Source organism: Malus sylvestris, chromosome 15 (assembly GCF_916048215.2).
Source record: "Malus sylvestris chromosome 15, drMalSylv7.2, whole genome shotgun sequence".
Classification (NCBI taxonomy): Eukaryota; Viridiplantae; Streptophyta; class Magnoliopsida; order Rosales; family Rosaceae; genus Malus; species Malus sylvestris.
In genome coordinates this window covers 31049098-31121186 of record NC_062274.1, presented here as the reverse complement: position 1 = coordinate 31121186, position 72089 = coordinate 31049098, and the positions used below count along the sequence as shown (strand labels likewise).

Sequence of the window (72089 nt, the reverse complement as noted above, 5' to 3'; positions counted from 1 at the left end):
CAGAAACTCCGTTATGCTGAGGAGTTCCTGGTGGAGTCCACTGTGATACTATTCCACACTCTTTGAGATAATCTAGGAACTCGTTACTCAGATATTCACCCCCTCGATCTGATCTTAGGGTCTTTATCTGTTTCCCAGTTTGCTTCTCAACTTCATTCTTGAATTCTTTGAACCTTTCAAAGGATTCTGACTTGTACTTCATAAGATACACATAGCCAAACCGAGAGTGATCGTCGGTGAATGTGATATAGTAGGAGAAGCCTCCTCTCGACGTAGTAGACATAGGTCCACAAACGTCAGTGTGGATTAACCCTAGAATTTCAGTGGCACGCTCTCCTTTTCCGGTAAATGGAGATTTGGTCATTTTCCCTTTCAAGCAACATTCACAAGTACCCATCCGGTCATTACCTAATGGGCAGATATATCCGTCTTTCGACATCTTGCGAATCTTATCAAGGTTCACATGTCCAAGTTTAAGATGCCACATCTTTTCTTGGTTAACTTCTTCTCTAGCCCTTTTGGGTTTTGAGGTATTCCCGCTTTCAATACAGTGCGTCCCACTATTCGTCTCTAGGTGAAAAAGTCCCTCTATCATATTACCATGAGAGATAATACGACCGTTCAAGTATAAAGTGCAACTCATTTTGTCAAACAATACTGAGTGCCCATCTCGTAAAAGCTTAGAGATAGAAATCAAATTCTTTATACATGAAGGAAAATATAAACAATTTTTAAGTTCCAGGACTTCCCCAGAGGGTAGGTTAAGCATGTAGGTGCCTATTGCTTTTGCAGAGATTTTAGTGCCGTTCCCAACTCGCACAACCATCTCCCCATTGCGCAGTGACCTGCTCCCTGCTAGTCCCTGCAACGTATTGCAAATATGTTGACTAGCGCCTGAATCAAATATCCAGGAATTGGAGCTCACTGTAAAAGCACTCTCTATGACAGAAATAGTCTCTTCAAAAGTTCGTGTCATAAGGCTCGCAATGTGCACCCTGTATTTCTTCTTCCAACGTTCATCCTTTCCACAATGAAAACATGTTCCTTTGGATTTCTTTGCCTTCTTCTTATGCAACATTTTCCTCATCATTGCATTCTCACTCCCACTGTCCCTTTTGAAACCTTTTTCAAATTTACAGCACATGTCGATCATCTCTTTCAAAGAATGATCGAATCTATTCACTTTATAGTTTACAATAAACTTAGTGAAATCATCCGAGAGAGATGCAAGGAAAAAGTCTTGGGCCATTTTCCCATCGATGGAAGTTCCTAAACTTTTAAGATCTTTAAATATCTTTTCCATCTTTTGTCCATGTTTATGGACCGATGCCCCCTTTGCCATCTTGGCATTCATTAGACTACAAACATTTGAGAATCGTACATTACTAGTCTCAATGTCATGCATCTTATGCAAACTTTCAACCATGGCACAAGAAGTGTCCATGTGCTTATGTAGCTTCATAAGCTCCTCACTAAGTGAAGTGAGGATTAAGCATTTGGCTTGTAAGTCATCCTCATAGTGTCTAACATAGTTTTGACACTCCTCCTTTGAAGCTAATTTCGTAGGAGGTACATGAGGAGGGGATTGCTTAAGCACATACAATATGTCTTTCACCTTTGAGACATTCTCAATGTGGCGATACCAAGCAAGGAAACATTGGCCCTTAAGGCCCCTTTTGTCAAGTATAATGGTGGGTATAATTTTAGGCATGTCGTTCACTACATAACATAACAGAAATCGTATTAGATTGTTTGTCTAAAACTATTTGATTGGGTCTTTGAATCAAATAGTACCACCCACTATTTTTGGCAAATTCCACATCCCTCAATAGAATTCGAGAGTTATATTGAACTCTTAGCGGGTTATGGGAGACTCACCATTACCAAGCCCACCTCAGAAGAACTCCATATTGGCTAGCAACAATAACGATGAGAGAGTACGGTTACTCATTTGCAACAACCTCTTGCAATTACCCATCTAGTTTGGCCTCTAGAGAATGATGCCTCAGAAGAACTCCATATTGGCACCATTGCACTTAGTTAAGTCATTCCCACCATGCTAGTTCAAGTAGAGGTTCAAGAATGGCCTCAGAAGAACTCCATATTGGCCACACTCGTTGCCTACTTTCACTTCATCATATGTTTATGGGCTTCTCCTGAATGTAAGCACATACTTTGCATACCCCAGAACTGGACGAATACGGTGTATGAGTCACAAACGATTGAAGCCCACCACGGTGGAAGGCCTACGAAGAGATGTTCAAAGCATCTCTCGCTTATCAACTTAATATTCGGTTTTGAGGAGTAGTTTTGGGCTACATCAAAACATTTTAATCACATTAAAAGAACTTGGGCCTATCACAACCATTGGTCCAAGTTAATATGATTTAGTAGCATATAATACTCCCACTGTTTCGTTGAAACAAGCGAGACTATATGGAACTACTAACGAATGCATTGCATCCTCATATGGACTATATAGTCATATTAGGTTTTAGGATGATTATGAACCGTTTGATTTGATCCAACACGAGCCTTGTGTTGGACCTTGGGTTTAAGGTAGATAGTTGTTGATTTTAGTTACGCGTTTAATCCAATTAAACCGTTATTTCCTATTGGGCGTTGGACCCAACTATTCCATTTTGCATACAAATAAACAAAAAGGAATACATGAAATAATAATAAGGGCTTATGCCCTTTTACAACATAAATCAAATGATGGACTTATGTCCATTTACAACAAATTGAATTAATCAAATTACATTCAAATCTACACTACCAAACCCAAACATTCATAATGTATATCGGCCAATCACATAGCTCAATTATCGTGGCCTTTGGTTCATAATCACCCTTTTCTTAATCAACCACATTAACTAAGAAAACAACTTTAAACAATTGGTTTTTGGATCCATAGAATTGATTTAAATGGAACTAAATAGAATGAAAATCCAATTCTCATTAAAGAGACAAAACAATTTTGTTCTCATTTTATTTGGGCCAAAAGGAAACTATGACCACAACAATTGGGCCATAATGCAAATACAAAAACTTTTGGGGTCACTTTGTATAAACACAATAGTCCACAACTTCATGTAAATACAACTAGATCCCAAAATTTTAATAATGTAAAAACATCATTAAAGGATCAAAACAATTTGTCCTTTAGAGTTTTAGGGCCTAAACGTAAAAACGTAAACTTTTGGGCCAAAATGCAAAAAACACAAAAGTATCAAAACTTTATGTTAATTGCACAAAAGGCCCCAAAAGGACCCCCACTAGGGGTGGCCGGCCATTTTATGAAAAATTGAAAAATTTCTAAAAAGTTTTTGCAAGTTGATTTTATTAGGTGAGGTTAAAGGTGAAGGTGATGGTTTGTAAGAAAAACTTAAAGTTTATGACAAAACATTAAAACATTTCATCACATCTCACCAATAACATCACCCATCAAATAATAAATCAATTATATACCAAAACTTTATGATAAACATAAAACTTTTGAATCAAAACTTAAAAACTTTATGTTCTTGGCAAGAACACCAAGGACAATGAAGAACACCATGAAAACTCATAATAGTTCCATGGATGTTTTCATTCACCAAAACTCAATTTTTCACCTCTCAAAAGAGGGCTATTATCCTAGGGTACTTAGGGGTTCCAAAAGTCACCTTAAAACCATTTTAACAAGACAAACATGAACCCAAAAAATCACCCTAAGGATTTGGCCGAATTTCCCAAAACTCATGGCACCAAATTTTAGTTCCAATGTTCATGCTTAAATGAAGTACATCTACAACATTTGAGATGCTAAATTTTCTAGCAAAATTTATATATTCAAAAGCAAGAACAAAGCTTGTAACATTTACAACAATTAAATCACAAAATATGAACATCACAAAACCCAAAAGGATTCACCATAAACTAGGCCTAGGCTCTGATACCACTTGAAGGATAAATTTTGTCCTAGCTAAGAACAAGTATGAACATTTGAATACACATGCAAGCTATTAACACTTTAAAGTAGGCATGCATCCAAAAACAATTCATAAAACCCATGACTTTCAAAGCCTAGTATATGGTGAACCAAAATAAACTCTTTAACAACATTAAAGAGAAGTAAAGATTTAGTGATTCTTTACCCTTGAAGCTCATCCTTGATTACACAAGGGATTCACCCAAGTGGAGGGCCTTCAAGTCACCTCCAAGCTCCTTGAATCCTCCTTGTGTTTTCCTCCCTTTAGTGCTCCTTTGATGATTTGAGGAAAAAGGATTTGTTCTCCAAAACACCAAAAGCTTGATGTCTCTAAGTCTCTTCACCAAGGATGTATCTTGTGAAGATGATATGGATGACTAAGGAAAGAAGAGATTGCTAGATGTCCCTCCCCTTAGTGGCCGGCCTCCTTAGAAGAAAATGGAGAAAATGTTTCACCCAATTTCAACAAGAAGAACCCTAATTAGAAAATAGCTATAAAGTTGTATTTATAACCTTTTCTTTGGTGAGTGGCAAACTTGTAATTAAGCAAACTTTGCCCATCCACCCTAATGGCCGGCCATCCTTTGTTATTGGGCTAATTTGCCCATTTTGTTTTAGTTGTCATACAACTTAAACATAATGGGCCTTGTGGACCAAAACGCTTTTGGGCCCCGAAACCCAAAACCAACATATAAGCCCAATACGAACCTTTCGTATAATTAATTAACTAATTAATTAATCTTGACCATTCTTCAATTAAACCATTTAATTGCTTATCCATCTCATTTAATTTCTTCACATACATCCTTACTCGGTGTACGATCCATTAGGTTCTATTTAGCGAGGCAGTGGGCGATGTTACTCTTAACGATCGATTGTGAATTGAAACCACATTTCAATTCTCCCTTTTTGTTGATTAGTGTTTGCTAACCATTAGGGCTTCCACAAACCATGAGTGACGCCTAGCAGCATATCATGATTACCCAAGCTAAGTAGAATTGGTTGGAGAACCTATCCAGTTACAACTACAATGCAATACGGTCCTTCTCTAATACAATACTCTTAATCACATTGTTTAAGTGATAGTTTGTTTCATGTCTACTATCCAATGTGATACTTTCCTATATGATTCCCTTGAATATGATTTGGAACAAACTTCCTAAGTCATATTCATTTGCTTTGGCCAAAGACTTTAGAATCATATCTTAGAGTATTCTCCCTCCACCATGGAAGGTTAGAGATCCCTTGTTGTGCATTCATATGCCTACATGACTAGATAGCTTGACCCCAACAATGCCGTGGACACTCCAAAGGAATGCCGTTGACAGGATCAAAGATCAAGGACCTAATCATTAGACATCGATGATGCCTCAGGTCAAAGGACTACTTTGCATATTGCAACCTTAGAGTTCATACATGACATGTATGTTCGAACTCTCTTTTGATCGTCGTTCAGTGAACTCGAGTACTCTTTCGAGCACCTATGTGTTTGTCTTAGTGTCCAACACCAAATGACTTGAGACTAGTTATACTCACGATTGAGTCAACATAACACATACTAGCCTTAGCGGATTGTCAATGCCCAATTAGCAATCCTATGGCTAGGAACGTTTTAGGAATGAACATAAGAGAAAGGTCTCGATAATCTAACTCATTAGATCACTTATCTCTTAGAACAAATACATTCCTTGGATTCCCTTATTGCTTAAACACATGATACAATAAATAGTGATTAACAATAAGATTTGCCCTTCATTAAACATATAAAAGTTTAATACAATAAGTATTCCAAAAAGCTATTACATCAAATGAGTGGCTTTGTGGGCATACTTCCAACACGGTTGCCTTCACAGTGCTGTTTATCCAAACTGAAGATGTGTCGGCGAGGAAAAGAAAATAAAAATCTCATGGTTGTTGAGAGGTTTCGCATAGAGTGAGAGTTTGCGCAGGGCAGTTTGTGTGTTGAATTGGAGAGGGCTTGAGTGATGCACGCCTTCTCTATTTATAATAATAAACTTTCTCATGGCCGAGCTAGAACCACACTCGGATTAGGGCTCCTTAACCTAATCTAACTAGGACTCGACCAATCCTAATTCAACTAGGACTTTGAACCCACCTTTTAAACGAGCCAAATTCATCTCCCGAGTCCCAGCATCACTAGAACTCCTTATCACACTACGTCTCGACTACTTCACCTTTATCCGAAATAATCCTCTTCGTATCAGGATTCAGCCAACCTTGACAAGACCGATTCATGATAACATTCTAAACACACCTTTGGGCCGAGCATATTTCTGAGCTTGGCCCAAAATAAAATTTTGGATCCAAACAGTTACATAACCCATCATATTTTTCCCCTTATTTCAGATTTGTAGCCAATTCAATCTGTGTTACAATTTTTCTTACCAAAAATTGGCTGAGCTAGCCCATTTTAATTGAAAATAACCCATCCCATCCTGCCCACCAAATGGGGCCTAACAACTCAACCCCAATAATAACCAAGGAATATTCCTTCTTTCATGTGTGTGTGTGTGTGTTTTTTTTTTTTTTTTAAAGAGGGACAACTGGCGGCAAGCCACAGTTATCCACCATTTTTGGGGGCCGGGAAGACTCATAGAGACATTTCAGCCTCCCCTTGGCCACAAGTCTAGCTTCCACACCAACAGCGGGTTTCGAACCAGAAACCTTTAGCCCTCGTAATCTACCATTTATCACTCGATCATCAGCTCGTGGTTCTTACTTTCATGTTGATGTTTGTTTTGTTGATCTAAATTGTTCAAGCAAATGTATATGCTATTCTTTGAGTCAAATTTTCAGTGTCTATAAAATTCTTGCGTTTCAACAAAAATAAAATTCTTGTGCCACAAAGGGTTTAACTTTCACGAATGCGTCTTGGATGATCTACTTTCACTTTGGTATGTTAAAGCATTTGACGCCTGCTAGCACATAAATATTTTTTTTTTTTCTTTTTTTTTTTTTGGCTCATTGCTAATATAACTAAATTCACTTGTTCTCATAACATTAAATATAAGGAAAACTAATGAAAATGCTTGAAAACTTTGAGTTTTAATGATAAGGACAAAATAAAGGGTAAAATGAATAGTATCATGATTGACTTTTTAGTGTAAAAATGTGATTTTTCGTTAAAATGAACAATACCGGGTGTTTTTCGTTAAAGTTCCCTTTAATATATTTGTCAAACTTCTATGGCTGAGATCACGAGCCGTTGTCATCTATTAGCAGTCGCGCCTCTTGGAATATGATCCAGTAAGGCACCTAGCTACATCCATTTCCAACAGTACTGTATTGTACGGCCCATATTTATTGACTGTTGCAATCCAACGGTTAGTTTTGAAATTTTTTCAACGGTAACTTTTTAATTCCAACGGTTCAAATCTAATTAAATTAGTTTTAATGATAAAAAAAAATCCAACGGCTCAAATTTAAATTTAATGTTCAAAATAATATTATTAATTAATCGTAATCAAACCAACACCAAAGCACCAAAAAGTCTTAAAACAAAGCAAGATAGATTATACATAAATTAATTTTTAAATTTGTTAGCAAAATAAAAAAAAATCAAAGAAATACAAAATTTTAATAATTTATAAAGTTGAGGTGGGAATTATAGGGCTCTTACGTTTGGAGGAAAAAACTCACTAACCTTATATGTATAGATGAAAAGTTAAAAATATAGAGCTAAATTTTAAGAGGGTTTATATCACAAATGATCTGTAAAATTGACCTATCCCATCAATATGGCATCTAAAATTGAAAGTCGATCAATTTAGTTCCTGAAAATGTGTGTTGCAAATTAATGAAGTTCTTTCATCACAATTATGTCAAAAAATTTGTTATGTACTGATGTGACACATAATAAGATCCCATAAGTCTACTTGAATATTGTCACGTGGATTAAAAATATTTAAATAATGAAAAATTGTCACATAACTCAATTCTTTTCATTTAGTTTTTTTTTTCCCACTTCATCTATAAAAAATTTCAGACCCTTCCTCTCAAACCGGTGAGGATCCTCTCTGAATCCTCTTTGTGAGGATCTCAAAGATCTTAGAATCATGTTCGTTCATCGTATATCATGCCGTCAGTTTTCGTCAAATACTGTCATGTTTAATTTTAAATAAAAGTATTTAAAATAATTTCTGACTACATAATATACGATGAACGGATACGATTTGAAGATCTCCAAAATCCTCACAAAAAGAATTTGAAGAGAATCCTCATTCCTCTCAAACTACTCAACCCACAGTTACTTATGGTAGATGCATAGGCAGAGCCCAACGGTGCCTGTAGGCGATGCGAAGGGCAAGAAGACCGGATATGAACCGCCAAAGTCTTGACCTTCGAGGTGTCGTACTAACTGCAATAGAACTCGAACAACGCATTGGGAAGCCTGGCAAACGACGAATGTGAGAGTCGAGGGGACGTTTTGCCATTTTCTCTTTTGCTTAATTGTTAAAATGATTAAAAATAAAATTATTGAATCACAGAAAATAAGAATAAAAAAATAATTATATGGAAAAGGAATTGTCAATTTTTAAGCTAATTAAATACCTATTGTAAGCTAATTAAACATAATTTAAACATTTTTGATTCACATGGAAATATTTAGTTAGAGTTGTGGCACCCACTTATGTGTCACACCAACACATAACATCATTTTTAATAAAATTATGACGGAATGATTATATTGATTTGCGGTCACATTTTTCAAGGACTACATTGATCAATTTTCAATTTCAGGAACCATCTCAATTTCATAACTTTTTGTGATAAAAAACCATTTTAAGATATCTCACCCTTGAGTTGGAAATAGCCATAAGTGAATGGATTATTATTATTATTATTTTATCAAACGATATTATTTACACTAAGGGGGTAGGGAAGTTGGCTAAATCTCATAATGAGCTAGTAATAATATAGTTCAAATTTGTCATTGACTAAAATTGAACATAAGAGCTCACACTTACAAATAAAAAAGAATACAACTAAAATGTAGTACTAAGTAGTAAGTCAATGAATTATTATATTTGAAAGCTTAGATGTCACAGCCCGTCCCTGATTTTAAGAGTTTTTAAAGTTTTAATAAAGGATTTTACAAAAATGCCCTTTGAGGCACGTGCATTATTCGAGGTTAATCGTTGTGTCGTGCCATCTAAGATTTGTTTTCTTGACATATCCTCGTAGTACTCGTCGCTACAGAAGCATGGGCGAAGACAGTTCGTGATTTGGAGTTATAACGAAAAAGATTTTAAAGTTTGAAGTTTGGGCATTTTATGAATTTTATTATAAAAATTTGGTGTGCCATTTGGATGGCCCAGATTAAAGGAAATCTGAAATGGATGGCTAAGATGTAAGGGAAAGAAAATAAGAATAAAAAGATGAAGGAAGGTTTTGTGTGTGTGTGTGTGTGTGCGTGTGCGTGACTGGTGAAGAAAGAAGAAGAAGAGATTAGGCAAAGCTGCCCAACCAGAGGAAGAGAGCAGAAGCTCCGGGAGAGAAATGAGAGAAAGTTGGGCGAATGGAGAGAAGAGAGAGAGAAGCCCGGCCAATCGGAACAGAGGAAAGGAGGAAAGGAGGGAGAGAGTGGCGCGAGGGATCGACTGGATCCCCTTGGCCCGTTCTTGACCCGGTAGGCACCCATGCCTATTTTCGATGATTTTCACCCGTTTTTTTCAGGTGAATTGCTTCAAGAAACCTCATGGGAAACACTCTAGGAGCCTTCCTCTATCCATTCCATTTCAAAATTGGAGAGATTTGGCTTTGAAAATGGAGAAAACCGCAAGAAAGTGGGGCGGCGGCTTTGGCTTCGAATCACCCAATCCCGAAGCAATTCCTTCCAATTGTCACCACCCATAGCATCCTCTTGAGGCCTAGAACAAAGCCCAAGCATTGGTTGGGACGTCGGAGTTGATTTGAGGACAAATTGGAACTCACCCATTTCTAGGGTTCTTCACGGTTTTGGCAAAATTGGAGCCTTTCCAGACCAAATTGGCTTTGGCCACAGGTATAAAGTTTACTCTACTCATTGAGATCTTCATTTCTGTAAATTTTGGTAATTTTTGGAGATAGTTGAATTTTCTGGGGAGCCGGGGCGGCCCGTGCGGCGGCGCGTGGCCAGTGGCCCGCCAATGTCATTCTTAGCATGTGTTTAATGTTTTAGGTTCAGTTTTGATAATTGATTGACGTAAATTGAGTAATTGAACCTAAGTTCGTTACGATTCGTGGTTAGGTGAAAATGTGAATTGACGATCCAACCGTTGGATCGTCACCAAACTTTGATATGTTGTAATACGTAATATTTGAGGATTATAGGAACTTACGGATTGGGAATCTGATTTACGGATCTTCCGAAATTGGAGTTGTAAGTTCATAAAATAGAATGTTAACTGTCACTTGGTTTTGACAATTGACGGAGATCCGACCGTTGGATGGTAAGGAAATTTTAGGATGTTGTCCTAGAGGTATATTGTAGATCTCTGGAAGTTTCAGTTTAGAAATCTGAGTTGCAGATCTTCCGGATCGAACTACGTAGTGACGTGTTTTATATAAGTTATATATTCTATTGATATGATTTCTGAGGTTTGATTTGATGATTGTTCTAGGCGTTGATCGTCATGACGCCTTGATGTGTTGTGCTAGGGAGTTGTAGGGCGAACTCCAGGTGAGTGGGCAGTTTTGTTTTCCATATATACCTATATAAATGAGATTTTTCCCAGGAGATCAATTTAAGTGAAATGTGATATGAAATGCGATATGAAATGCCATGCAAAATATATGCCTAATTATTTATGCATTAGTAATTGCATACATGCATGATTGGTGCTGCGGACGCACAGGTAAGTGTCAGGTAAGTTCATAAATTAAATTATGTAATTGTTGAGTTGATATGATTGAAAGCTCATAAACCTGCACTAGGGTGATTGTGATTTAGTAAAGATGATTCGGGCCTGTATATATATAGTCACCCCCGCACCATATGCTCACAGTTGGATCCAATTTAGGTGCATGTCGTACAGACCATTAGAGGTGGTTCCAACATGTCGTACAGACCATTAGAGGTGGTTACGACTTGTAGGTGACTAGCGATTTATCGCATAGCTATCAGGAGAGGATAGCGTGAGCATAACTATATTACAACCAGTTCTGTCGCATAGACCTTTTCAGGGGTTCCAACTCATGTGCAGTGTAGTACCGTACAGGTCACTTGCGATGACTCCGGCTAGATAAGATTGATGAGATTGATTATGAGCTATAGATTTAGCCGTATATGCCACTATAGGTGGATCCGGTTGACATATTATTTTGCATGAGTTACTTATATGATTTGATGAGATATATATTTTTGGCATGGCATATAATTCACATATCACTACTTCTGAGTATGGTTTTGAGACAAGTATACGTATTACATATTTCTGGGAAAGTATACGGGTTTTACAGCGAGGGGTTAGCGTTTTAATAATGAGATGATTTTCGAAAAACTTTGTTTTACTGACCCACTCAACTTTGTTTTGCGCCCCTCTAGGTTCAAGATAGCAGAGCTTTGGTGGCCACGAGGAATCCAACGGTGTTCTGACAGAATTCACAAAAGTAGGACTCACCCTTGGGTGTTACATCTTAGTAATTGTATCTTTAAAGCTTCCGAACTGTGTAAATGGTTACGTCACTTTCACGTGACGCCCAGCATGCCCTCCTTCGGGACGGGGTGTGTCAGTAGACAAGTCAAAGCAGTGACATTCAATGATGTTAACGACACCATAAACACGTCTCTACCAAAAAAATAAAATAACATTAGACCGTAGAGTCCTGAAGGGTATGCAAATTGCAATCTTGAAATCTGCAACTTCTTGATTTGGTAGTTTACCTGGGCTCATCACTCATCAATCATCTCCTTTTGCGGCGGTTAGTGTTGAATTTTATTTTATTTATTTTATAAAGGGTGGAGATCATTTTTTTTTTGGGATTCTAAGGAACTTGTAATCCGAACTATTCATCGTATATCGTGCAGTTAAAAATTATTTTAAAATTTAAAATTTAAAATTAAATATGAATAGCATCTTACAAAAAATGATCACAGTCCGAATTACGGAATCTTTAGGATCCCTAGAAGGATCCTGCGAGGATGTTTTCCGAGTTTAGAGGTCGCATTTGGGAAATTAATTCAAACATTCATATGGCTTTTAAAAAATCAATGGGATCATATTTACTGGACTAGGATTCCCACTCAAAAGACAAATTGGCCTTTATGGTCATGGGGGCTCTAACTGCCGAACACGTGTCCCAGTATTACCTTGAGAAATTAGGTTCGAAGGAGGGACGGGGGGATTGAATTTTGTTATAAATTACCGAATTTAATTATTAAGTGATGGTGTGTGTTGGAAGAGTCATGAGTGCCCAAAAAAGAGAAACTAGACAAGTCATCAAGTAAGTTCAAGGCTTTTCATTATTATTTTTTTTAACAAACGATATTATCGCTCACTAAAGAGGTGAGGAAGTGGACTAAACTTCACATAGGGCGAGTCATAATAATATTGTTCAAATTTGCCTTTAGCGAGAATCGAACCTAAGATATTTTACTTACAAGTATAGAGGAATACAACTAGATTATTATTACTTATCCTCACATGCAAAACAAGGTGAGTCTCATTGTAGAGAGAAACCAGAGAGTTGGAATTTGTCGTTGCAAAGACATGCAAACACGAGCATAAACCTAGAGGGGAAACATAACTCCACCATCACTACCCTAATAGTTGGTCACCCTCTCTCTAGAGCAACAATATACTCAGTTGTCACTCTTTCTCACCACTTTCTTCATCCATCTTAGTTTTAGGAGGTGTCAAAATTAGAGGGCTTCAACTTTGGAAACTAAAGGCGGAGCTATACAACGTTCATTCAAAAAGGCCCAGGTGGATGGTGGAACACTTGCATCGAATTAATGCATGCTCTATAGTTATGTGTTCTTCACCTTCTTGTTTATATTTCTTAAAGAAACAAGTGATTACATCAACCTATAGAATTAAGAGCTTTGGAGAAGATTGGAGGAATTTTTTTGTGGGAAATGATAAAACACATACTTCTTTTGATTTCCCACACACCATTACTTATTTATGTTAGTTGTTATCGTTTGATTTATTAAATTCTGTAACCAAAATAAAAAGAGGCGTCAGAAAAACTTAAATAATGTGTGAACATCCCACACTATTTTGGGGAGGAGGGGGTGGGGTGAATTGGAGACTCGAGCTGAGATGATAGGAGAAAAATACATATTATCAAGACCCCAAAATGACATTGTTTTGACGAGGTCATTTTAGAAGTACAGGTTGTGCATGATTGGTAAAGGCTTGCTGAGAAATGCCGTGAGCTGGCGAGATATATCAAGCCTTGTTGCCGAGGCTTGTCGGAAAATGACGAACCTACTTGAGTTGATACAATTTTGAAGAGATAAAAAATTAAAAATCTTTTAACATATCCAAATGTAAATTTCTTATTATTTCCCCTTCCCTCTTTAGAATCTCACCCTGCAATTGCCCTTCTTCAACCCCCAACACCCATCATCTTCCATTTTCTTCATAAGCTCCCCTTTTCACATGCTACTCATCCCACAATCTTTGCTCAAAGCTACGAGCCACAAACTTGCTTTGACCACCAGATCTCAATCTTCCCCGTACTACCCCTCGCCAGATTTCAATATCAGGACCAAGCATGTTGCTGCTTAGCCCAAAGCGAGGGTATTTTAGATGTCCCCTTACCATCTCCTTGTTAGCTGTTTGTGATTTTGGTTCATTTTGCAAGGGTATGTTAATGTGGCTTGAATATGGTGGTTCTCTTCCAGTGCAGCAGTTTTGGTGACGAAATTTGGTTAGAGCTATTTTTTTGTTGCAGGTTGTAATTTTTATGTATCAATCCCTTCGTTGAATTCATGGAGTTGATTTTCTTAGGGTAGCTACGTACCTTATGGCTGCTAGCGAGGTGGTGGTAGTGGCGACGGCAATAGCTGCATTTTCCTTTTATGGGATAAGGATTAGGGTTCTCTTTTTCATTTTTTGTCTTTTTGTTGAATGGACTTATGGGTCGTCCAAATTTTTATAGAGTTGTGTGATGTAATGTGTATTGAGCAAGGTCTAAAATATCGATGATATCGGAAATATCAATAGTTCAAAAACACGGAAATTTCGATGGAAATATTGGAATATTATCGATATCGATAAAAATTGAATAAAAACCACGGAAATTGTAAGAAAAACTTGAAATTTTTTATTAAAACTTTGCAGAATGTTTATTTAGTCAATTATCTTTTAGTTTATCACAAAAAATTGGAAGGAAATGCATTGCATGATGGATTTAACTGATTTAAGTTGATTATATAACGAGCTGGCAAACATTGTGAGTGTAGAAAATATGTAGTAATTAATGAAAGAAGTTTAAACACACCATAATCATTTATATATAATGAATTAGTACAATATTTTACACTTTATACATTGCATGGTAAGATACATGAGTGACTTAGTACCACATAGAGTTCATATCAAGGTCTAAAATATCGATGATATCAGAAATATCGGTAGTTCAAAAAAACAAATATTTCGATGGAAATATCGGGATAATATCGATATTTTAGACCTTGGTATTGAGCAATCCCTCGTCTAATGAAATTTATGTGGTCGAAAAATAAAAAGACATAATGGAAATTATGCCTCCATAATGAATCCATGCGGTAAAATCCGCATTAACCAAGACAAGACAAGAAGGGGAGAATGACTGACAATTTTAGAAAGGCTAATGCTAAAGAGACTAAATTTATAGACAAAATTTTGGAAACTAAAAGATATGGTGGTTGATGATTGGTTTATTACTTAAGCGTTGATAAACGTGCTTATTTCTATTGATAACATATCATTTAGTTTACAAATTTAGTCTCCAAATTTAGTCTCGCTAGCATTACTCTTTTAAAAATAATAAACCAATAGTTGCCACCAACACTCCACTCTTGGTTCCGACGTACTATTCCCATCCATTCCCCCAATCCATCCCTCTCTCTCTTTCTCATCCTCTTCCTCCTTCCTCCACCACCCATATCCACCAGATGCTTCCTCTCCCAGTCCCACCACTACCATCACTCAAATTCCCTTTTTGGCTTTCCCAATTTCCTCTCTATACCACCTAACCGGTTCCGGTACCGCCACCTCCACCACCGTTAGATCTATGTATAGCAAAAACACCATCCTAGGGTTTCTTTCCCCTGGACACGTCCTCGGTGCCAGATAAGATTAGCTCAGCTTCGGTCAATGTTGGTCCCCGAAATTTTAGGGTTTCAGGGCCTTCTACTAGCTACTGCTCCTCGTCTTGCTCTCATTCTTCTTCATTCATCACATATGGAAGAATGTAGGAAATCTTGAGGCTTGTGGCTATAGCTTCCAAAGGGACTGCCGTTGTGGAGTTTTAGGCTGCAACATTTTGCGCTCCGGAGGCGCAGCTGGTTCCCTGGCTGTACCACAATGCACTGCCTTAAGTGCAAGGCTGTTCGATATTGGTTCATTTTCCTTTTAAAAGTCATAATTTTTCTTGCTTGGTTTGTAGATTTTCACAAAACTATACAATTATATGTGTGGCATTCATACTATATTTCACAACAAAAAAAGATATAATATATAGAATTTAACAAAAAAATAATAACGTCGCCTGAGAGGTTTGAACTCTCGCGGGGAAACCCCATATGCTTAGCAAGCACACGCCTTAACCACTCGGCCAAAGCGACATTTCATAGTGATTAAGGAGCAAGTGGTCATTAATCACCAATTTTCTACTTTAAAATAAATTAGGCCTCGTTTGGCACATCGTATAAGACACCGAATTGTACTATATAATACGAAACAGGTGTTTGGTGAATTTTGGACTAAATAAGCACCGGATTATTAATCCGGCCCCACCATTTTTATACCCCTTATGCCCGCTAGCTTATCCCATCCAATACCTTGGTATTATTTAGTCGGGTTCACGAACTTCACGCTAAAGCAAAAACAACTGCTCCAACCATCTTGACATCTGCTTCTACGTATCAGGAACTCCTTCTCAACTAAGGTATTCCTTCTCTCCCTCTTTCTCCATCCCCACCTCCGATTACCATCAAGCAGATTTTGAATGGAAAACAAGAGGTGGCAAATCGAATCCAAGTCACACCGTTCATGTTGTGGAGAGACATTATCTGGATTTTTGGCTTAATTGTTATTTGATTTTGATGATGTTCAATGATTAAACTCAAAACTAGAAAAGATTTCATCTGGGTTTTGGTTTCAATGGATTAAAAACTCAAAACTGGGTTTTTTTTATTTCACCTGTGTTTTTGGCTGCACTGACTCCCTTGTAAAGCATGGACATGGACATGGACTTTCTACTTGCTGGGTGAGCAAGCTCCGATCAATAATTTGGAGATTTGCTTCTGCAAATTTGATTGGTTGGTGGATGAAAGAAAAGGAAGACGATGATGGTGACGAAAGAATTGATGGTTTTTTTATTTGCTTTTTGTTTTTTTTTTGTTTTTTTTATTTTGGATTGTGAACTTTTATTTTTAAAAACACATTTGTAATTATTATTTTTTGATTATCAATTTAAAAATATTGTTAACAAGTACCAAACACAGTATAAATAATACGGTTATTAATCCGACATTCACCAAGTGCCCGACTAATTAGTCAGTACTATATGATGACTATTTATCCTATCCGACTGAAATAGTCAGTACAGTCCAAGCTGCCAAACGAGGCCTTATTTCCTTAATTACCTTGTCCTCATGATATCAAAACAAAATACTTACCATTTTTTGTTTCACAATTATTGTCGAACAAATATGGGTAATCATTTTTGTTGGTGAGTCTTGTGAGGTGGCGACTAATGTGGAAAAGAGATCTAGAGCGTGGAGAAGGGCAAGCAAAGACGGAGAAGGGAGGTGGTGGAAGTAATCCAAAATTGAAAATTCTGCAGAAGTGATGGAAGTAATCCAATTTTGACAGAAGTGATGGAAGTAATCCAAAATTCAAAATTCTCATTTATAAATTTATGAATTTTTTAGGGAATTATTATTTATTATTAGTAAATCCAAAATTCTTATTTATAAATTTATAATTTTTCTACTTTATCTTTATTTAAAGATTATTTATAATTTATTTAGGGAATTATTATTAGCAATCCAAAATTCTTATTTTATACTCCAAACTTTTTATATTTAAAAAATATATACACTTATGAATAGTGCAAAATGATATTTTTAGAGTACTAATAATAATTCTCAGTTTTTATTTATATGAAAACTTTTATATGTGTGGAACAAATTGACAATTATATTAAATAGTAATATGCTCATGAGAAACGGTCAGCTTGGTTGATTTATAAAAAATGATTAAATAATCTCAAAATCAAATAACATTTTCTAAAATGATCTTTTGACAATGATAAAGAGACTAAGGGGGTGTTTGTCTACCTTCTTTAGCTTTCACTAGACTGGTTTGGATTAAAAATTAGTGCAATTCGTGTTTGTTCACTGGCGGGACTAAGTTTAATGGGACAAAGGAGGACTTGCCTCGACTAAATCCCTCACTATGAGGTCTTAGTGTGGCCCCCCCAAAACAAAAAGATTGCTAGTCCCGTCTCCTTCGTTTGCAAGTAGCGTCCCGTGATTGCTATCACCCAGAATCTGAGTTCGACCTTAACCTATGGCAATGGAAGTTACACAAAGAAAGAGAAAGGGAGAGAGAGAGAGAGAGAGAGAGAGAGAGAGAGAGAGAGAGAGAGAGATAGGGAGGGAGAGAAAGAATAGGGAATTTCAATATTTTTCATTCATGACTGTTGCCTCCAAAATCGAGAGGTTATAACAAACACACCAAGCATGTGAGTGCTGACTCAACAATACAGACAAAACATGTTAAAAATATCCCCTAAACTTACTAAAATACTACTAAATCCCAACTTATTACATTCCCATACTAAAACTACTTTGTCCCATTTGCATTTTCGTCTTATTCCTTGTGATCAAGGCAATCACATAATTGGATCATAACAATGCCCTCCCCTTCAAGAACCAAAATCTGGGAATCTTGAATGGAACTCATCAAAGTCTTCCCAAGTAGCCTCAGTTGCTTCCTTGCCAGGCCATTGCATTAACAATTGGACTCCAGCTGACTTGCCCTTCTCATAAACCCTCTGAGATATAATTCCTTCAGGTACATACTGTGCTAACCCATCTTCCAAAGGGTGAGGTAACATTGGCTACACTGCAACTTCAGTTCCCACTTGCTTCTTAAGGAAACTCACATGGAACACTAGGTGAATTTTGATGCTCACCAGTTGTTTAAGTTTATAAGCCACTTCTCCAATTTTCTCAAGCACTTCGTAAGGACCATAGTATCTAGGTTGCAGCTTATGATAACGATGTGGTGCCAATGATTGTAACTGATAAGGGACCAACTTGAAGTAGACCAATTCACTAACTCCAAATTGCCTTTCGAATCGTTTTTTGTCAACCTGTACCTTTATGCGATTCTAAGCTAATTTCAGGTTGGATTTAAGCACAGTTAGCTTTTTATCCCTGTCAATTAAACTTTGTTCAACTGAATCAACTCGAGTAGTTCCCAACTCATAGGTTGCCAAATGGGGAGGTAGATAGCCGTAGACCAGTTCAAAAGAAGTAGTTTTAGAAGCTATGTGGTAGGAGGTGTTGAAACACCATTCTGCCCAAGCAAGCCACTTAACCCAGTTTCGAGGTTGCCCCTCCCCAAAAAGCATATGAGATAAGTCTTTAGGCACATATTGAGCACCTCAGTTTAGCCATCACTTTGGGGGTGATACCCTGAACTCATACACAGTTTAGAATTCTGCAATGTGAAAAATTTTCTCCAAAAGACACTCAAGAAGATGGGGTCTCTGTCACTCACTATAGTCTAAGGCATACCATGCAACTTAAAGATATGGTCCACAAACAACTGGGCAATACCAACAGCACTGTAAGGATGAGAGAGTGCCACAAAGTGTGCATACTTGGATAAACGATCATAAAGCACCATGATCACTGATTTACCTTTGCAAAGAGGTAATCCAACTATAAAGTCCATGCTTATATCATTTCAGACTTTAGTGGGAATGGTTAGAGGCTGCAATAAACCTGCTGGATAAGTGGTTTCATACTTATTTTGTTGGCAAATGTGGCAATTAGAGATAAATTGCTTAACATCTCTCTTCATGCCCTGCCAATAAAATTGGTTCTCCAACTTATGATAGCTTTTCAAAACCCTTTGATGACCACCAGCAAAAGTGGAGTGGAACTCAGCCAAGAGCCTACTTTTCCATTTAGAATCTGAACTCAATACTATTCTTCGCTTGTATCACAAAAAAACCAGTCACAAAAGAGAATTTGGCAAGTAGAGAGCTACCAGTGGTAGAATTCCTACTATCCAAACACTTCTCAAGTTCTCTGAATAACCCACTCATCATGCTCATTGTACATTTGAATGTCATCTAACCAACCTTCATAGGGATAAGAGATAGAAAAATACTTCAATAAGGAAATGGTACTCAAGTCCTCACTTGTAGAAACTGTTGGAAATGTGCCCTAAAGCCAATCATGTGATGATACTTTACGGACATTTCACATGTTAAACTAATCCAGTTTAACATATAAAGGGCATAAATTATTGTTTGAGCCGTCTCATATAAATGTTATATGCTTAAACGATAAAGTCCAAGGAATATGTGATTGGGAGAATGTAATCTAATAAAGTTAGATTCATGAGACCATTCTTTCGTAGACACATCCTAAACGTTCCTGATCATAGGATTGCCAATTGGGCGTTGACAGTCCGTTAAGATCAGTACGTACTATGTCTTCTCTCAGGGAGAGTGATTAGTCTCTAGTTATTGGTGTGTGTGACATCAAGACAAGTACGGTAGGTGCTCAATAGAGAATGAGTTCACTGAACGTGATCAACGAAGAGTTCTTATATTCCATGTCACATGAGAACTCATGGTTGGGATAATGCAAAGTAGTCCTTTGACCTGAGGCATCACAGTTGTCTTGTGGTTAAGTCCTTGATCTTTGATTATGTCAAAGTCACCCCCTCGGGGTGTCCACGGCATCGTTGGGGTTAAGCCACTTAGCTATGGAGACAAGTGAATGCGCAACAAGGGATCTCTAACCTTCAAACAGTTGAGGGAGAATACTCTATGATATGATTTGGAATCTCTGGCCAGAGTATGAATGAGATTAGGGAATGCGTTCCAAATCACATTCAAGGAAATCATATAAGCACACGAATCACATTGGATAGTAGACATGAATAAATAAACTATCATACCAAACAATGTGGTCAAGAGTATTAGATTAGAGAAGGACCGTATTGCATTTGTAATCCCAAACTGAATAGGTTCTCTATCCTCTTCTGATTAGCTTGGGTAACCATGATATGCTGCTAGGTGTCACTCATGGTTTGTGGAAGCCCTAAACGTGTGTAATCACTAAAGGGAGAATTGAAAATAGTTTCAATTCACAATCGATGTAAAATGGTTTTAATCGCCCACTACCTCGCTAAAAGGAACCTAATGGATCGCACACCATAAAAGGTGGAGATTGAAGATTAAACGGAAATGAGTAAGAATGATTAAATGGTTTAATCATTTAATTATGGCAAGGATTAATTAATATGTTAATTAATCAAACGAATAAGTTCGTTAAAGACTTCGGGATAGTTTTGGACCTTAAGGCCCAATGGGCTTCGAACGTCAAGCCCATTAACTTAAGTTGTATGACAATTTAATGAATGAAGATTCATTAAAGCCCAAAAGCCCAAAATCCCCTAAATGGCCGGCCATGATGAAATGAATTAGGGTTTTGGTTGTTTAGGTCACTTAAAGAAGTGACTATATAAATGATTTTATAGCCAAATATTCATAAAGTGTTAAAAGGGTTTATTTTGGGGGAAAATTGGTGAGAATTGTCTCTCCATTTTCTCTCTAAAGAGGCCAACACCTTGGAGGGTACATCTAGCAATCCTACTACTCCAAGGTCACTCATTTCTTCTACAATCAAACCTTGGTGAAAAGACTTAGAGGTTCCCTATTTTGGGAACTTGGAGAAACCTATTTTTCCATCCAAATCCATGGATCTAAGAAGCAAGGAATGAAGGCCCTATCTCTTTGGGTGATTAGCCTTTGCTTATGCAAAGAGGAATCTACAAAGGTAATAATTTCAACTCACTTTGTTTTGAGTTGATTATTGGTTCACCAATCTACTAGGCTTTGAATTTCATGGTAATGTTTTGTTTTTGAGTGCATGCAAGCATGATTCCGCCTTTAATTGTTAATTGCATGCTATATGATGTTGCTCAAATGAACATGTTTTTCAAAATAAATCCTTCAGAAACTTCATGCATTCTGGACAAGGCATTTGCTACCATATTCTCATGTCTAGCCTTCTAGTATATCTCATAATTGAACCCTAAGAGCTTGGAGACCCACTTTTGTTGGAAGGGGTGTTGGCTCTTTAACTTAAGAAGTATTTGAGACTATGGTGGTCAATCTTGATCACAAAGTGCCTGCCTTGGAGATAATTCTGCCATTTTTTAACTGTATAAACAATTGCAATTAACTCCCTCTCATAGGCAAACAAGGCTTGGTTTCTTGGTCCTAAAGTCTGGCTAGCAAATGCAATTGGCCTCTTATCTTGTTGTAGCACAACACCTATTCCCTCTCCTGAGGCATCACACTCAATCTCAAAAGTTTTAGTGAAGTTTGTAGGGCTAACACTTGTGAAAAGGCCATGGTAAGCTTGAACTTTTCAAAAGCTGCAGTGGCTTCACAATTCCATTGAAATCCATCATTCTTTGTGAGGTTATACAAGGGTTGACAGATAGTACTATAGCCAGGTATGAACTTACTGTAGTAACCTATCAATCCAAGGAACCCCCTTAATTGCTTGACTGTCTATGGTTTAGGCCATTCCTTGATTGCTTGTAATTTAGCTAGATCAACTTCAACCCCATTACTAGAGACTATATGCCCCAAATATTTAACTCTTCTTTGGCCCATATAACATTTAGATTTCTTGAGATATAGTTAGTTGAGTTACAAAATATGGAAAACAGTATTGAGATGTTGCATATGTTCCTCCCAACTTTTATAAGCAAATCATCAAAGAAGACCAACACAAATTTTCTGAAGTAAGGCCAACACGTGTCATTCATCAAGCTCTGAAAGGTTGCAGGAGCATTAGTAAGGCCGAAAAGCATCACTAAGAACTCATAGTGACCTTCATGAGTCCTGAAAGTTGTTTTAGGCACATTATCAGGGTGCATTAGAATACGGTGGTATCCAGATCTAAGATCAAGCTTAGAGAAATAGGTAGCACCATAAAGCTCATCAAGTAGGTCATCGATCAAAGGAATATGATATTTATACTTGATTGTCAATGTATTGAGTTCTCTATAATCAATACACACGGACCAGGTTCCTTCATTTTTCTTCACTAAAAGGACATGAAATGAAAAGGGGATGTGACTTGGTTGAATGAGCCCTGCAGCAAGCAATTCTTGGATAGCCTTCTCGATTTCAGTCTTTTGCAATAGACCATAATGATAAGGCATGTTGGGAGGTTTAGCACCAGGCACCAATGGAATATGATGATCATGCATCTTTGAAGAGGGTAGCTGAGAGGGTAACCCAAACAAGTCTTCAAAGTCTACAATGAGAAGTTGCAAATCTTGTAGTTGAGATGGTACTAAATCACTTATTTCTCCATTTGGATCTTCAATAGAATACAGAAAGAGACCCAAGTGTGAGTTGAATATCCAAGTGGTGGAGGGACACTTCATGAATAAGTGGTTCCACATGAGGATTATGATACAACTTATAACGCTGCCGATTCTTTGTGAACTCCATTGTCAACAATTGGAAATCCCAAAGGACAATGCTGATTGTAGAAGACCATTGAACCCCCAATATAACATTACATCCTCATAGAGGAAGGGAATAAAGGTCCACTTCACACTCATACCCTCCCAAAGACAGAGAAGAAGACCTACAATAGCCAGAACTTTTCACCTTTCCCCTATCTGCAATCATAACTTCAAAAAATTGAGTAGAATGAGCTAGTTGCCCCACTGCCTTAAAAGCTTTGAATCTATGAAATTGTGGGAATTACCAGAGTCCAACAAAATCCTAACAGATTTTCCATTCACCGAGCCATTAACCTTCATTATGTAAACAGATTGCCTAGCACTAGTACCATAAAAGGCATACTCACTCAATTCCATGGATTGTAACTCAGGGTTAGGTTCACCAACACATTCCTCAAACAGTCCAGGATCAAGTTCATCAATCACAAGTAACTGTTTAAGACCACATTTGTGACCCTTAGTCCATTTATCTGAGCAAAATCAACATTCCCTTCTCTCGCTTTAGTTGAATCTCAACGAGACTTAATTTCTTAATAGGCAAGGCTCCTGTTCTAGGTACAATGTGAGGATTAGTCCCTATAGGTTGAGGCTTAGGGTTCATGGTAGCTATATTAGACCTCTTCTAAAAAATCTTGGTATCCAATTGCACTGCTATAACTATAGCACCGTGCATAATTTCAGGCTTAAGAAGTTTCACATCGAATTTCAATTTACGTTTAAGGCCTCCCAAGAAACAGCTCTTCAGGTGAATCGGACCTAAATCACTAGTTCGATTAGCTAACCTCATGAAATTAGCTATATAATCTTTTAGTGTACCTGTTTGGCGGAGCTTGAACAACAATTTAGCATTTTCACCAAATTTAAATGGACCAAATTCTTGATAAAATGCTCTGGTGAAATCCTCACATCGTGGTATGGTGTGCGCATAGTCCATCCATTTGAACCATGGCATCGTTTCCTCCTCAAGGTGGAATGAGGTCATTAGGACTCGGTGATTGTCCTGCGTGTTGTAGAACAAGAATAACTGGTCGACCTTGTAGATCCAGGCTAACAGATCATCACCGTCAAGGAAATGAGGGAAATCCACACAGGGAGTCCAAGATTGGAGAAGAGTATAACCTCCCGTAGTCTAATTCAGACTTCGTGGTAGTTGAATCAGATCTAGCTCATGCGGTGGGAATGGATCAGGGAAAATCACAGCGGAAGAGCTCTCACCCTCTAGGCAAAATGAGAGTTCACGGTGAAACTGCCCGAAATACATCGAAAGATAATTATCCAAATGGACAGGTAGTTTGGACTCCAGGACCTCGGAGACGGTAGTCTAAACATACGAGTTCACCGCCTCAGCAACGACGGAGTGGATAGAGGTAATGAGGGCCTCCAGAGCTGAAACATGAGCATCCATGGGTGTCGCGTGAGCAATAACGGGTCGGCGGGGCATACACACAGGAAGCGAACCAAGAGAAATTGGGTGATACCAATGTTAGCACTCAGAATATGGGTTCGACGTTAACCTATGGCAATGGAAGTTACACAGAGAAAGAGAGAGAGAAGAAGGAATTTCAATATTTTTCATTCATAATCGTTGCCTCCAAAATCGAAAGGTTATAACAAACTCACCAAGCAAGTGAGTGCTAACTCAACAATACAAACAAAACATATTAAAACTATCCTCTCAACTTACTAAAATACTACTAAATCCCAACTTATTACATTCCCATACTAAAACTACTTTTTCCCATTTGCATTTTCGCCTCCTTCCTTGTGATCAAAGCAATCACAGAATTGGATCAGAACAGTGACCCGGATGAGTAGCATTAACCCTTCTTCTCCAATGACCAAACAAGAAACGGTTGTCGCGAATCTCCATCATCCCGCAAACCTAGCGCCTTTTTGGCACTTGGGTCGACCCGAACGACGGCAAAGACAGGTCTTTTGCTATCTCTGCTCCACTTTGCCCCTCCCATCTCCTTCTTCCTCACTTCCAACAACCAGAAAATCCAGAAAAATTTGAACCCAAACAAAAAAAGAAATTGTGGGATGAGCTTGAATCAACGATGAGATTGATGTGGAGCATAAACCCCAGAAAACATAAAAATCCCTGATCGCAAACTTTTTTTTATCTTTCACCTTCGAGCCAATTACATAGGAAAATGGTGTCAATTATGAAGATATACAATCGATTATGAAGCTGTGAGAGGAAATGAAAAGGTTGAGAGGGTGGGGGAGGAGGAGTTGGATGGAAAGGAAAATGAAAGAGATGGAGAAAAAGGAGGAGAGATAGTTTGACCAAAGAAAAGGGAGAGACGGAGAGAGTTTTTTCTCCAGAAAAAAAATATTGTTATCTACTTTTAGTCGGAGACTACACCAAATGCTTCATTAAGTCCAATTTAATCTATTCTAATCTAATCCAGCTTAGTTCTTAAAACTAATTGGGTAAACTGTCGGTTTACCCCCTGAACTTTCACCTCACTTTCGATTTCCCCCCTGAACTTTTCTATTGGAAAATTAAGGACTCAAACTAATTTTTTTAGCCAATTTGCCCCTTACTGTTAGTTTTTCATATATTCCATCCATATTTCCGTTAAGTGAGACCATGTGCATAACATGTGAGGATAGTTAAGTCATTTCAATTTAAAAATGATTAAAAACTGAAAATAAATAATAATAATAATTTTTCCTCTATTTTTTCCCGCTAATTCCTATCCTCAATTTTAATTTTCCCTCTCATTCCTATGCATGAGAAATAACATATGGTGTTATTGTCTTCATAAGTAGCTAAGTTAATCTTTTTTTTGAAGCATGTACTACCATTTTTATTTTCTCTAACAAATTAATAATTTGACAAATGCTCATGGTGTTATTGTCTCCAAAGCAGTGCATTAATATAAGAAACATGTCCATAAAAAAGACTAGGTTTTCTTATATTAATGCACTGCTTTGGAGACAATAGCACCATTAGCATTTGTCAAATTATTAATTTGTTAGAGAAAATAAAAATGGTAGACAATAACACCATATGTCATTTCTCATGCATAGGAATGAGAGGGAAAAATAAAATCGAGGATAGGAATTAGCGGGAAAAAATAGAGGGAAAGTTTTGTTTTTTTTATTATTTTCAGTTTTTTAATCATTTTTAAGAGTGAAATAACTTAACTACCCTCATATGTTGTGACATGATCTCACTTAACGGAAATATGGATGGAATATATGAAAAACTAACGGTAGGGGGCAAATTGGCTAAAAAAATTAGTTTGAGTCCTTAATTTTCCAATGGAAAAGTTCAGGGGGGAAATCGAAAGTGAAGTGAAAGTTCAGGAGGTAAACCGACAGTTTACTCAAACTAATTCAGTCTGAGATAATTCGAAAAAATAAACGAACCAATAGAACATGGTCATGAAGATAAAGGAAGGAAAAGATTAGGCGCCAAGCGAAACGACACCGTGCGTTAATGGTTTCCATCACAACCCAGAAGGTCCAATACACATTAGCACAAGAAGAAAGCGGTGTTTGGGTTTTGTGTGAGACAAATGCCAGTAGCAGCGATAACGCCACGTAATTTCAATCTCAGTTTCCAGAAATACTACCAGAAGGTAGCGCCGACCAAGCTCCACCAAGGCATTCGAATCTTGGTTTCAATTGCAGGAGTAGGCTGCTGCGTCGCCACCGGAGCCAATAAAGCCATGGTCACCACCGCCGCCGCAACCAGCAGCAATAGCAACAGGAGTGGTGGAGGCGGCGCGTATACGGGCATCAAGGAGATAGTGAGATTCGAAAAAGAGATCAAGAAGAGCAAATTCATCGCCGTCGCTGGTCCCATCTCCGACGAACAATCCGCTCAATCGTTCCTATCCCAGGTACGCTAATTCTACTTTTGTTCTTTGATTTCATCACAAAAGGAAAAACCGTGGCAAATGAAGTTTTGGTGGTTTAGGTACGAGAGCAACGCGCTACTCACAATTGTTGGGCGTACAAGGTTAGGGTTTGGGTTTTGAAATCGTCCATTTCTTTTTCTTTTGCTTGTTATTTGGTAATCTGTTTGTATTGTTTTTTTAATTAATCAAATCAGGTACCGATCAGGTTGGAGATCAATTCCGGTCTAATGATGACGGTGAACCTTCCGGAACGGCCGGAAAACCAATCCATTCTGCTATTGAATCTTCAGGAATTGACAGAGTTATGGTGGTTGTCATCAGGTAACTGCATTTCTTTCTTCAATGAAATGCATTCGCTTCCGTTTGTTTTACAAATTTATTCTTAAAAGTGTGCACTTTGTTCTCTGTTGTCTGCTTTACGCTTATTGCTACTGCTCTATGCATTGATTGTTGTATTTGATTTTATTTTTATAGATATTTTGGTGGTATTAAATTGGGAACTGGAGGACTCGTCAGGGCTTACGGAGGAGTTGCCTCTGAATGCTTGAAAAATGCCCCAACTTGTCTTGTGAAATCAAAGGTATTAGCTCCTTTTTCTTTTATGCAAGATGTCCTGTTTAATTACTGCTTCAGAAAGCAACGGGACCGGGAAAGGAAAGAACTTCCCTATACTCGTCCATTCTTGGTCGCAATCTACTCTATCAGTATCATAAAATGAATGTGGGTTTTATTCCTTTGCCTCATATTTGGGACTCAGTAGACTTTCACTTCAAAACCTTGGGACCAAAGCTCACAAATGTCTGAATAAGTTTCAATTAATTTGAGTTAAGTCCGTATTATTTTTGCCCCATAAATAATTTCATTTTCTGTATCATTAGAACGTTTAATTATATGATCTTATCCCTTCTCTCATCCAGGTAAGAATGGGGGTCGAGGTTCCCTTTGATCTTTTGGGCATTCTATACCATCAGGTGAGCTGGTTTGGATGCACTATGATAACTCTCCCTTTTGCATTTAGATGGTCAAATTTTTGAAGTGTCTCCATATCTGATATTATGATGCGATGTTTACAGCTACAATCTTTTCACGTTGAAGACATCAAGCAAGATTATGAGACCGGTAAAGATGGTATCACCATGGTTACTTACCAAGTTGATTTTGACCGTATTGAGAAATTGGAGGAAGCTATCAAAAACAATTGTAGCCGAGAATTAGTGTTCTATAAGCACTGAAACAGTGGCTTAGCTGGTATAGACATTTCACAGTGAAGCATTTTGAGACTGGGACGTACATTTTGGAAGCAATCATTAGCAACAGTTAAGAAGAGTGTACAGAAAAAAATCTAAAACATCTGCAGCTTTGTTTGGGAAATTTATTGATTAAATTAGTTGGAATTAATGCAATATTAACTTAAATCTTGAAAGCCGATTGTTCACCTGACGTGTTGTCTATAGGACAGTAAGAAATGCTCCATGCTTGTTCTATGGAAATGGGTGCAAGTTTAGAGTTTAGCACTGAAATACTCTTTTATGTTGTCTATTGCATTGTGGTGTTCTTGGATCAGTTGTGTCAAGTCTAGGTTGATATTTATAGCTGTTCAACGACAGGTCGATTCCATTTCAGAAGATGGATGTTGTCAAACTTTCTGCTGTTTTGCTTCTTGGTCTGTTGGGTAGCGTATTTGATGATATGCTTAGTAAGGTGGTCAATTCAAATGATTGAATCATTGAAGGCGATGGTATTTGGAGTCAGATATACGGCTGTTATGCTACTTGGTGAGAAATTGGCAGCACTTGTCTGTCGACTTCAGTTAAAGCTCGTATAAGCCATCTCTTTTTGTCTTGGATTACCATGCTTCCTTTGTCATTGATAAATCGGACTGTTGCATAATTGAAAACAGAAAATAGGAGTAACTGGAGAAAGACAATTGCGCTTGAGATGCCGAAAACCACCAGAATAAAAATGTTTCAAGAATAGCCGAATAACAGAGTACGTAGCGCCACAAAGTATCGCGGTTAAATGACTACAATCCATGCGTATGCTATGAATGTCTCTGATCCGATCATAATCGTATATTATTACTCGTCAAAGAAAGAAAAAGAATGGAAAAGCGCTAATCCGTTTTATTTTCATGATTAATAAGTCAAAATCTGTACAATAACCAACAAATGCTATGATTATTAGCGCTTTTAATTTCAACCCTGATTAGGATTTTAATTACCATACGTAGAATCCGACTTCTCTAATTACATTGTTTTAAACTTTACACACTAAACCTTAACTGAAAACGCTTAACCAGTAAACTTCAATTGAACCGTCTTGTTTTGGTCTCAGTCCCAACCAAATCTTTGGTATTAAAATGAACAGAATCGCTTAATAACACGGTTAAGTCAATCTTCTCCTACATTAAGATCATTTGACTGATGTTCCAGTTTGTTGAGATAGGAGTCTCAATATATTATTTAGGAAGCTAGTGAGCACGTTTCCACCATTACCAATCAGCTTACAATTATAATTTTTTTTTAGTACAACGATATATTTTATGGTGAGGGGGGAAATTCGGCTAAGGCTCATAATAGGCAACCTAATTTGGTATTGAATTAGCCATCCAAGAGATTTAGACTTAAGATCTCTCACTTACAAATTGAGAAGAATACTACTATACCGTATTACTAAATGGCCTTACAATTATAATCAACCTTCACATTTTAAGCTTTTAAATCTTCATATAAAATTCCACAAAATATACTAACATAAAAGATATCTCTAACCCCCTCACTCATGACTCATCCATAAATATTCAAAATGAGGAAAAATTTTAGAAGGAGAATAATTTACAAGAAATGGATTTACCATCATATGACGTCTCCATCCAAAATTGAAATGTCATGCGGTGATGATATTGTATTATTGAAACAAAATGTCATGATGACGGTAAATTTGTTTCATATAAATATATGAAACAATATGAAAAAGAAGAAGATTATGGAGACAGAGAAGTATGAAGAAGAAATATGAGAGAGAGTGATGAAGAAGAAAGAGGGGAGAGAGAAGAAGAAGGAAAGGTAGGAAGGAAGAGAGAGAGGAAAGGAGGAGGAGCCTATGCGGAGAGGAGAGCGAAAATAACGAGGAAGAAAAAGGAGTACAAAAAAAAAAGTACAAATAAGGAGACAGAGATCCATTGTTAAACAAAATTTGGTCTCTTTCCAAAATTTAATAAAATACATTAATTATTTTGGATCACAAAAAAATTCCAAGCTCTTTTTTTCATTGTTTATTGGCCAAAACATTTCATCAAGATTCCCAGTATAAAACCAAATCATTTCAGTACTCAAAGGTACTGTTTGGTATGCGGATGAGATGGGACAGGACGGAACGGAGATTCTGTTCTATGTTTGGTACCCGTTGGATGGAATTGAACTAAAATATTAAATGATTAATTTACCCTTGTTCCGTCTGTTGTTTGGTACAATGTTTATGAGTGAGACGGGACAAAACATATTATTATTTTGTTTTTTGAACACATATATGCTTATCTATGATATATTTTTTACATTAGCACATGACTTACATTAGCACATGATTGAAGATATGTTATGCCATGAATTCTCTCTTGTATAACAATACCATGATTAGCTTCAACATGGTTGAAGCTTATCGGATCAATGATGTGAAGAGGCAACATTCAAACAATATGTATAGTATAAGTGTAAAAATTATGAGTCTCTATTTTCCGGAAGTAGGCTTCCATACATGTCTACGTGACTACGTCTCAGTAGTCTTCAAACAATTAAAAACAATTACAACAATCATCTCAACAAATTATCATCAAATAATAAAAGACAATTACAACAACTACCATCTTAACCAGTTTTCAAGCCCTCCTTCCTCTCCACTCATCATATATTTCTCTTGCAATCCCTCCATTGAGTCCACGTTCTGACTTAGCCCCCACAGAGATTCTGCAGTATTTTTATCTCCCTCTTAATCTGCATTTCGAACCAAACACCGACACTTCAGGAAAAAAAATCATGATAGGATTTCACTCAAACTCTTCCAACACACTATCCTCATTCATTAGGTATCTAACAAATGAAAGAACACTAACCACTCTAGGAAACTTAATTCTATGAAAACACCAGCCGTATACAAGTACAGAATTCGCGATTACATGAAATATAAGTCCGGCATATATGATAACAAGAATGAAACAAATAGAATTACCCAACTGATAAGAACAACAAAATGTCTATCTTTTTCACATGAGAAGGTAAAAGCAATGTAATTCAGAACTTACCTTCTTTTTAACAGGTTTGAGAATCTTGATAATACATTTTTCGTTATCGGTACAGTGAACGCCTTCAAACACTTCACTATACTTTCCTCTCCCAACCTTCTTCACCACCTCGTAATCACCCTGCTCCCTGTACATTAATCTCAATTAATTCAAAAAAGCAAAAGCATTTATCCATCAAAATTCAATTTTCCCACCAGCCCAAACCAGATTTTCCTCCATTTTCTCACAATCCAAGCAAGAACAAGAGAATTTCATCAGTTTATTACCCCCATTAGACAGTGAGGGACTCGTAGTCCCAGTAGTCCTTGGTTCGGATCACGTTGACATCGGCGTAAGCCCTAGCCTTGGAGGCGGCGCCTGGACGGCGAATCGATTTATAGATCTTCTGCACCAGGGTTTCATGATAAGGATGAAGCGGCCTCGGGGGGCGGTGAAATGTCGTATGGCGGTGAGGGAGAGGAGTTGCTAAGGATGCAATGCAGCGGACGAGAGGCGGTGGGGACGGGTGGTAGTGGTGGGAGGAGAAGGAGAGAGGAGACGGCGGAGGGTGGGGGCGCGCGAGGAAGAGAGAGAAGGCTACGGGTGAAAGTGGCTTCGTGCTGCTGCCTGCTGGCTGGGTGCAGTCGGCGGCTATAGGAGAGGATGAGGATGATGAGGAAGGCTTTGGGAAAAGAAAGGCAGCAACAGAGAATGGATTTGGGTTTGTTTTAGATGGTGTAAATATTGAAAAATATAAGGGGCAATTTTGTGTTTCATAGAAGTGGAACCAATCTTTTCAGGGATGAGGTGGAACGAAAATTCAGCCAAAAGACATTCCATGAGACAGCTGGTTCTACTGTTTTTAACGTACCAAACGTGAAACGGAACGTCTTGTCCCGTTGCGTTCCGTCCTTTCTCATGTATCAAACGGTACCAAAAGAGAAGATTGGATTGAGAGCCTCAACTGTTGTTCATCTGTGATCCGTGACTCATGTTTTGGCATTTATGTTTCTGCCAAATAAGGCCTCAATGCATAGCATGGTTTCATAGCCTCCTGCCAAATAGTGCCCCTTCCTCTTTAATTATATACACAGCTCATTCGACACACAAAGTGAAAACACCCAATACATCTCTGACCTCTCACATTGCAATTTGCAACCATAGAAAAATAAGTAACAACAACAACAACAACAAAGCCTTTTCCCACTAAGTGGGGTCGGCTATATGAATCCTAGAACGCCATTGCGCTCATTTGTGTCATGTCCTCCGTTAGATCCAAGTACTCAAGTCTTTTCTTAGGGTCTCTTCCAAAGTTTTCCTAGGTCTTCCTCTACTCCTTCGGCCCCGAACCTCTGTCCCGTAGTCACATTTTCGAACCGGAGCGTCAGTAGGCCTTCTTTGCACATGTCCAAACCACCGGAACCGATTTTCTCTCATATTTCCTTCAATTTTGGCTACTCCTACTTTACCTCGGATATCCTAATTCCCAATCTTATCCTTTCTCGTGTGCCCATACATCCCACGAAGCATCCTCATCTCCGCTACACTCATTTTGTGTACGTTGATGCTTCACCGCCCAACATTCTGTGCCATACAACATCGCTGGCCTTATTGCCGTCCTATAAAATTTTCCCTTGAGCTTCAGTGGCCTACGACGGTCACACAACACGCCGGATGCACTCTTACACTTCATCCATCCAGCTTGTATTCTATGGTTGAGATCTCCATCTAATTCTCCGTTCTCTTGCAAGATAGATCCTAGGTAGCGAAAACGGTCACTTTTTGTGATCTTCGCTAGATTGCTCCGGTCATTAGTGTGGATAAGTATATAAATGGATAGAGATAGGAAAGCAAACACAAGATGTACGTGGTTCACCCAGATTGGCTACGTCCACAGAATAGAGGAGTTCTCATTAATTGTGAAGGGTTTACACAAGTACATAGGTTCAAGCTCTCCTTTAGTGAGTACAAGTGAATGATTTAGTACAAATGACATTAGGAAATATTGTGGGAGAATGATCTCGTAGCCACGAAACTTCTAAGTACCGGAGTGTGGTATCGTCTTGACTTGCCTTATCTGTCTCATAGGTAGATATGACATCTTCTCTGGAAGTACTCTTCCTCCATCCAGGGGTGGTATCTGTAACTGGTGGAGATGCACAAGGTAATGTATCAATTTCACTTGAAGCTTACTTGTAGTTTCATGCTTAGTCAAGCGAGATACAAACCATGTAGTAGGAGTCCCCCAAGTCGCCGAGCTGGGGGATCTGCTGAAAGAGGTGACAGACAAGGTAAGCAATCAGAGCTCCGGCTGATTGTTCACATTCTCCCTATCTTGCAGGCAGCATGAAGGATAAAGAGAAGAAAAATGAGAAGAGATGATATGGGATACTTTTGCTTTTAAAGAAGTAACTTTCCACAGGCTTATTCTTGAACTGGGCTGGAGGGTTTTCTGGTTTCCTCCAGAGTATAAGGCCGACTGAAGAATTTGAGGGTCAAAACAAGTCCATCACATCTAGAGTACGTTCGACCCTGCTGATATGGGATACTTTTGCTTTTGATAGAGTAGTGGATGTATCGGCACGTGTGCTGTTACGCTTGTCTCCACATGCTTCCTTGTATCCTTCTCACTTGCCCTATCTGTTCCTCAGGCAGATGCGGTATCTTCCCTGGAAGCATAAGATGTTGAAGATGAGTACTCGAGAGCAATGCCAGGTAAGTAATCAGGTAAGGGGTTCCAGGCAGTCAGTTCCTGGCTGGAAGCTTGATTCCAAGTGTTGACTGATTGCTCTCTTTCTCCTTGTCTTGCAGGTAAGAACAAGGCCAAAGGAAAAGACAGGGAAAAAGCATGATATGGGATACTCTTGCTTTTAACCCTGATGATATGAGATATTCTTGCTCTAGTATAGCTTGTTTACAGAGGTATTATCGGGGGGAAAGAAAGCTGAATATTTCGAAAGGCTTTGTTGGGAGTGCCCTCTCAGATAAGAGAAAGGGTTGAGCATTTTTGCAGGTCTGCCTGTCCGTTAGGGATGGAAGTCGACATATATAGGAGTCTCCCTAACATCAAGTAATAATGCTATTCCTTTACCCTGCTTGGTTATAGCACGGTAGTGGGAGCTGCCAGCTTCACATGTTTTAACTCTGTCAGAGCACTTTGAAAAAGTGGTTTGTGGTATCTGGAAAGCTGATGTTGCGTGTGAAGATTACAGACCTGTCGGGGGTCTGGCTCTCGAGATTCGGAGAACGATGCCTCTTCGATTTTTGAGAAAGCAATCCTGCTGGGGGTCTGGCTCTCGAGATTCGGAGAGCGGTGTCTCTTCGATTTTTGAGAAAGTAATCATGTTGGGAGTCTGGCTCTCGAGATTCGGAGGGCCGTGCCTCTTCGATTTTGGAGCAAGCAATCTTGTTGGGAGTGTTTTCTCGAATGTGAGTAAAGGTTGGGCATGTTTGCTAGTCTACCTTGCCACGAAGCACAGAGGTTGACACACAGGGACTTTCCAATTATCCAGCAGTGGTACTGTTCCTTTACCCTCTCTTCGATTTTGAGAAAGTAATCATGTTGGGAGTCTGGCTCTCGAGATTCGGAGGGCGGTGCCTCTTCGATTTTGGAGCAAGCAATCTTGTTGGGAGTGTTTTCTTGAATGTGAGTAAAGGTTGGGCATGTTTGCTAGTCTACCTTGCCACGAAGCACAAAGGTTGACACACAGGGACTTTCCAATTATCCAGCAGTGGTACTGTTCCTTTACCCTCTCTTCGATTTTTGAGAAAGTAATCATGTTGGGAGTCTGGCTCTCGAGATTCGGAGGGCGGTGCCTCTTCGATTTTGGAGCAAGCAATCTTGTTAGGAGTGTTTTCTCGAATGTGAGTAAAGGTTGGGCATGTTTGCTAGTCTACCTTGCCACGAAGCACAGGGGTTGACACACCGGGACTTTCCAATTATCCAGCAGTGGTACTGTTCCTTTACCCTTGTGGGTAATAATATGGTAGCTAGACCTTCAAAATTTATGTGTCTAAACTTTGTTAGTGTTGTTTCTTTGCAATTCTTTTACCCTTCTTGGTCAGAGCGATGTAGTGGGAGCTGCAAGCTTCACGTGTCTCAACTTTGTCAGAGAACTTTGGCAAAGTTATCTGTGGTACCCATGAGCTACTGTTGCGAGTGGGAAGTGGGTGATTGAACAGTACGATTCATGTGCTTTCTACTTCGCCAGAAATCTTCGACAGAATGCCCATAATTTCCGCAAAGCTGAGTGCGTGTGGCAGGTGCTGACAAGGCTGGAAAAGTAGGTGCCTCTTCGATTTCTGAAATCGGCCCTCGTGGTCTCTGAGCAGCCCAGCTTTTGAGAAAGCAAGCCTCTTCGATTTCTGAGATCGGCCTTTGTGGTCTTTGAGCAGCCCAGCTTTTGAGAAAGCAAACACCTCTTCGATTTCTGAGATCGACCCTCGTGGTCTCTGAGCAGCCCAGCTTTTGAGAAAGCAAACGCCTCTTCGATTTCTAAGCAGGCGCCTCTTCGATTTCTGAAGCTTCGTCGAGTGCAGATTTTTATAGGGGCTGACATTAAGTTCTAAAGCACACTTTCCTCCCCTTTTTCTTCCTCCATAGCAAAATCTAGAGCTAAAGAAAATTACATTAATCCTCTCAGATGAGTTCTTCTACTATTTTCTTGCTCTTTCTTCTCACAGTTGCATTTCCTCGCCAAAACCCTAATTTTCTCATCCAAGCTGACTCAACCCTGATCCAGAACACATGCAAAAACACCAAGTACTATGGCCTTTGCGTCTCATCCCTCAAATCTGTTCCCACAAGCATAAATGCAGACACAAAGGGGTTGGCAGTTATTATGGTTGGGATTGGAATGGCAAACGCAACTGCCACCTCATCGTACTTGTCCTCTCAGGTAGTCAGCTCAAGCATCAATGACACAAACTTGAAGAAGGTCCTCAAGGAGTGTGCCGACAAGTACGGCTACGTCGGTGATGCCCTTCAAGCTTCAGTGCAGGATTTAGGTTCAGAGTCTTATGATTATGCTTACATGCACATCACTGCAGCAGCAGACTACCCAAATGCCTGCCACAATGCTTTCAAAAGGTACCCAGGTTTGGCTTATCCTCCTGAACTTGCAAGAAGAGAGAAGGGATTGAAGCATATTTGTGATGTGGCTCTGGGAATTATTGATAATTTTGGCTGGTAACTGTTTATTTCCTACTAGGGTGCTCAATAATGCAAGTTTATTAGATTATTAGGAAAGAAAAGAAAAATTCTTTGTTTTTCCGAGTCATTGTGTGGTCTAAACCATTAATTCTGTTGCAATGCATGTCCTAAACATATATGCGGTTATTTATTCAGATTATATTAATATTTCTCTAGAATATGATGCCCACTTCGTTAGAATCTACTATTATAATTTTTGATTAATTGTCCACTAACAAAAAGTGTTTTGTCTCCTTTCTTTTCTTTGACCATGCTAGAAGATGACTGATGGCACGTTCCCATATAAAGTGATAACTTTGTTCCAGAATTTTCCTTAAGGATACTGATTGTGTTCAACGGTCGATTTTACTTCTCTTCCAGTTATAATTAATGTATTTTCATTATACAAATATTATTATTAGAACTGTTTAATGTTTTTATTATCATCTGAAGATTATATACGCAAAAAAATTTGAAGATCATTTAGCTAGTCATTTGTGTCAAACTGATTAACAAATTTATTAACAAGTAGAACCTCATATGATGAATCGTTCATTTTTTATGCATGTAAATAGCTAAACGATCTTTAAATTGAATAATTTTTTGCACATATGATTTTGTTTGGACTTGATTTTACAATATCGGTCTAGGCATTCGAGACCATTGAATGAGCGAATTTTAAACTGTTGGATTTGCTAAGATAATTTTTAATTATTATTTAAAGGATAACATTATGATACAAGGTGAGTCATGCATCATTAGGACTCCTGATACAAAGTGGTATTTGGTGGAAGATGGTATCTCAAGTGATTAGCTGATATTGAAATTAAATTGTAATTTACTTTGCATGTATGGTTGCACCTGGACAGACGTCATGGAAAAAGAAGGCTTTATAGTTGCATTGGGAGTCTTAATGGGATAAAGCAAGGTTATCGATGGAGTTCTGATGATGATGAGATAAGCCTTGACAGGCTTTTGTTTTGTTTGAGAAGGCACATATAGTAGTCTGGAGGATAACCCTCTGATACGGATAAATTTTCTTTCCGTGAGTTTGAGTTGCAGTTGGACTTTGCAAAATTAGCAAGCCATGCTAAGCAGAGAATATGAATGCTATAAATACAAGTGCTCTGCAATAGAGGACGCTTCTCCAAATCAATACACAAATTGCTCTGCACAAAGCTTCTCAACAACCCTGAGATTTTTTCCTCTTCCTCTTTCTTCTCGCCAACACATCTTCAGTTTGGATAGATAGCACTGTGAAGGCAACCGGCGACATCTGCAGTTTGGATAGACAACATTGGAGCCGTAGAATCAACCGACCGAGGAGCACCTTTAGTTTGGATAGACAACATTGCTTCGAGACTGACTGGTTATTTATTCAAGTCTTAGTCAACAAGGATTTTCGAGTTCTTGTTGGTAGAGGTCATCTCATCAGTCTTCTCGGTGAAGTGAGGTGTTACCAGGTTACTACATTCGGCACATTGAAAGTCGAATTGAAATTGAACTTCACTGAACTAGCAACCTTGTCTTCAAGCTCTAAAACTCGAAGGTCGAGACGTGTTCATTCCTTGGCCGTAGTGGTGAGATCAAGAAGTTAGCAGCGTGCCCAACATGACATCAACATATTTTACTCCACAATAGAACTCGATCGACGAGTTGGCATGCCCTGCATATAACTGAATGACGTAGTTAGCTTATTAATTACTCGGCCTGCGCGCCACGTAAGCTTGGTAGTTTTTAGGGTCAACATTTTGGCACGCCTAGTGGGACCCAGTGGTAAAACTACGAAGTTCATATGATATATCAAGATGTCAATCCGGCTCCGTTCAGCCGATTGGACGCATTCCTAGTTCAACTTCATGCGGAATAGATCCTTAAAACATGTGAAGAAAGGCAAAAATCTTTCTCTTAAATGATAAAGGTGAAAGTTCATCATAGCTTACATGATCAATGGTTAAATGAAGATAAAACTCAATTTTATGAATGGTTGGATAAGAAAACAATTTTAGGTTTTGGATACAAATCAATTCCATTTGAAGAATGGTTGGATCAAAAGGTAGGGGCAATTTTCCTTCGGCCATAATCAAACTTCGGCCTAAGAAAATTGTTAAGGCACTTGCCTTGAGACCAAGTCGATCTCCACACTCCCCTGCGACCCATTTTCCTCAGAAACCCGTGTTGTCGTCACGAACGAACCCACCACATTGGAGATTGCCAAAACAACCTTGGAAAGATTGATTGGAACCTGATTAAACACAAAATCACAATGAGCTTTCGAAATAAACCAACATGTAAAAGCCACAATTGATGGAACCCACAACCCGTTAGCAAATGCCCCAAAATTTGAATTAAAAACCTCCTGCAACCACATCCCTACTACTTGATACCATTCCTGTTCACCTTATAATTCAAAACACTTCCAAACCACACTAATTGGACCCACGGACAGAGGAAGAAAAGATGTTCGGTTGTTTCATCCTTACTAAGACAAATGGGGCAAGAAGGGGATGGGGGAGATTGTCTCTTAAAAAGAGAAGCATTTGTAGCAAAGGCATTATGAAGAGAACTCCAAAAAAAATGCCGAATTTTAGGTGGCACTTCCACTTTCTAGATGTTTTTCCATAACTCCACTGGAATAGATTGAGCATGAAGTAGGCGATGATCCCTCAGACTCAAGGACCTCGATTGAATCCATCGATACCCAGATTTGACCGAGTACCTTCCATTCTTGCCCTCAACCTAAATCCATCGATCACATATACTCAAAACACCAATAGGCGTTTCTCTAATAGCCTATTAATCAGCTTTCGAGAGAAATGGTTGTAGAAAATTAATATCCCACTCCCGAGAGATAGGGCAGATGAAAGAACTAACTCAAAGATTTCTAGTCACCTCAACCTCACCTAACGGAGTAGGTGCCCCGAGGGGAGGGAAGGTAACTAACGGTCCACCCAAACTTTCACATCGTTTCCTCCTATTATTTTCCAGTGAGATCCATTAAGAAGCAGGTCACGTCTCGATAAAAGACTACTCCAGGCCCAAGAAGCCCAACCCTTTTTTTTAGCTTCCAAGAATGAGCATGACAGAAAATATTTGGCCTTAAGAACTTGAGCCTAAAGCAAGTCCGGATCACAGATTAGACACCAACATTGTTTGGCCAGAAGCGCATCATCAAACTCCTTGAAGTTCTTGAAGCTCATTCCACCCAATTGCTTGGGAAGCCCTACACCCAGTGAATCTTTCTTCCACCACCCGAGTCTCCCCACCAGAATCCTGCAACCAAGGTGTCCAAATCCTCACAAACCACGGTTGGAAATTTAAATAAGCTCATAGGATAGGCAGGTATAGCCTGAGCAACCGTTTTGATTAAGACTTCATTTCCCGCCTTTGACAAAGTTTTTTGCTTCCATCCTTGCAATTTCCCCATAATTCTCCCTTTAACATAAGTGAGGCCTCGCTTCTTCGAACGACCCCATAACGGTGGGACACCCAGATACGTGCCAGGGTTATCAACCACCGGCATGCCAAGAATAGCACCCAATTCATCGGAGACCCTCGCCGGAGTATTCGCCCCAAAGTACACACTGGATTTTTACATTTTAACTTCCTGTCCCTAAGCATCATAGTACGTCCAAAGAAGCTTGACAAAATTCCTACAATTTTTATCATCAGCCAGCAAAAAGATTAACTTATCATCAGCAAAGAAGATGTGTGATAAGACCGGCCCCGTGGCTCCTATTCGCACCTCATCTAACATTCTGTTCTCCACCGTCACCTGAATCATTCTCGATAAAACCTGTCCCACCAAAAGAAATAAATACGGGGATAAAGGGTCTCCTTGCCGAAGGCCTCTAGAAGGAGCGAACTTGTTTTCGGGTTGCCCATTGAGGATGAACGCAAACTTGACAGAAGTCACACACCCTATGATGAGCTTTCTCCACAAACTGCAAAAACCCATTCTCTCCATTATCGCATCTAGAAAGTCCCACTCTACCTTGTCATAGGCTTTTTGTATGTCAAGTTTAATTCCCAATTCGAATTTGTTCTTCGTTGTTCTACCTTTCAGAAAAATGAAAAACCTCTTGGGCAATACCAATATTGTCTTGTATTTGTCTACCCACCACAAAATCATAGATTTCATCAGTGAATTGCGTGGGATGTTATCATCATGATCGCTGACGTTGTACTGGTGGAAGCTGATATACTTAACTGCTGTGAGCATGCATGAGTTAATTGAGTAATGTTATTCATACCATGTTTCTGTACTACATTTTCATACCACCTTAGGTGGCATTTGATGTGGACAACCACATCATTTGAATTAATTAGATTTTTAGAGTATACGAGAAGTCTTTCTCCTCCATTTCCTTGGGTTTTGCAAATTTTTCAAATGATGTGGCTGTCCACATCAGATGCCACCTAAGGTGATATGAAAATGTGGTATAAAAATATGGTATGAATAGCATTACTCGAGTTAATTTGATCACACTTCTTGAGTTGAACTGCAGGACTAAGCTGGGTTACCTTAGACTATTGGTCATTATTTTCCACCATTATTTTCAACTATTACAATTGGCGTCGATCAACTTTGCAAAGTGGTGACTAGAGAGCTAGTCACTTGGTCTAAGAAATTTTCTGATTGCACCAGGCCGAGAAAGTTATGATGGTTCGATGCATTGCTTAGGATATGAATTCAATGACTGAGGGTTATTTGTTCTTTACCAAGCTCGGTGATATTATTTTTTTGGTCTTGTCCTTTTCGACTAAGAAGCTTGAAGAACCAGAGTGGAAAAATGAATTTTAAAAGTTCTGCGACCCAGCTTTAAAAGTTTAATTTCCTCAACCATTTGGCTGCGCAAGCTAAAGCTCAAGAAAATTGAAAGGTGATCTTTGGACCCGATTTTACAATATCGGCGTAGGCATTTGAGACCGTTGAATGAGCTAATTTTAAATTGTTGGATTTGCTAAGATAATTTTTAATTATTATTTAAAGGATAACATTATGAATTTTTAATCAAATATTTATCTCTTAAATGAGATAATAAAATTATTTATGTCATCTAGAGCACAACAAGTAGGCATGCAAAATAGGATACTGGAGAATATGTTTTTCTTTTGTGGTATTGCTTTGGCCACGTGAGTCATGCATCATTAGGACTCGTGGAAAAAGAAGGCTTTATAGTTGCATTGGGAGTCTTAATGGGATAAAGCAAGGTTACTGATGGAGTTCTATGATGATGTGATAAGCCTTGATAGGCTTTTGTTTTGTTTGAGAAGGCACAGATAGCAGTTTGAAGGATAGCCTTATAACATGGATCAATTTTCTTTCTGCAAGTTTAAGTTGCATTGGACTTTTCAAAATTATCAGGCCATGCCAAGCAGAAAATATGAATGCTATAAATACAAGTGCTCTGCAACAGAGGACGCCCCTTTAAATCAACACATAAATTTCCCTATGTAAAGCTTCTCAACAATCCTAAGATTTTTTCTTCTTCCCCTTTCTTCTTGCTAACATATCTTTAGTTTGGATTGATAGCACTATGAATGCAACCGGTGACATCTTCAGTTTGGATAGACAACACTAGAGCCGTAGAATTAGCCAACCGAGAAGCACCTTCAGTTTGGATAGAGAACACTGCTTCGAGACGGAATGTGAAGGAAAAATTTGTGAAAACAAGTTCATTTAAGCAACATATATGCATGCAATTAACAATTAAAAGGTGGAATCATGCTTGTATGCACTCAATAACAAAACTTTACCCATGAAATTCAAAGCCTAGTAGTTGGGTGAACCAAGACTCAACTCAAGAACAAAGTGAGTTGAGAAATCTTATACCTTTGTTGATTCCTCTTGCATAAGCAAAGGCTAATCACCCAAGGAGAGGGCCTTCATTCCTTGCTTCTTAACTCCATGGATTTCTTGGAGGAGGATGGTTGAAAGGATTCTCCAAGTTCCCAAAATAGAGAACCTCTAATTTTTCCTCACCAAGGAGAGCATTGATGAAGAGATGAGTGACCTAGGAAGATTTAGATGCTAGTAATCTCTCCCTAGGGTGGCTGGCCTCTTAGAGAGAAAATGAGAGAATTGTGTTCTCATCTTTTCTCCAAAAGAAAACCCTAATGAAGAAAAGGCTATAAAGTCACATTTATACCTACCTTCATTGGAGTGGCAAACTTGTAATAAGTCCAAAACCCACTCCATTATTATCATGGCCGGCCATTAAGGGTTTACTGGGCTTTCAAGCCCTTTGTGTTTTCAAGTTGTCATACAATTTGAGTTAATGGGCTTGACATTCAAATCCCATTGGCCCTTGCAGCCCAAAACTAACCTGAGGTCTTTAACAAACATATTCGTTTGATTAATTAACATATTAACTAATTCTAGTCATAAATAATTAAACCATTTAATTATCCTTACTCATCTCCGTTGTTTCTTCAATCTCTACCTTACTTGGTGTACGATCCATTAGGTTCCTTTTAGTGAGGTAGTGGGTGATTAGAACTCCTCAAATCGATTATGAATTGAAACTTACTTTCAATTCTCCCTTTAGTGATTATACACGTTTAGGCCTTCCACAAACCATGAGTGACACCTAGCAGTATGTCATGGTTACCCAAGCTAATCAAAAGAGGTGGGGAACCTATTCAATTTAGGATTACAATGCAATGCAGTCTTTCTTTAATACAATACTCTTGACCACATTGTTTGGTTTGATAGTATATTCATGTTTACTATCCAATATGATTCTTTTACTTATATGATTACCTTGAATGTGATTTGAAATGACTTCCTAAATATCATTCATACTCTGTCCAGAGATTCTTAATCATATCATAGAGTATTTTCCCTCAAATAGTTTGAAGGTTAAAGATCCCTTGTTGCACATTCACTTGCCTCCATGGCTAAGTGGCTCAACCCCAACTATGTCGTGGACACCCTCTGATGGAGTGACTTTGACATAGTCAAAGATCAAGGACCTAATCACAAGACAACTATGATGCCTCAGTCAAAGGATTACTTTGCATTATCCCAACCATGAGTTCTCATGTGACATGAGAATAAGAACTCTTCGTTGATCGTGTTCAGTGGACTCATTCTCTATTGAGCACCTACATACTTATCTTGGTGTCAGTCACACCAATGACTCGAGACCAGTCACTCTTCCTAAGAGAATACATAGCATGTACTGATCTTAACGAACTATCAATGCCCAATTGGCAATCCTATGATTAGGAACGTTTAGGATATGTATACGAAAGAGAATGGTCTCATGAATCTAACTTCTTTAGATCACATTCTCCCAATTACATATTCCTTGGACTTATCGTTTAAGCATATAACATTTATATGAGACAGCTTAAACAATAATCTTTGCCCTTTTTATATACTTATTAAACTAAATTAGTTTAACATGTGAAATGTCCATAAAGTATCATCATATGATTGGCTTTTAGGGCACATTTCCAACAGACTGGTTATTTATCCAAGTCTTGGTCAACAAGGATTTCCGAGTCCTTGTTGGTAAAGGTCATCTCATCAGCCTTCTCGGAGAAGTGAGGTGGTACCAGGTTACTACATTCGGCACATTGAAAGCTGAATTTGAAATTGAACTTCACAGAACTAGCAACCTTATCTTCAGGCTCTAGAACCTGAAGGCAGAGACGTTCCTTCCTCGACCACAGTTGCGAGAAGAATTTAGCAGCATGCCCAACACCATATCAACATATTTTACTCCCCGGCCGAACTTAGTGGATGAGTTGGCACGCCTTACACGCAACCGAATGACGTAGTTAGCTTATTAATTACTCGGCATGCGCGCAGTGTAGGCTTGGTAGTATTTAGGGTCAACAGATCTTTAAAGGATGATAAAGAGAATGAACAATTCTGATTATGTTATTTGTACAATAAAGATACGTTAATCATAAATGAGGGACAAGTAGATTCTTTATTCGGACCAAGCCTTTCTTTATTTTTATAGTTTATACTATGAGAGAGTGCAACATGAATTTTTGGAGAGCAAATATACCAAAGAGCATGAAAACCAAAACAAGAAAGAGTATCGATGGACCCAAGAGAGAGCAGATAAACCAAGAGCAGAAGAGAAAAATTGACACTCATCTCTTCAAAGTATTCAGACCCTTGACACTCATCTATTCAAAGTATTCAGATCCTTAAACACTACTTGAACCTCCTCCAGGATTCCACCTTGCACTTTGAGCATTGATATAAAATTTTGAAAAATAGATGACCACGAGAAATGTTTAGAGAGATCCAAATAAGGTATGCGAGAGAAATTTTGAAGCGTTGCTTGTCTTTTTGTTAGTTCTCTTATTTGTGGTTTCATACCGTGTTTTTTTCTTTTTGGACAAGGAAACTTTACTAACTACAAAGAAACATATTTACAAACGAAAGACCCAGAAATAGAAAAACATAAGCAAGCAAAAAATGGGCCAAACACCAAACGAACAAGAACCCAAACAAATAGTTGAGGCTGAAAAACAGAAAAAAAACAAAAAAACCGAGAAGTTCGATGTTATCGTCTCTGCCAAAGTAGTGCATCTCGACCTGCAAATCCATGCTCACCACCAAACATCTCATCGCCGATCCCATCATCCAACACCGATATGCTTCCCGAGCATAGCCATTAAGTAAAGATAACCACAAACTTAAAAATATCAGTTGGCTATCGATGGAAAGAAGCCCATGGAACATCATGAGCAACACTGCCACACATGACAGACAACAGAGAGAAGGTGGTGGTGTTAGGAACACTCGAGTCGGTTGAAACACCGAAACTCGAAGCACCATCTCAAAAAGTATGGCCAAAGATCAAAACTTAGATGAAGGAGGAAAATGGATGTTCACAAGGTAAGAATAGAAGGGCAAATAAAGAGGAGGAGGAGGGGCAAAAAGCAGCAGAGAAGGGGAAAAGATGAGAGAACAAAAGAAAGGGAAAAGTGGCAACTGACCCTAGTCGGAGCTAGAGTCGGTGCCAAAGATCTGATGAAACAAGATGAAAACCTTCACTAAAAGAGGGAAGAACTTTCACACTGTGAGAGAATCTCTATCACAGAAGGAGAGTTTCATACTGTGTTTGGCAAACCATCACCAGTACACATATATAGAAAGGTTTTGTAGTCAACAGCCGAACAACACTACTTTGGATGATGTTCAACAACTCTCTATTGAATGTCTTAAGAACAGTTGGCGCATCGAGGCCAAACAATTTGAATGACCATCCATGTTTTTTGAATCCAAAACTAAAAAAAAGTTTCAAATTTTTTCAACCCTAAATGTTAAATCAGTACTATGTTTAACATTTAGTGTGACGAACATGAATTGGTTGCACAAAGCTTATCCCCATCACACAAATGTCAAAGAAAAAAAAACTTCATCGCACAGAATCCATCGTGCGAAGATCGTGAAGAACGACTTTGTGCGACAAATAAACACATTGGTTGCAGAGATGAAGGCGCGACGGTTTCATCTTCATCTCAGCAAATTTTTAGGAATGAAGATCTTCGTCACACAAAATTCTAGGATACTAGTAGCAGTCGTCAGGATACATACATACATGGGAGGACTAATCCTCATCTCTAAGAACTTTGTGCGACAACATGTTATTCTTGCACGAAGAAAATAGATTAGTCGCAGAAAATTATGCTTGACGAAGGTATTCATTGCGCAAAAAATAAAATATATATTTTTGTTCTGGTTTTAATTTTGTAATAAAATAATGAAATTAAATTACAATAAAATAATGTAAAGAAGAGAAAAATAATTTATTTAGAATAAAAAGAAAATGTACGTACTAGGAAAAAGTTTAAAAAAGTAAGGGAGTAAAAAACTAAGAAAAAAAGGTGGAATAATCTATGGGGTTCTAGTTCGCAAGCGGCTGGAAACCTTAGGGCAAGAAGGCCTCGGGGATGAGGATGAGCTCAGAGGTCTAAGGGGCGGAGTTTTGGGCATGCTCGAGTTAGAGGGGCTCGAACGTCGACGAGGTACAAATATCTAGGAGATGAATGCCCAACTCACTGAGGACCTTTACGATCAGTGACATTTGGCTCTTATATGAGGCGAGCTTACTCCTAAGGCCGGCCACCTCTTCTGTCAAAGCTGTCACGTTGCCCTTCGATTAAGAGGATGAAGAAGCTCTAGGTTCCCACCGCCGGGCATTCCCCATCCTCCTACAATACGTCCCCAGCCTCCGACCGAGAGTCTAATCCAAGGTGTTTGTAAGGATCTGAAACCCCGCATCCTCAGAGGGATCCATGGACTCGATTAGAGTGTCGGGAGGAAACTGGGAGGCGGACTCCTGAAGAACCGACTACCTCTTGTTCATCATCGTCGGCTGTGTAATATAACATGAAATATTAATAATAACATTGAAATAATAACTATGATACTTAAATGTGTAAGATAGTAATTACAATTGAAGAATACTTACATGAAAGGACTCGGCCAACGCATCCACAGGTCGAACATAAACGTCTGCAAAGACATCGATCTCGGGGAATTTTGAACCCCCATGAATAGAACAAGATAAGAAAAATGTTAGTATAAAAAAAATAATATTACTGATATATTAAAAATTGAATATGAGAAGTTTTATTAATACCTGTCGTCGCACCTTCATCCTACATGAGAAAGGCCTCGAACCCAAATGGTGGAGAAGAGTCTTCTTCTCCCGATTGGTCTTGTTGGCTTTCATCTTCTTCTATTATACACAAAATAAACGTATTAGTTGTAATTTAAATGAAATATAAAAAAAATCAATAAATATTAGTATGAAACGTATAATACTTTTAGACTTAACATAAAATATGTACCACATAGGCGGGCTCCTGAAAATGACTGCAGAACCATACCTAATTTTTTTCCCGGTCCTCAAACTCTTTTGGGCAACCCTCCTTAAGAGCGACCTACGAATTATCAAACGTCTTAAAATATTGGTGCAGGTTGCTCTTCCACTACTTGTACTGTTCAGCGAATAGCTTGTTGAGGTACGCCAACATATTGTTGTTGATGTCGTCGAAACTCTAGTTTGTTTGCAATGTAACAAATTAATTAAATACATTAATTAATATAAATATATAAACTTTAAAGGAAAAGCAATAAAAAGTCAGGATACTTACCGACAAATAATCGCGCACATTCGTCCTCACCTCGTCCGGCATCGCCTTCCAAGACTTCCATCGCATAGAGCAATAGGTCCGAATGACGTGACTAATGTCGTGGGCCAATACGCTATGCTGCTCCGTCGTTGGTGTAGCCCGATGCCGGTCGTCGTATCCGATCGTGATACGTTTGTTGGTCACTCGAGTGACCTTAGCCGTCTTCAATTGGCGACAAGGTCCCTGAGTATTTTTCTTTGCTGAAAAAAAATAAAAAATAAAAAGTCAAACAAACACTACAAATTCTATCGAAATTTCACCAGAACCTCCCCTAAAATTATAACATTTCTCAAACCCTGGACATTGTAATGAATATTATATGATATCTAACAACAATCACAATAGTTGAATAACCAAATTTTGACCAAACGCACAATTGCAGTATGTAACAATTTTGATTGAACTTAATATATGAATAACTAAATTCACAAGAAAATAAAGGGAGTTATTTAACTTTACCTTGTTGTGACCCCGAGGCATCAGTAGTGGATGTTGATGTCATGTTGGGTGTGCAGGGGCAGCGGTGAGCACGCTGGCAACAGGTAGCGCCACTGAAGAGGTTGATGACGTCGGTGCCTGGGAAATCAGGGAATCAACCGGATCAACTGGATCAACTAGATTAACTGGCTCGGGGTCCATTTCCACATGAGCAGTGGCGGTTGAAGTAGGTGGTGGGGGAATCGAATGAGGTGCAGTCGTCACCGCCTTATGACTTCTAATAAGATGCGACATCTGCATACTTAGAAAAAAAATCATTAAGTATACATAAATCAAGCAATTAAACCATATACTGTTAAAATTAACTAAATCCCTAAATCTGAAATCAAGTATAAAATCGGCTTAGCCTTATTAACAATATTCGAATATCACAATCGTTACTATTTTGGGAAATGAATGGTATACAATTAAGTCACCAATACCATATATGCGTGAACAAAATCAATAATTTATCAACTCACGGAAACCTAATTCCTAAAATTACTAATTCTTAAAATTTTCTAGAACCCTAATGCCTAAAATAAGTTTTGTTTAATATAATTCACGATATTTTTAGCAACATCCTCACGGACATCCATCTTTTTATTTTTAATTTTTTTTTTGTGACTAATGAACCCTAATTCTTAAAATTACAAAGTTGTAAAACTTCCCAATAGCCCTGGGTACCACTATCAACCCTAATTCCTAAAATTTTCTAGAACCCTAATTCCTAAAATTACTAAATCCTAAAATTACAAATTCCTAACCCTAATTTGAAATTAAGAAATAATCCTACAATTACTTTTTCCTAGAACCCTAATTACAAGTTGTTGACCCTAGAAACTACAAAGCCTACGTGGCGCGTAGGCCGAGTAATTAATGAGCTAACTACGTCCTTTGGTGAATGCGGGGCGTGCCAACTCGTCGGCCGAGCTCGGCCGAGGAGTAAATTTGTTGATGTTACGTTGGGTCGCGCTACTGACTTCTGCGTCTTGCGATTGCGGCCGAGAAAGGAACACATCTCGGCCTCTTGGGCTCTCGAACCTGAAGACAAGGTTACTATTCTTACGAAGTTCAATACCAAATTCGGCTTTCAATGTGCCGAATGTAATAACTGTAACACCTCACTTCGCCGAGAAGGCTGATGAGATGACCTCGACCAATAAGGGTTCATAAACCCTTCTCGACCGAGACTTGGATAGGTAATTAACCGTTCTCGCCGCAGTGCTGTTGATGCCAACGGAAGATACTGCAAGACCGATCAATTCTACGGTGACAGAGTTATCTATGCCGACTTAAGATATCACCGGTTGCTTCCACAGTGCTGTTGATGCCAACGGAAGATGTGTCAGTGAAAAAGGAAAAAGAAAAATCACAAGTTGTGAGAGTTTGCGCAGGGCAATTTTGTATTGATTTGTCGGGGGTTGAATGATGTGTAACCTCTTCTATTTATAGCAATGGCTTCCCCCAAGGTCGAGTTAAAAACCTACTCGGACTAGGTTTTCTTCCCCTGATCAGCATTAACTCGACCAGTCCTACCTTCACTAGGACTGTGAACCTAGTCTTTTACCTGAACCAGATTCGCTTCCGGGTCCTGCCGAGACTCCTTATCGCACTAGGATTCGACCTCTTGCGTTATGACCTAGCCGACCTAGGTTTGGAGGCCCACGTACTGAACGATCCATGGTATTCTTGTCGCAAGGCCTCCCGGGCCGAGAATGACCCTACACTCGGCCCAAACTGTTATTTTGGGCCCAAACATTGCCCCCTCGCTTCTGAGGTCCTCGGCCTGACTTCTTTGGCCGAGTTTCGGCCTTGAAGAAGCGAATCTACCACTCAGAATCCTAATGCCCGAGTTCCAAGGCGCATTTATTGAACATGATTGCACGATCTTGATCCTGTTAACCGAACTCGCCACGTGGCGTCCTCTAACACGACCAATCCCAATAATGACGTCCAAGGTGTGCGGCTGCCTGAACCGTCTTGCCATTATGACCACTATCTCAATCCGTGAGCCACTTCCTCAAGTCGTGAGCCCACTTGTCATCGTGCAGGCGTCGAAACGTCTTCCGCCATTAATTTCGCCGTCACACGCAATCGTGCGCCCCCAACATCTGAAACCTTCGGTCTTTTCAACTGCATTTCCCAAATGTTCATCATGATCAACGATTCTTTCGGTCGATTTTGCCCTTTGTTTTGAATTTCAAACGATTACCCTTCCTGCAAAAAACCTATAAATACTGAAACTCTCTCATTCGCACTTTACGCTCCCAAAACTTTCTGAAAACTCTTGCTCTTATTCTCCAGCGCATTTCTTTTTCCAGGTCTTCGTCTTCAAATCCCCCAACCCAGAAAACCCTTTTACGCCGTGCTTCCTTCTTATAATGGCGTCCTTCATCTCTAAGCTTTCCAGGGAATGTGACCAGCATCAGAAGATTCTTGATCGGAGCTCGATCAAGACTATACGGTTTGAAAGTGACATGAGCATCGTCCACCAAATCTTGGGTCCTCTCTTCAAGGCTACAATACCGCCGACCATTACTGGTCTTCTCCAGGAGCACTGCCTAACACCCTTGCTACAAGGGTTTGAATGGTCGAGATGGGATGCGGCGAAACCCCAAGGCTCCTGGCCCTCGACGACCACATCCTGGGCAGCCTGGGTTGTTAAAATGGAACGGCTCTTCGGCGAGCAATGGAAAGCCCTCGGTATCCACGACGCCATCCTCTTCTCGTCAATGGATGTCGTTCTCGACAAGGAGCTTCTCCTAGCCGCCTTGTGCTTCTGGTGCTCGGCCACCAACACCCTGGTTCTTCCTCTTGGTCCCATCGATCCCACCATCCTTGATGTCACCGCCATTATGGGGACTTTGGCAACTGGGATCCCTATCGACGCGGCCCTCTCTGGGCACCCGTCGAATATTGATCTGAAAACGCTTTTTGATCGACGAGCCTTCGAGGCCTTGAACCGTGACGGTCAAATCCCGTCGAAAGAAGACATCCAGAAGCTCCACAAGAACTTCTTTAATTACAATACCCTCTATCTTCACTTCGCCGGCCGAGGAGAAGAGGACCTGCGAGAGGGAGAGCATGAAGCCTTCCTCTTCTATTGGTACAACAAGTACATGTGTTGTACCAAGTCAAACAAATGCTTGGTCGAGAATATGCCGGTAGCCGAGGCCCTGGCCAGTGGTCACGTCCTGGCACTGAGCTCCAACATTCTCGCCCATCTCTTCCGCTGCCTGGCCGAGACAACCTTCCATAAAATCGATCCTCACCAGAATGGTCCCCTCTGGGTCTTCCAACTCTGGTTACAAGTTTACTTCGCCTCCATTCGGCCGGCCATAGCTGACTTCTCACCAACGGAGGCGCTTGGACCTCAGCTGGCCTCTCGACCGACACCTCCCCATCAAGCCGAAGAGGTATTTCGGTACCTCTTCGCTCTCGATGACTTCTCCAACGACGAGTTCTTGATATGTCGTCGTCGAGACTATCCTTCCTCCATCAGGCTGCCTACCTCTATGTGGGGCGCGGAGGAGGACGCCGATCTTCGTCAGACCTGGGGGTCGTTTGTGCTTGCTCGCGACCTCCCTCTCGGCTGCGATGGGAAACGGTCGGGTTGGGAAGTATATCATCCGAACTTCCTTGCCCGACAGCTCGGCTATCTTCAGGGCTGCCCCGTCCCCCTTCTCTCCTCCCGAACAGTCCTAAGCCGTGGACGTGAACCTCGTTCCTCGGAGAAGGAATGTAAAACTGCCGCGAGGGAGTTCCAAGAGTACTGCCAAAAATTCCGCCTTCGACCGGCCACCCCAGAAACCCATTGCATTGACACCTTCGATGAGTGGTGGGAAAATTACACCCAGGAGTTCTTTGGTGCTCCGGTCGAAGAGGTGCTGAGCAAACTCTTCGACGACCGACATAAGAAGGCCTCGGCCCCACAAACTCAAGGTAATTGTTCATTTCTCCTCTTTTCCTTCAACCTTGCATATTGATTTGCCTTACTGAATTGTTTTTATCTTCTTAGGTAGTCGGCCTTCGAGAAAAACGGAGGCTGTTGCCGCGGCCATGGTCGAGAAAAAATCGACCGTGGTTAAAAGGGATAAGGCTGCTGGTCGGGCCGTGCTGACCAAACGCCCTCGCCAAGAGGCCGAGCCGGTCGTTGAACCTCCACCGCCTGCCAAGCGGGTAAAACAGCTGGCAAAGAAGGGCGCACGGGAGATCCACGTCATCTCCAGTCAAACCACAGGGGCGACGACTCCCAGTGTTTCTCCTTCTCCTGCCGTTGTTCAACCCTCGGTCGAGAAACAGCCAGCCCCGGCCGCATCGACAGTTCGAACGCAGCCTATCTCTGGGACTGGTACACCAGTTGTGCCTCCCTCCGTCGAGGAAACACCCGTTCCAAAAAGGTGGTTTCTGCGACCGAGGGAACAGCCCCTGGAAATCCAACACCCTCGGTCTTCATTCTGGAAGAGAGTGAGGGGAGCGACGAGGTCCCGCTGGCAGATCGTCCTTACTCTCGTCGGCAATCTCTCCCAAGGTCCGAGATGGTGGTTCAAGCCGGCCCCTCCACGGCTGATCGTGGCAAGCGCCCGGTCGAGGAACCGACGGCGGTGGTCGAACCCCTCGCTCCTTCCCAGGACCAAGATGTCCCTGCCTCCTCCGAAACGGCTGTTCCGGTCGGCCCATCTGCAGCCGACCGTGGCAAACGCCCGCTCGAGGAACCCGAGGCAACGGCGGAATCGCCCGTTCATCCTCAAGACCAGGGCTTCCATATTCCTCCACAGGAGGTTACCTCGGCCTTCGTAAGTACCTTCGACCATCTTTCCTTGATTGCTTTTCTTTTTTTTGTTTTTTTTTTTTTAGAATTCTAAACAAGGAAAATAATAAATGTCAGGTGCCTGTACATTCTTTTCACCGACAATTCTATGTGCCGAAGGGTGTTATCTATATTTCTTGGCAGCCTCAGTGGCCATCAAACGTAGATAACCTTCATCGGCCGCGTGAACTAAAAAGCAATCTGAGACACTGGGCTCGGCCATTGAGTTCTTTAGGTTCGAGCAACGATCCTGGGGACATGGCCGAGGTCTCCTCTCGGCAGGTTAAAAAACGAAACCTTCTTACTATTCTCGCCCTGCCTTCCTTTAAGCCTAAACTGATTTGTATGTGCAGGCTTCGTGGGAGGTCGAATTCAAAGCCCTCCTCTCCAGCACAACTGCCGAGTCCGGCCCTTCGGCTGCTCCGACTGAGGCTGCCGATCCAACCGCTCTAACCCAGTTGCGAGAAGTTCTATCGCTTTCAGCGCCGCAAGTACTCGAGCGCAACGGTCTTGATCTACTTGGCGTGTGTCTGAACGATCTTGGGGCCGATGGTCGCCTGAGCGAAAATGCCATCGTTCGGGCATCGTCTGCTTTGGAGTGGGTTCGGGAGACATTCAGTGTCTTCCAGACCGCCCTAAAGGCCGAACAGGACCTGCAAGCTGCCACGGCCGTTCAAGATACTCTCCGTCAGAAAATCGACGCTCTAAGAGCAAAAGGAGAAGTACTAGCCGAGCTCGACCGTCAGATGGCCGAACTAGCAAAACGTCGGTCGGCCATCGCGTCCGAGCTTGCTAGAGACTTCGAGTCGGGCGGAAAGGATCGCCTAACTGAGTACGCGGCAACAACAAAGCGGGTCGAGCGGTTGAAGCTAGACAAGAAGAATCGGCAAGCTGAAGTTATCATGGCCGAGGTGCGGTGGTTGGAATTGAAGGCCCTTCTCAGCACCCTCTTACCTTCTTCCCCTTGAATGTACTTAGTTTTATCCTGAATGACTTACTTAGCTTGTACATGCTCATCAATCTTAATGAGATGGTTTTGTTTACTCTCGCATTTCCCACGTTACCGGGTAATACTTTTTCAAAAACTTCCCATTGATCGGTAATCTGTGAACTACACTGGTTCGGTCTTTAAGATGATACGCCCCTTTTCCGTATACTTTATACACAATGAACGGCCCTTCCCAATTTGGCGACCACTTGCCGAACCTAGGATCTTTTAGTCCTACGGGCAACACTGTTTGCCACACTAATTCACCCTCGCCGAATGTTTTCTGTCGCACCTTTTGATTATAGGCTCGCTCGGAAATCTGTTTTTGTGCCACCAATAAGTTATAAGCGTCAAGTCGCGCTTCTTCCAAATCTTCTAGTTCCTGTCTAATGGACTGATTATATTTGGCGCTAAACAAACTACTTTGTTCAATTAATCGCAACGAATTTATGCTCAACTCGACTGGTAGCACTGCATCGTGTCCGTAGGTTAATGCGTATGGGGTTGTCGCAGTCGCCGACCGGGGCGACGTTCGGTATGCCCACAATGCCTCGTTCAACTTCAAATGCCACATGCCAGGCCTTTCTTTTATTATTTTTTCGAGGATGCCGATCAACACTTTATTACTTGCCTCGGCCTGCCCATTTACCTGTGGATAATACGGTGTGGACTGTTCCAACCGAATTTTCAAATTTGCCGTGTATTCTTTAAACCTTTCGGCTGTGAAGATTGTTCCATTGTCGGTTATGATCGTTTCCGATACACCGAACCGGGTCACAATGTGTTCCTCCACGAAGTCGCAAACCTCTTTAGATGTTAACTCGGTGTATGATTTTGCTTCGACCCACTTAGTAAAGTAATCAGTTGCGACTATTATCCATGCATGCTTAGCAGCTCCAGAAGTCGGCGTGATTTTGCCGATTACGTCCATGGCCCATCCTCTAAACGGCCATGGCTTAATGACCGAATGTAGTGATTCGGCCGGGACCCTTTGTATAGGCCCATGGATTTGGCACTGTACGCATCCTCGTGCAAACTCGATACAATCTTTCAGTATTCTCGGCCAAAAATAGCCGTGTCGTCGGAGTAGCCATCGCATTTTCCGTCCGGATTGATGAGCTCCGCATACCCCTTCATGAACCTCTGCGATCGCCCGAGCATTCTTTTGGGGGCCGAGGCATAGCAATAACAAACCATCTTCACCCTTTCGGTATAACTCGTTCTGGTACGTGACATAGTTCGTGGCGTGAACCCGTGTCCTGCGACTATGTCTCCCGTTAGGATTGTCAAGGTACTGCATAATGGGTGTTCTCCAATCATCCGGTATTACCTCGGTCGTGCAAATCTTGACAGAATCCTGCCGATCTAACAACTAAGGTAAGGACATAACCCTGGTGCGTATCACGTCGTCCCGTCGGAGGATTTGCTGGTTAACCAAGGCCGGGTATAACTGTCGTATCACTGGTATCTCTTGGCCTAGTTTGCCCCCCAAGAGTTGTGCGCCGGAGGCAATTTGAGCCAATTCATCCGCGTCGGTATTATGACACCGGGAAATATGTTGAAATGTAATACCGTCGAAGGATTCGGCCAAATAGCTAGCGACCATATGGTAAGGTGCCAGGGTACAACTCATGCAACGAAAGGAACCATTAAGTTGGTTAATCATAAGCTCGGAGTCACCGAGGACGAGGGCGCGGGTTGCCCGCAGGTCATGGAGAATTCCAAGGCCGACGATTAGGGCTTCATATTCGGCCTGATTGTTGGTGCAATCGAAATCTAACTTAAGCGAAAAGAACCAGCGATCGTGATTCGGGGATTGAATGACAATTCCCACGCCCGCCGAAGATGACGTACTGGAGCCGTCAAAGTACATCGTTCAGTGGTTGTCGCGCGTCTGAAACATGCCGATGTCAACGTCGTTGCCCCCAAAACCGTATGGGGAGGGATGTTGAGCAAGGAAATCAGCCAATGCTTGATCCTTGACGGCTTTCTGAGCTACATATTGCAAGCTAAACTCGGACAGTGCCATGGTCCATTTCCCAATGCGGCCTTTTACGATCGGTCGGGTGAGCATGTAACGGATGACGTCGGTCTGCGCAATAACTTGGGTGACCGATGGGAGCATATAATGCCGAAGCTTGGAAGCGGCGAAAAAAACGGCTAGGCACAGCTTCTCGACGGCTGGATAATTGATCTCTGGTTGACTGAGATTACGGCTGAGATAAAAAATAGCCTGTTCCCATCCGGCGTCGTTATCTTGCGCGAGGAGGCAGCCGATGGACTCTTCGGTCGCCGAGATATAGAGCTTAAGAGGCTTACCGCGCCGGGGAGGAACCAAGACAGGTGGGTTCGTGAGGGAGACTTTGATTTGCGTAAACGCCGCCTGATGCTCGTCGTTCCACATAAATTTATCTGAGTCCTTGAGTTTTAAGAGTGTGGAAAACGCTTTCATTTTTCCTGCCGAGTTGGCAATAAATCGGCGGAGGAAATTGATCTGTCCGAGTAAAGACTAGAGCTGTTTCTTCGTCGTTGGGGGTGGGGCAGTGATGATTGCGCGTGCCTTATTCTCATCGACTTCAATCCCACGATGATGTACGAGGAAACCAAGAAAATTCCCGGCCGATACACCGAAGGCACACTTGGCAGGATTCATCTTGAGGTTGTGCTGACGCATGCGGAGGAAAGCCTGTCGGAGATCGTCCAGATGTGTCTGTCGGCGTTTAGATTTGACGACAACATCGTCGATGTAAACTTCGACGATGGTGCCAATTAAATCATGGAAAATGGTGTTCATCGCCCGTTGGTACGTGGCGCCGGCATTCTTGAGGCCGAATGGCATGACAACCCATTCGTAAGTGCCGAGTGCCCCCGGGCAACGGAAAGCAGTTTTGTGCACATCGGCTTTGGCAATAAATATTTGGTTGTACCTGGCATGTCCATCCATAAAGGATAAGATCGCATGATTCGCCGCAGCGTCGATTAACAGATCTGAAATCGGCATTGTATACTCATCTTTGGGAGTTGCCAGATTCAGATTTCGAAAATCGGTGCAGATGCGTAGTGCACCATTTTTCTTTAATACAGGAACGATATTCGCCAACCATTCGACATATCGAGCTGTCCGAATGAATCCAGCTTTCAAAAGCCGAACTAGTTCGTCCTTGATACTGAGTTGTACTTCGGTCGAGAATCGACGAGGTGGCTGACGGAAAGGTTTAAATTCGGGCTTAATACGTAATTCATGCTCGACCAGAGTACGATCTAAGTCGGGCATTTCATGATAACTCCAAGCAAAACAATATTTGAATTCCGTAAGCAAGGTACGAAACTCGTCTTTCATTCGTTGGGGAAGTAAAGCACTAATAAACAAAAGCCGTGGGTCATCGGTCGTCCCAACATTAATCTCTTCTAAAGGGTCCTTAACTAGGGGCCGACGATCTTCGAGCTCGGCCGGGACGGCTCGAATTTTATCAAAAGATAATACAGGCCCATTATCTCCCTCAGCAAGGAACTCGACAAGGTTGACGCCCGAATTGGGTTGCTTAGATATCGTATACCAATGGGCCAGCAGTCGTTCCATAGTAAATGAAACCGCGGCCCTGCGTGTTTCCCGATCGTTGTCAAACATCAGCTTCGGGGAGGAAGTTGGCTAATCCGAGTCTCGCCGAATCCTGCTGGACAGTCTCGGCGCCAACCTCGATAGCTTTCTGAACGGAAATCTGAGTCGGCCGTCCCTCTTCATTGAAACCTTGCAAAGTAATGTAGCCGACGTGATCGTCATAATACCGTGCTTGGATCATGTTAGCTTCGAAGGGCTGGCTATCGGCCGGATGAACAGTGACCGATTTTCCGTCCCAAAAGACAAGCACTTGGTACAATGAGGAAGGAATACAACTGGTTTGATGAATCCAATCTCGGCCGAGCAATGCATTATACTCGGTTTTGGAATCAACCACGAAAAAAGCGGTCATGTGGGTGCGACCGGCAATATTTACAGTTAACGGAAGTATACCTTTGGTGTGGGATTTGTCACCGACAAAACTACTCATTGTGATTCCTGACGGAATAACCTCGTCATTTGAACGGCGTAAGGCCTTCATGATGTTCAGAGGCATGATATTGACGGTAGCTCCACAGTCGACAAAAACTTTAGAAACTGGATATCCCTCGATGTGGGCCGTCACATACAGTGGCTTTAAATGGTGAAGCTTGGCCGACGATGAACGAGGGAACAATTCGGCCAAAGCAGCCTTTAGACTATCATCTTTTGCTGTTGACTCAACTTCAGCGACAGATACAAAATCAACATGGCCGGCTTCTTCGGCGACTACGTCACCATCGAGGAAATTTGGTTGGGTAGTGCTTGATTGAAAATCGGCGGGTAACACATGGACCATACTGATTTCCATATTATCCAGGACTGACGGGCCCATTGGGTTAGGACCCTCCTCACTAGCGTCATCTCTTGTCTGGTCGGCAACCGCGGACTCTGTTGCTGTCAAGGTTGGACAACGAGACTCTTCTGTTCCTTCTTCGATGGTTTGATCCTGCGGTGCTGCTTCGGCAACTTGTTGATTCTGTGTACCTACCTCATGTGAGGTTGAGATCGACAGTGTCCTCGGGGTTAGGACCTGCTCCTGGTAGTGTAGCCGGGCATTCCTAGTGTCGAGATAAGCATCCAGACGTGCAACACGTGCTATTTCATCGGTCGTAAGGCCGAAGAGCGAAACAGCCGAGAATACTTCGAAGTGATATCGCAAATACTGAAGGTCCTCCATTGAGAAAGGAAGATCGGCTGCATCAATATCAGTGTATGGGTCGACTTCAAATCCAAAGACACGAGCTTCTCGTATGTGCTGGAACCTTGCTTTCAATCCTGGGTCTGAGGTTTTCTGGATGATACACTTGGCATCAGATCAAGTCAGGACTAGATCAATGGTGTCCTGGCATGCCTTTGGCAAGCCATACAAATCATTGGCCGAATGTTTCTTATGGAATTCTCGCATGTACTCCAAAGACTCCCCAAGGAACGGGGGATGCAAATTCCGTCGAATTTTGACCAAAGGTTCTTGCCTGAAATGTTCAAGGCGTGCCTTCATTTCCCCTGGTCGAATGAGAAGTTTGATCCGTTTATCAGCTTCTTCAAACATGGTCTCGACATCTTGATCGACCAGCCGTTTCCCCTGAGCCAACTCTGTCATAATTGCTGGAGGTGGTTGCTCATCATTAGTGGCAACTGTGTCCTTCGGCCGCCACTTAGGGGCCGAAGTTTCTTGGGCTGCTCGTCGGCGAGCCATGCAATCTATCCGTTGATGCCGGCGTTTCTGAGATTTGGACAACGCGGTGTAGACGCCCTTCGAAGAATGGTATGTATACCAACGTTGATCTCTAGGCTCGGGAGGCTTGAAGGTCTTTTGGCTCCGCAATGATTCTGAACTGCTAGAATTACGCTTATAGTAATCATCGTCATAGAATGAAGCATCAAAATTGAGGCGCCCCCTGACCGGGGGTGTCTCGTCCATCCGTACTTTAGGACCGAGCCTCTCAAAAACCCCGTGATGTTGGCCTTCATTGGTTACCTTTTGCCGAGTTGCAGCCACAGGTTGCGAAGAGGGCTTCTCCTCTGGTTCACTGTCGATCTTCGCTCTACATTTCCTGCACAAAACCGCCGTCCCACTGTCTTCATCGGTGTTATAATCCGTCATAGGCTTGACAATAGCGGGCCCCGTTAAAGCCGTTGGTGGTTTGTTTGAACGAAAATCGGCCATGAACCGTGGCCGAAAATTCTGATTCCGCGGGCGTTGCGTCTCAACCACTTCGGCCTTGCCTTTCCCTTTGTCCTTGGGTAGGTACGCGTCGACCATATTTACTGTTGCCGTGGGGAACGGATCAGTATCAACACTCATCCTCTTCTCGGGAAACTTCAGTTTGCCATTATCAATCCAACTTTGGACGTTATCACGAAATACAACGCAATTGTTTGTCGTATGTTTGCTCGAATTGTGGTATTTGCAATACACCTTTCCTTTAAGCTCTTTGGCCTTAGGAATGTTATGACCAGGCCGAAGCTTAATGATTCTTGCTGATAGCAGTTGGTCAAAAATTACGTCAGCCTTGGTAATATCAAAAGTATAAACCTTTGACGGTTTCAATGTTCCTTCAGTGGCCGAGCGACTTTTGGCTTCTTTAGAATCAACCTGAGCCAATGCCTTGCAAACGTATGGCTTATCTATCACTATCTCAGCCGCATCCACACTAACGCATTCATCCTCGGTTGATGCATAATTCACAGTAGGGTTCTTGTAAATCGTTCCCCGAGTTGGAGTCTTCGAAGTCTTTTCCTCGCGGAGCAAATAATCATACTGCTCGACATGTTGGGCTAATTCGTACATATCCCAAAAATTTGCCCCCAAGAATTTCTTTTTGTATTCGACGTCAAGGCCGTTCAAAGCAAGCCTGACAAATTCGACTTCGGGTAAAGGCACTCGGCACCAATTCCTAGCCGATTTGAACCTGGTAAGATAATCCATTGGTGACTCATCGGATGCTTGAGCCATCCGTGCTAATGAAGAGACTGACATCTCCATCCCCGGCTGATAAAACTGCTCGTGGAATTTCTCGACCAACTCCTCCCAGTTTTGGACGGAATTAGGAGGGAGATTGATGTACCAGGCAAATGCCGAGCCGGTCAATGAAAAGTTGAACAACCGTAACTTATGGAAATCACTATTAACATCTCCACATTGCGCGGTGAAAAGAGCCACGTGCTCCAACGAAGACAGAGACGATTCACCGGCAAAAAGACTAAAATCTGGGATCTTGAAACCCTTCGGGTATCCAAACGTTTCCACGTAAGCTGGGTACGGATGAATAAACTTGGGAAACTTCGGCCCTTTCTTCATGGTTGAGTAGATCATCCGCTGAACTTCGGTCATATCAACAGGTGTTGCTTCGATCCTCTGGTCGGTTCCGTCTGACCTACTATTCGACCCTCCTCCTTTTTCCAAGTTAATTGGTTTGAGTGGAGCAGGAATAGGCTCGGCCGGTACAATCGGTACCGGGTTGTTTCCTGGTGACAATGTTGGAGAAGATCGAAAGGCCTGCTGCCACCAACTTTACTAACCAGCATTTCGAGCAGCCTGGTTTGTCGATCATTGGAACTGAGTATCGCGTCATGCAGCTTGTCAATGCCTCGACTGAACGTCTGCTCGACTGACCGAGACTGCTCGTCTAGTCGCTTTCGGAGAAACGAACTCGTTGGTGGGTCAGATCCTTCACCACCATCCTCGTCACACTCCTCTACTATCCCTTCATTGAGAACGCATGTGTTTCTGTTAGGGATTTCTAAACCACGGAGTTGACCGCCGAGATTAACTTCTCTCTCTCGGCAAGTCGCGCTCGTGGACTCAGGTGTCACAGCGCTAAGGGGATTATGCGCCTGCGGCACACTTTGTCCCAGGCTTTGATTCGGCAAATCGGCTGTCGACTTTCCCATAGTTGTTTTCTTTTTTACCGATCGTGTTTCAATTGGCATGAACTTCGTAGTTTAGCACTGGGTCCCACCGGGCGTGCCAAAATGTTGACCCTAGAAACTACAAAGCCTACGTGGCGCGCAGGCCGAGTAATTAATGAGCTAACTACGTCCTTCGGTGAATGCGGGGCGTGCCAACTCGTCTGCCGAGCTCGGCCGAGGAGTAAATTTGTTGATGTTACGTTGGGTCGCGCTACTGACTTCTGCGTCTTGCGATTGCAGCCGAGAAAGGAACACGTCTCGGCCTCTTGGGCTCTCGAACCTGAAGACAAGGTTACTATTCTTACGAAGTTCAATACCAAATTCGGCTTTCAATGTGCCGAATGTAATAACTGTAACACCTCACTTCGCCGAGAAGGCTGATGAGATGACCTCGACCAATAAGGGTTCAAAAACCCTTCTTGACCGAGACTTGGATAGGTAATTAACCGTTCTCGCCGCAGTGCTGTTGATGCCAACGAAAGATACTGCAAGACCGATCAATTCTACGGTGACAGAGCTATCTATGCCGACTTAAGATATCACCGGTTGCTTCCACAGTGCTGTTGATGCCAACGGAAGATTTGTCAGCGAAAAAGGAAAAAGAAAAATCACAAGTTGTGAGAGTTTGCGCAGGGCAATTTTGTATTGATTTGTCGGGGGTTGAATGATGTGTAACCTCTTCTATTTATAGCAATGGCTTCCCCCAAGGTCGAGTTAAAAACCTACTCGGACTAGGTTTTCTTCCCCTGATCAGCATCAACTCGACCAGTCCTACCTTCACTAGGACTGTGAACCTAGTCTTTTACCTGAACCGGATTCGCTTCCGGGTCCTGCCGAGACTCCTTATCGCACTAGGATTCGACCTCTTGCGTTATGACCTAGCCGACCTAGGTTTGGAGGCCCACGTACTGAACGATCCATGGTATTCTTGTCGCAAGGCCTCCCGGGCCGAGAATGACCCTACACTCGGCCCAAACTGTTATTTTGGGCCCAAACACAAGTATAAGACTAGAGTTAAGTAAATTGAAAAATTACCTTGGAGAGAAAGTGTATTCCCGAGAGAGAGACGAAGAGAGAGTGTGAAATGGTCTAATGGCAAGAGGGCAAGAGGGTGAGAGGGTGAGAGGGAGATAGGGTGACAGAGAACGAGTGAGAGAGAGGGTGAGAGGGCGAGAAGGTGATAGAGATTGAGTGAGAGAGAGGGTTGTCGAAGGAGGAAAAAGTGAGGGCTGTCGGAGGGAGAAAGGGGAGAAAGGTTGAGTGAGAGAGTTTGCAATGTCGGGAAAAAGAAGAAAAAATAAGGGGAAAAAGGTGTTTGGCAATTTTAAATCTCAACATTCTTGCGCAACGAAGATAGAGGTGTTTGTTGCGCAAAAAAATCAAAATTTAAGGGGAAAAGGGTGTTTGGCAATTTTAAATCCTGACATTGTTGAGTGATGAAGATAGAGGCATTTGTCGCGCAAAAAATTCAAAATTTCGCCAAATTTTTTTGGTGCCTGCCCTGGAAATTGAGGCTGCCTAATTTTCAGACCCTTGCAAGACGAACAAGAGGGTATTCCTCACGCAAATGTTCTGTGTACGACGAATATATTTTCCTTCGTTGTGCAGGTCTCTGAAAAATTATTTTATTTAATTTAAATTTATTCAAATAGAAGCAATTATTTGTAACATAAGATAAATAAATTACAAAAAATATCATTTAATGTGTTTTACAAGGTAAGTCATAAATAAATTGCATTATTCTTCATCTGAACTATAATAACTTTCATAATCGTCGTTATCATCATTTTCAGTCTCCCATTCCTCCTCGTCGATAGGTACGTCACTGTCGTCGTTTAGGCCCACTACAGCATCATATCGCTTAAGATTACCAAGGTCAATTGTAATTGACTAAATCGGTATTTCAATTGAAGCCATTCCTTGTATGCGAAACGATTCTTGGATAAGGTTTGTATCTCGGAGTGTTTCCGCATAATTTTCCATTGAAGATTCTAAACGTTGGTTAGGGACGTTGTTGACGTCATCGTCAGTAGGGTCTTGTTCTAGTATAGCATACACATTCCTCTTATCCATCTTATGAACAACTTTTCAACCTCTATCGGGTTTAGGGTCATCCAGATACAAAATATGTTTTTCCATGTTTGCTAAAATGTAAGGGTCGCCATCATACCAAGTTCTGTTAATGTTCACAGATAGTAAGCTATGGTCGATTTTAACACTTCCCTGCCTATTTGGGTTTATATCAAACCATCTACACTTAAACATGATCACTTGGCACCAGTCTTTGTAAAGCAATTGCACGACACTTGTTAGTTTGCCATAGAAATCAATGTCTGTACTTTTGCCTCTACTTGGGACATGGACACTGCTGTTTTGCGTACACAACTTGTCATCTCGTACAGCCCCCAAAAACTTGACACTATTAACATGGCAACCTGAGAAAAATTCAATACGAATCAGTCCGAACGCCATGTTATATATAACTCTTCACTGTAAGTGGGGGAATTCGATGCTTTCAATTGATTCATCTAACATTTTACAAAAACATACACCTGTTAGTTTGAAAAAATTAAATACTACAATATACGTGTCAAATACAAAACATTTATAACTTCCATATTCGAGAAACCACTGTGGAAACAATTCCTGGTGTTTCATGGCATACAAATGTGATGGATGTTCTCACTTCATCATCTCTTCATGCTCATCTAGGTATGCCATTGTCTCATCACAATTATTCAATAAGAACCAATGCACTACCTCTAGGTCTTTTTTGGAAAACGACTCGCCTTGTATAGGATCTCCAAAGGGTTGTGCGTTTTAGGCAAAAACAGAAAGTTTCTCTTTTCTCACACCCTTGTCATTATTGGGCTGAGGACGATTGAAAATCTTCTCAACATCTTTTAAATACATTCCACAAAATGTAAGCAACTCATATGCTACCAAAGCCTCTATAATTGATTCTTTGGGTTTCACCCTGTTGCGTACACTTTTTTTCAACTCCCTGAGAAGCTTGCCAAAATAAAACGATATGATACAAATTAGTAAGCATCAATTAATGATGAATAAACAAATGATGAGGATTATATACCTTTCTATTGGATACATCCAGCAATAGTTGACAGGATCAGCAAGCAATGCCTCTTCCGGTAAGTGAACCATCATGTGGATTATACTTGTGAAGAAAGCTAGAGGAAATATCATCTCAAACTTGCATAGGACTTGGACAATGTCATGGTGCAACTAATTAACATCCATCTTTTGCAACGTTTTTTATTTTAGTTGGGAAAAAAAAATCTAGACAACAACATGAGTGGCTTCACTAACTACATGGTAGTCATGGCTCGTTAGTTCAATAAATTTATCCCCATCAACATTCATGCAACGCGCGATATTAGATGCATACCCATCGGGAAACTTTACAGACGATAAAAACCTTTTTTTGTCATTCGGTTTCATGAAAAAAAAACGCAAGATCCCTTTTGGATTTATCACTATACCTATTAATCCATAAACCCCTCTGTATTCCCATTTGTTCCAAATCAAGGCAAGCTTTGATCGTGTCCTTTGTCTTGCTCTCGAAATCTAGAATAGTACCCACAAATAGGTCAAATACATTTTTCTCAACATGCATAACATTGAAGTTATGTCTCAATTTTAGTTTCGACCAATACGGGAGCTCAAAAAAATAGATTTGTGCCTCCAGTTCATATGTGTAGAAGGTTTGGTTCCACTCACTATTTTCCTGAAAGGAGCAAAATCGAAACGGTTAAGCTGTTTCAAAATCTGATCACCAGACCATGCTCTAGGTCAGAGGCGAGGCTCTATTTTCCCATCGAACTCTTTATCCTTTTCCCGTCACTCGTGGTCCCATGGCAACCATCTCAAATAATCAAGGTAACAAACTTTTCCGACGTACCAACTAGATGTTACATCATCCTTGCACACAGGGCATGCCATATAACCCCTAGTGCTCCATCTAGAAACCATTGTATATGTGGAAAAATCGTTCACGGTCCACATAACTGCTGCCCACAAAGTTAACATCTTCCCAGTACACTTATCGTATGTGTGCGCATTGTTTATCCATAAATCCTTTAGCTCATCAACCAACAACCTTAAGTAAACATTGATTGACCTACCTGGATTCTCAATTATCAAAAGAGTCATCATCATTTATTCTTTTTTCATGCATTTCGAAGGCGGCAAATTATATGGAAATACGCAAATCGGCCAAGTGCTGTGGTGTTAGTTTAGAACCTCGAACATATTGAATATGTAAGTGGGAAGTCCCAATCTTACATTTCGGGGATTAGCAGCAAACTCAGGGAACATTTGATCAAACTTTTTGCATACCTCCCCATTTGCAGGATGCCTCATCACATCATCATCTTCCCGTTTTTCCTTATGCCATCTCATGTCGGTGGTAGTATGCGTGGAAATATACAATCGATGCAACCTAGGTTTCAAAGGCAGATAGCTCATGACTTTTTGTGGGATCTTAGTCATTCTATTATGAGATGTCATTTTGAACCTCGACTCATTGTATACAGGGCATTTATCCAATGCTATATTGTTTTTGCAAGCGTGAAATTTTTCATAACCTAATCTAAGACCATTCAAGACCTTTTGCGCATTTATATGGTCTTTAGGCACACAATTGTCCTTTGGTAGCATTCTCTTGAAAAGCCCTAAAAAGTAATCAAAACACTGGTTTAACATACAATACTTTATTTTTTCGTGCATTAGTTCCACAATGGCCGTGAGAACCGAAAACCCCTTGCATTTCGAGTATAACTCTTGGTTATCATTTTTAATAGTTTTTCATATTGTTCAAATTCTGCACTGTCCATTGGTGTAGGCACATCATCTTCCCTTTCCTGATTGGTGTTTGTCGATGCAAATGGAAAAGCATCATTTAAAAATATCCATGACTTGTTCATTAGGATTCACATTAGGTTTAACATTGCCCACTCTTGTGGCGTTTGAAGATGAAGCATTGTCTAATTGTTCCCCATGATGGTTCCAAGTATTATAGGTCTCTACCATTCCATTCCTTACTAAATGAAATCAAACATTTTCAATTTTGTCCCTTAACGTGTTGTTACACCTCTTACAAGGACACCGAATTCTAGTTGCACTCAGGTTGTGTGTACATGCAAAGTTAATAAAATATTCGATTCCATCCAAGTATTCGTTTCCGCATCTATTCAGGTTATGTATGCACGTTCTGTCCATAATTCCTGCTACCACAATAACAGTACAACAATCACAACAACTTCATCATGATATTGTCACCTTAGGCCTCCGGTAAGGGCCCTATCCCATTCAGGAATGCAAAGTTATGTCACGTAATTTACGGCTACATTAGATTAGATTTCGACGTGGAGGAATTTCGGTAGTATCTCTGTACAGTTCTTTAGATGGACGACCTAGATATGAAATACCTATGTGCCACACCAAGAACATACAGAGATGACATCGAAAATCCCCATGATCGAAACCTAATCCTTGAACCATAAACTACATGCCATAATCGTGCATTCCCAAACTGTCCAAATAATGGGACAATTCAAGAATCAATTGGACTGTAGTCATGTTTTCGCATCCATGCGTGAAATCCAACTAATCCTCGAACGGGAAACTAAGTTTTACTAAAAAAAATTATGTACGAAGTTAATTACAATTAACTCCGTACATTACAACACATATTTGTATGTCACAAATTTAACAACATAATATAAATGTAATTTCACAACATAATATAAACATAACAACATAATTTAATTAATTTTATATTTTTTTCAAAATATAACGAAGAAAATACCTTCCAAATCATTCTCCACCAATCGCTAATCACATACAATATCCCTATAGACAACGAATTTCATGGCATTAGTATGAATTGACATTAATACTTTTAAATTTAAAAATAAAACGCTTACCAGACATACCAAGATAGCTCGATCAACCTAGAGAATAAGATGGAAGGAGTATTAGATGATGAAATTGAGAGAAAATGGAAGTGAGGAATGCCAGATTGAAGAAAAACGAAGGGGATGAGATGTAGAGGCGAATTCTGCAGTTTTACTGCCTCTACAGCGGAAGTCACATTATAAAGATTACTTTTACATGAATCATTTTGCGTGACAAATATAGTGTTCGTCGCACATGTCTAAATATTTTTTTTTAATTTTTCCTTTTCTTTATAATTAATTAATGTAAACAAGTTGCGCGACGAATACTCTATTCATCGCACAACATGCATATTAATTTTTTTTTATTTTTTTCTGTTTTGTTTTTAACTAATGTAAATTTTTATTTTAATCTAAATAAAAAACTCAAACCTAATTAAACATTACCAAAATAATTAATAAAACTAATTTATTAACCCAAATACATATTATAGCTAATGTAAATATTAATAGTCATCCATATAACATAAAGTTATTAAATAAAGTCAAGCATAACTTCCAAGTATATCTTATTTAAAAAAAATACAAATAAACTACATTCCTCCTCCTCTAAGGCATTAGCAGGGGCATCGGGACCTCTGGCATGCTCCGCAGCCCACTGCACATCTAACTTCCACTGTCGGAAATGTATCTTGAAAAGGTCATCCATATACTTCCGCTACTTCTCATTGGTTTCATCAAAATCCCAATGAACCTATATTAATGCCAATAAAAATAAATTAGTAATTTAAAAAATACTGTTGTAGCCTATTTTTCTGACAAAGTTAAAGGGGGTTGGTGGCAAGTGTAGAGAGATTGAGAGAGATGTGTTTGTAGAATTGTGGGGGAATGTGTGCTGTTATCCCTCCTACATTGTGCCTTTATTTATAGTAGTAAGAGGAGATGAGATATTTCTTCTTCCCCATGGAATACAAGATGTAATATGAAATGATAGCTATAATCAAATCTAATCTAGGATTTACTCAATCACACTTAAACTAGGAATGTTTACAACACTCCCCCTTGAGTGTGTACATACTCAAGGTAGATTCAACATCATGTAGAAGTTGAGGAAGTTGACTCATCAGCATTGATTATAAGGAACAACGCTTATTCTCAATAAGGTAGGAACTTGCATAAGTAAATGAGTCTTACTAAAAAACCCTGCGGCTATGGCAAAAACCTGAGGAACGACAAAATTCATAATCTAAGGAAAAATGTGTGAGAAATGCAAAGTCAAAAGAAACGTCTACGAGACGTCATTAGGGATATGACCAGCCCAAGGTGGGTGTCTCATTAAAACTTAGTTAGGTAGCAAAAACCCAGTGGAAAAAATGCTCCTAATTGTAGGGAAAAAGAGTACATTAAGATCAAGTAAGTATCTTCAGGATACTCCCCCTGAGTTTGACATAGTTCCAAAGAGAAATAGCAATGTTACAACTCAAAAAGTTTACGCATACCAATTCCATGAACAAGCTTTTGAAACGTCATATTCGGCAGTGATTTGGTCAAGTGGTCGGTCAGATTGTTTTTTGAACGGATTTGCGTGACTTCAATCTTTTGATGCTCATGTTGTTGATGTGAAAAGAAGAACTTTAACGCAATGTGCTTGGTGCTGTCTCCTTTGATGTAACCCTTCTTGAGCTGTTCGATGCATGCTGCGTTGTCTTCAAAGATCATCTTTGGGACATCAACGGCGGGATAAAGATCACATGAGCTTCAAATATGGCCCACTACTGCTCTCTGTTGGAAATGTGCCCTAAAACCAATCATATGATGATACTTTATGGACATTTCACAAGTTAAACTAATGTAGTTTAAATATAAAGGGCAAAGATTATTGTTTTAAGCCGTCTCATATAAATGTTACATGCTTAAACGATAAGTCCAAGGAATATGTGATTGGGAGAATGCAATCTAAAGAAGTTAGATTCATGAGACCATTCTTTCGTATACATATCCTAAACGTTCCTGATCATAGGATTGCCAATTGGGCATTGACAGTCCGTTAAGATCAGTACGTGCTGTGTCTTCTCTCAGGGAGAGTGACTAGTCTCGAGTCATTGGTGTGTGTGACATCAAGACAAGTACGTAGGTGCTGAATAGAGAATGAGTTCACTGAACACGATCAACGAAGAGTTCTCATATTCATGTCACATGAGAACTCATGGTTGGGATAATGCAAATTAGTCCTTTGACCTGAGGCATCATAGTTGTCTTGTGGTTAAGTCCTTGATCTTTGATTATGTCAAAAGTCACTCCAAAAGGAGGGTGTCCACGGCATAGTTGGGGTTAAGCCACTTAGCCATGGAGGCAAGTGAATGCGCAATAAGGGATCTCTAACCTTCAAACTGTTTGGGGGAGAATACTCTAGGATATGATTAAGAATCTCTAGCCAGAGTATGAATGAGATTTAGGAAGTCGTTCCAAATCACATTCAAGGTAATCATATAAGCACACGAATTACATTGGATAGTAGACATGAATAAACTATCAAACCAAACAATGTGGTCAAGAGTATTGTATTAGAGAAAGACCGTATTGCATTTGTAATCCTAAACTGAATAGGTTCTCTACCTCTTCTTATTAGCTTGGGTAACCATGATATGCTGCTAGGTGTCACTCATGGTTTGTGGAAGCCCTAAACGTGTATAATCACTAAAGGGAGAATTGAAAGTAAGTTTCAATTCACAATCGATTTGAAAGAGTTCTAATCGCCCACTGCCTTGCTAAAAGGAACCTAATGGATCGTACACCGTGTAAGGTGGAGATTGAAGAAACAATGGAGATGAGTAAGAATAATTAAATGGTTTAATTGTTTATGGCAAGGATTAATTAATATGTTAATTAATCAAACGAATAAGTTCGTTAAAGACCTTTGGATAGTTTTGGACCTAAGGCCTAATGGGCTTCGAACGTCAAGCCCATTGACTTAAGTTGTATGACAATTTAATGAATAAAGATTCACAAATGCCCAAAAGCCCAAATCCCTTATGTGGCCGGCCATGTGTGTTGAATTAGTGTTTTTGGTTCTTTAGGTCATTTAAAGAAGTGACTATATAAAGAACTTTATAGCCCAAAATTCATTAAGGGTTTCTTTTAGGAAATTGGAGAGAACACAAAGCTTTCATTTCTCTCTAAAGAGGCCGGCCCCCCTTGGAGGGATTAGCTAGCAATCCCACTCCTCCAAGGTCACTCATTTCTTCATCAATCTTACCTTGGTGTGGAAACTTAAAGGTTCTCAATTTTGGGAACTTGGAGAACCATTTCATCCATCCAAAACCATGGATCTAAGAAGCAAGGAATGAAGGCCTTCTCTTTGGGTGATTAGCCTTTGCTTATGCAAAGAGGAATCTACAAAGGTATAAATTTCTCAACTCACTTTGATTTGAGTTGAGTCTTGGTTCACCAATCTACTAGGCTTTGAATTTCATGGGTAATGTTTTGTTTTTGAGTGCATGCAAGCATGATTTCGCCTTTAATTGTTAATTGCATGCTATATGATGTTGCTCAAATGAACATGTTTTCACAAAATAATCCTTCACTCTCAACCAAAAGCATTCCTGAGTTGCTTCATTTAAAGCGAGAATTTCAACATGGTTAGACGAAGTGGCAACTAAGGTCTGTTTAGTTGACCTCCAAGAAATTGCGATGCCTCAAATGGTAAAGACATAACCCGTTTTGTGTGGATCAGACAAGTATCCTGTATCAGCATAACCAACAAGAAGAGAATCAACTCGAGAAGCAAAGGGTTTGCATCACTCGAGGATCCGTAGAGATAGAACAAGCCCAAATCCGTAGTACCCTTAAGGTAATGGAAGATGTCTTTTACGCCAGTCCAGTGTCTGCGTGTAGGTGCATTACTGTATCTTGCCAAAAGATTAATAGCGAAGAAGATGTCGGGTCTAGTGCATTAAGCTAAGTACAATAAAGTGCCTATCACACTTAGATAAGGAACTTCAGGCTCCAAAATCTTTTCATCATCCTTTTTCGGGAGGAAGGGATCTCGTTTTGCATCTAGCAATTGAGTGACCATATGAGTACTCGAAGGCTTCGCTTTATCCTCATGAAAGTGACGCAACACCTTCTGGGTATAGTTCGATTAATGTACTAGGATTCCATTTGAACAATGCTTTATCTCGAGACCAAGACAATATTGAGTCTTACTTAGATCTTTCATCTCAAATTCCAACTTCAGGTGCACGACAGTTCTCGTGAGCTCTTCAGGAGTTTCGATAAGATTCATGTCATCAACATATATTGCAACAATCGCAAATCCGGAGTGTGACTTCTTAATGAACACACAAGGGCATAGATCGTTGTTCACATATCCCGGACTAGTCAAATACTCACTCAGATGATTATACCACATTCTTGCATATTGTTTCAAACCATAGAGTGAACGCCTCAGCCGAATTGAGAGCATATTCCGGGGTTTGGAAATATTTGAACCAGTCAATGTAAGTCCTTCGGGAACTTTCATATAGATTTTCGTATCAAAATCCCCATAGAGATACACGGTTACTACGTCCATTAGCTGCATATCCAGTTTTTTGGAAACTACCAAATTGATAAGGTAGTGAAAAGTAATCACATTCATCATAGTCAATCCCAGGGTGTTGTGAGAAGCCTTGTGCAACAAGACGAGCTTTGTAACACATAATTTTGTTCTTTTCATTACACTTCCGAACGAAAACCCACTTGTAGCCAACGAGCTTCACATGTGGAGGAGTAAGAGCTATAGGTTCAAACACTTTACGTTTTGCAAGTGAATTGAGTTCGACTTGGATTGCTTGTTTCCAGTTTGACCAATCAGTTCTACGTCAACATTCATCAATGAAACGCGGTTCAATGTCATCGCTCAACATGATGTCAGTAGCTATTGCAAATGCTAA

The 72089-nt window shown here is 40.4% G+C and overlaps 3 protein-coding genes, 1 long non-coding RNA gene, 1 other non-coding gene and 1 pseudogene across 7 annotated transcripts; 2 read left to right on the top strand and 4 right to left on the bottom strand.

The window, feature by feature from the left end:
• Positions 1-15670: 15670 nt before the first annotated feature.
• Positions 15671-15752, bottom strand: TRNAS-GCU (transfer RNA serine (anticodon GCU)). Its single transcript has one exon. It is a non-coding gene; the product is annotated as a tRNA-Ser (tRNA).
• Positions 15753-26349: 10597 nt separating this feature from the next.
• LOC126603602 (uncharacterized) lies at positions 26350-28230 on the top strand. The gene is made up of 6 exons (XM_050270516.1): positions 26350-26789; positions 26867-26908; positions 27013-27128; positions 27282-27387; positions 27725-27778; positions 27881-28230. The coding sequence occupies exons 1-6, from the start codon at positions 26463-26465 to the stop codon at positions 28037-28039; spliced, it is 804 nt and encodes a 267-aa protein (XP_050126473.1). The 5' UTR covers positions 26350-26462; the 3' UTR covers positions 28040-28230.
• Positions 28231-30491: 2261 nt separating this feature from the next.
• LOC126602915 (uncharacterized) lies at positions 30492-32003 on the bottom strand (annotated as a pseudogene).
• A 2031-nt stretch (positions 32004-34034) lies between these two features.
• Positions 34035-34860, bottom strand: LOC126603605 (uncharacterized). Its single transcript, XR_007616305.1, has 2 exons — positions 34763-34860; positions 34035-34545 (listed from the first exon to the last, which is right to left on the bottom strand). It is a non-coding gene; the product is annotated as an uncharacterized LOC126603605 (long non-coding RNA).
• Positions 34861-35277: 417 nt separating this feature from the next.
• Positions 35278-36764, top strand: LOC126603603 (cell wall / vacuolar inhibitor of fructosidase 2-like). Of its 3 annotated transcripts, none has more exons than XM_050270519.1 (2): positions 35278-36172; positions 36556-36764. In XM_050270519.1, exons 1-2 carry the CDS (start codon positions 35727-35729, stop codon positions 36557-36559), a joined length of 450 nt encoding a protein of 149 aa, XP_050126476.1. In that variant the 5' UTR covers positions 35278-35726; the 3' UTR covers positions 36560-36764. The 3 variants fall into 3 exon arrangements, with proteins under 3 accessions (XP_050126476.1, XP_050126475.1, XP_050126474.1); XM_050270518.1 differs by having other exon boundaries at positions 36553-36764; XM_050270517.1 differs by lacking the exon at positions 36556-36764 and having other exon boundaries at positions 35280-36453.
• A 10453-nt stretch (positions 36765-47217) lies between these two features.
• LOC126603604 (uncharacterized) lies at positions 47218-48064 on the bottom strand. Its single transcript, XM_050270520.1, has 3 exons — positions 47909-48064; positions 47411-47649; positions 47218-47314 (listed from the first exon to the last, which is right to left on the bottom strand). The coding sequence occupies exons 1-3, from the start codon at positions 47949-47951 to the stop codon at positions 47246-47248; spliced, it is 351 nt and encodes a 116-aa protein (XP_050126477.1). The 5' UTR covers positions 47952-48064; the 3' UTR covers positions 47218-47245.
• Between the last annotated feature and the right edge of the window lie 24025 nt (positions 48065-72089).

Bases quoted from the DNA above. Each gene is read 5' to 3' on its own strand.
- LOC126603603 (XM_050270517.1), top strand. From the start codon at position 35,727: ATGAGTTCTTCTACTATTTTCTTGCTCTTTCTTCTCACAGTTGCATTT.
- LOC126603602 (XM_050270516.1), top strand. From the start codon at position 26,463: ATGCCAGTAGCAGCGATAACGCCACGTAATTTCAATCTCAGTTTCCAG. The intron at 26,909-27,012 runs GTTAGGGTTTGG...GGTACCGATCAG, and splicing joins ACAATTGTTGGGCGTACAAG to GTTGGAGATCAATTCCGGTC. The intron at 27,388-27,724 runs GTATTAGCTCCT...TCTCTCATCCAG, and splicing joins CTTGTCTTGTGAAATCAAAG to GTAAGAATGGGGGTCGAGGT.
- LOC126603604 (XM_050270520.1), bottom strand. From the start codon at position 47,951: ATGACATCAACATCCACTACTGATGCCTCGGGGTCACAACAAG. The intron at 47,650-47,908 runs GTAAAGTTAAAT...ATTTTTTTTCAG, and splicing joins TGCCTCGGGGTCACAACAAG to CAAAGAAAAATACTCAGGGA. The intron at 47,315-47,410 runs GTAAGTATCCTG...CAAACAAACTAG, and splicing joins ATGTGCGCGATTATTTGTCG to AGTTTCGACGACATCAACAA.